Genomic DNA, 72,089 nt, shown 5'->3' on the forward strand with positions numbered 1-72,089 from the left:
GTTCATAAACATAACCCATGAGCAAAAGACCCACCCCCAAGTAAGTTGGGCAGTGTCCTTTTCACCTCAGGTTCTTAAGTCGAGCAACTCAAAAGTCCCATTAATGTGCCCGTCCCTTCTCTGTGCCCCACTCACAGTTGCTAACCTTGGCCAGTTCAGCCCCAGAGTTCAGAGGTTCATCGACAGAGTTCACCTCCTACGCTGTGGGGTGGCAGGGGATGGGTAAGGAGGCACGTTATACGCTCCACTGCTCTGGCACTCGCTCGTTGCCCCAACGGCTGATTGCCATGCCTCTCTGCCCTGGCCCTCTCCACTAGCCACCCTGCTAGCTGCTTGCCATGTGTCTCCACCAGTTGCCCTGCTGGCCGCGCCTCTCCACCAGAAGCCCTGCTGGCTGTTTGCTGCACCTCTCCACCAGCTGGCTGGCTGGCCACTCCCCAAGGTGTCTTCAGGGCCCCCCACTTAACACAGCTCAGTGATTTCAGCTGTTAGTGGGGGAGCCTCACTGCTGTGCACACTGGACAGTTTCTTGCAATAAAGACACTGTCACAAAGTAGGTCTAATACTTAGACCTAGGTATCAGCGATTTCAGCGCTGCAGCATGTAATGAGACTCTCAATTGAATCTAAACTAGCTCTTTTATTATACCGTGGCGAGAGACAGGGTCAGATGGTGTCTAGGACCATTAAACAGGGCCCACACCACCAAGTACAAGTGTCGTTTGCACCACAGTGGCTACAGTTCTATTTTTACTGCACTAGTGTGACTTTATTGACATGAACTGTGACTGTTTAGATCATTGTTGCAACCAAGATCCTATAGTTGCACCAAATCTTTTACAAAGGAGGTCAAGTAAGGTGTCTATGGAAAGGTTGTAATTTGCTGGTTATGACTATGCTGTCTGTATGTGTGTATCATTTTTGTATTTGAAGTTCTGAATATTGGCTATGTACTTGTATCTCAATGTGTTTGATTCTGAGTAGCACCAGTGAAGCATTTGGTCAGCTTCTTGAGAAAGGACTATTCTCAGTAAGTGCCCAATCAAGAAACACTTAACTGACAATGGACTTTGAGAGATGCCAATCCACATCTGAGCTTTCCTGGGAACATTGAAACTAATATGTAAACAATGGCATCAGCCTGCATAAAGCTGAATCATTCATGGACATGTGACTTGCCCTGGTAGCTACAAACTCCACAAGAGAGAGAATATAAAAGGCCCTGGAAGCCCCTCCATTTTGTCTTCAGCTGGCACAAGAGATGGCCTTTCCACCCCAAAGAGATGCCTGAAAGAAACTGGGACAAAGGACTGTAACTATGGGGGTGTGAGAGATTGCTGGACCCAGGCCAAAAAACACAACGTTGGTCTGAAAAGGATTGGGCCCAGTCTGTGAAAGAAGCTTATTGGGATATCTCTGAGGGTGAGATTTAGCTGTATTCAGTTTCATACTGTATTAGGCTTAACTTTGTGTGTTTTGTTTTGTTTTGTTTTGCTTGGTAACTTACTTTGTTCTGTCTGTTATTACTTGGAACCACTTAAATCTTACTTTTTATACTTAATAAAATCACTTTTGCTTATTAATTAACCCAGAGTAAGTGATTAATACCTGGGGGAGCAAACAGCTGTGCATATCTCTCTATCGGTGTTCTAGAGGGCAGACAATTTACGAGTTTACCCTGTATAAACTTTATACAGAGTAAAACGGATTTATTTGGGGTTTTGATCCCATTGGGAGCTGGGTGTCTGGGTGCTAGAGACAGGAGCACTTGCTAAGCTGTTTTCAGTTAAGTCTGCAGCTTTGGGGGCATGGGTCAGACCCTGGGTCTGTGTTGCAGCAGATTAGCGTTTCTGGCTCAACAAGACAGGGTTCTGGAGGCCCGAACTGGCAGAGAAAATGGGCTCAGAGGTAGTCTCAGCACATGAGATGACAGTCCCAAGAGGGTCTCTGTGACCAAACCCGTCACAACTAGCTCAGTCAGAGCTAGCAGGGGTATATCTCCTTGGCTGGAATTTACAGCCCTAGCTTGAAGTGTAGACATACCATCTCCACCCACTTTTCCATTATACTTAATGGAAGATGCACCGGAATACCTGAGGCTGCTTTGAAAGTGTCAACCCCTGCTATTTAGAGACGAGTTCTATGGGTGACTTTGAAACTAGCTGATAGTTAAAACTAGACAAAAGCTGGAAAAACACCCCACCCAGTCATCAGCTGGCTTTTTGGTGCTTTTGTTACCGCCTCAAAAAATTACTTTTCTCTGGGTTCTCACCCATTTTATGTTTTCCATGAATACTAGAGTGAAAAAGGTCATTGTCAGGAATAGGTTCCCCCTGCCATAATAATAATAATAATTAATAATAATAATAAAACCCAGCAAATCTTAAGCAAAATATTTGCAGAAAGAACACTTCAAGATTTGTAATTGCAAATATTGCCACTGAAAACCCAGTTCTAAGAACTCCACCCATGCATGCCAGGAACAGAAACTGGACAAGGTCACATGCCTATCACTCAGCTTACTTTTGCATACTGAATTTGTGCTTTAGTGGTGATGCATCTGGCAGGACATGCCTCATGAAAGAAGGATCACAGCCAGCCTGGCTGGGGAGTGCTGCAGGAGTTTGGGGGAGTAGTCTTAGACAGGAGAATATTTTGTTAATTAAGTCTAGGCTGTAGAATGTGTTACGATTTGATTTGATATGTAACCCTTTGTTTCCAATTCTTCTACCTGAATCTCTGGGCTTTGTTACATAGACTTGATTTCACTGTAAATGTATCTTAAGTGCTGTGTGAAAGCAGAGGGTGATCTGAGGTGCAGCTGGCGAGCTGGGATGTGCTGCTGCTTTGGAAGCAGCACATTGGTAAATACTGTGAGTGTCCAGTGGACTGGGGGCAAACACTCATGGGAGATGCTATGGGGTTGGAATGTGCCTATCTCTAACCTACACAGTCACAGTGGGTCTGCCAGGTCTAGAGGGGAGTGCTCGTGTTGCCCGTGCCCAGAGGAGTCGGGGAGTAGGTGGTAGCAAGGTACCTTGTAGCTATCAGTACCCTGGCAGGTGTCACAACTCCCATTGAATTCCATGGAAGTTAGGAGCCTAAATACATTTTGTAGGAGCTTTGCTTCAATCTCTTCCCTATCAGCATCTGTCCTTACTACTGCCTGATTATTAATCATGTTTATTATGGTAGAGCCCAGGGACCCACAAAGATCTGGGCTCACCATGCGAGGTGCTGGACAAACACAGGCTGGCACATAGATTTGTAAGCTCTTTGGAGCAGGGACTAACTGGACAAGACCGACAAAGGGGAGAGAGTATGGAGATAACTGATAAGCAGAATCACCATTTGTATGAACCTTTCCTGGCATGTTTATCTGATTGCTACCCCTGTTGATTATTTTTATTCCCCCTGACAATCAGGGAGCCCTAGCAGACCCCTTAAGAGCCATGGGAATGGGGGGGAACTGAGAGCATACGGGAGCAGCTCCCGAGGGCCTCAGGAAATGAAAGCTCTGGTTGGAGGGGAGGGGAAGGGTGATAGGCTCTGGATTGTGAATGTCTCTGACATTTGAATCCATGAGAGTCCCAGTTCTGTCTGAAGCTCCAGGTGTAACATGTAATCCCTGCTCCCATCTTATCCTCCAGAGATTTACACCTACTGTTTAACTACACATCTTTGAGTGACACATCCCTCCAAGTATCCCTCTGCTACAGCGACTGCAGACAAGAGCACACATCCTTTGGATAGGAAGCACAGCACTTGTCACATCCTGCCCCTTCCTGGGCACACACCTTCTTCAACACTTGTGTCTCTGGGGCACTAGTGTACCCCTTTTACCGCACAGCTTCCTTGCTGGACACTGGCTTCTAAATGTTGGGCCATCCTAGGTGCTTTTCCTAGCTCTGTTTTGGGTGCCCTGCAATCTCCTCTTTGAACCTCACTGATTGACTATACTTCCAACTTCTGGGTTTGAAAAACCACTCCACTTTAATTTCACCAGAGTAAACATAACTGTGTTCAGCAACCTTCTACTTCTCACTCCCCAGATGGAAGGCCTAATGCTACGATTGCCCAGCAGAGCTTCCATTCCTGATCACAGCTGAGCTCCCCTGCCCCCTCTGTGATCCTCCCCAAGGAGCCAACCTGCCATCTTTCAAGCCCTCCACAGCGCCAAATGGGCAGCCTGGATGAAGCTTCCATCCAGCCGTCCCATTCTCCGTGCACCCAGCCTGGGGGTTCTTTTTGGTCTATGTCCCACAATGTATCCCCTCGTGCAACCTCCCTTACCACTTATCCTAGAGCCATTTTCTATCATACAGCTGTGAGTTAACATCGGCCCTGCTCAGATACACTTCTGGGTGTACGGGGTGTTCATGTCCTAAAACCAACAAGCTTCAGCAGAGAATAGCTCAAGCCCCAGCAAACTAAAGGTGGATACAGCCAGTATGCAATGGGTTTCAGCATATTCCACATGACCTACAGTATCTGGGACATGGTTCTTGGCTCTAGAGCTGCTGTTTTGAGATCCGCCACATTGTAGGAAACAACAATCATGGGGTGGGGGGAAACATAAGCAAAAATAAAGGGCCGGATCCTTAGGATGAATCAGCAGGGTTATGCTGAAGTCACTGGGGCGACGTCAGTTTGCACCCAGTGAGTGTCTGGCCCGTAATAAGAACAATGGCTTCTAAGACTCTGCAGGGTTGCTAGGAGGTGCTTAAACTTTGTCTGAGTAAATATTAAACTTCAAAGAGAATGTGATCAGGGAAGCCCTAGACTAGCTGCCAGCAATTGGCGCCTGAGGCAAACCATGCAATCGGTACCCCCACCCCCAAGCGCAGATCTAGGCTGAGGTTTTTGGTAAACTGGGAAACATTTTGCCTCTTTTTTCCTTGTAATGTTTTTAAGCATTTTTTTTTTAAACAGAGGCTTAATCATTTGGTTTGTCTGTCCATCCGTCTTTTCCAGCCAATGTTTCTGAGATCAGATAAAACAGAGACACAAAATTTTCAGAATAGATTTGTACACAACAGCTAGATGATATTTCAGTTCGATTTCAAATAAAAATGCATTAAAATGTTAATGATAATTTTTATTATTACAAATCCAAAATAATATATTATGCTATCCTGCATTACCACCACAACCAATATAGAAAGAAATAAGAAAACTCTTCAATTAACTTTAACCTGCATTTACAAAAAATTCCAAATAAAAAAAATACTCTGTGCTCTTAAACTATGACTTTTCTTGTTCTAAGTTTTGAAAATTCAGTCACTAGTTCTTTTAGATCCAGTTTGGCTGCTGCATCTGTTGAAATCTTTTGTCAACGGAGTGAATAGTAGCATCAAGGACTGTGAAGTAGAAATTCACTTTGAACCTTTGTTTGGGTTCTGAATGGGTGTGTCTCGTCCTTTATACGATAACTGCTGTTTCTTTTGCTGAATGCGAATTGGCTCTAGTTCAAATTCTGTCGGAAAGTCTATTTCTTCAGCAAGCTCAAGAAAATCTACCAATGTTCTCTCGAACCCTTCATCACTTCTGGATGCCTCCGGAATATTTTTAGTTTACTGCAGTTTTTGAATAGCAGAATGTATGTTCACGTTCTTTTCCTGAAGCTGCTTACTAATGAGGTTAATCTTGAAAAGGATATTATATCACAAAATGAGTGAAGTCACAAATTTGAACTTAGAAAGGCCATTTGCAAGAGCTTCTGCATCTGAATTGTATTTGCCAGATGATCCAGTAAAGGTAGTATCATCAGAAATTTCAATTAGGGCATCATAGATGTTTCCAAGTTCATAGCGAAGAGGCTTCAAAGCATTAATGCGACTCTCCCATCTTGTCTGACTAAGTGGTTTCACAGTTAGAGAATTCACATGGCGAGTCAGAATCCCCCAACGGCGTGTTGAGCCTGAGAAAAACACATAAACACGTTACACCAGGTCAAAGAAACTGCTTGCCTCCAAACAGCGTCTAGCAGCATCATTGACAACCAAATTCAGAGAATGTGCACTGAAAGGAACGAAAAAGGCCCTAGGATTGATTTCCATCATTCTCTTTTGCATACCATTGTCTTTACCCTTCATATTACTCCCATTATGAAAACCTTGGCCATGTAAGTTTTCAACAGATAATGACATTGTTTCAAGCTCTTGTACAATAGTTTCTGTAATAAATGCTCCAGTTGTCTCCTTCAGTGGTACAAAACCCCAAAAATGTTCCTTTATGAGCACGTCAACATTATCTTCATCTGCAGACTTTTGCATATCCACAAAACGAATGATGATCGTCATTTGTTCAAAATGACTCACATCTGGTGTACAGTCCAGTATTATTGAAAAGTATTTTGCAGAATGGGTAGCTTCTACAATTATATTTTTAATGGCATTTGCTAGGATTTGAATCAGTTCATTCTGCATATTTTTTCCTACGTAATGAACCTGTGTTTCTTGATCAGTTATTTTACGTAGATGCTCCTTCATGACTAGATCAAACAAACCTAGGTATTCAACAAATTTTTTAAAGTTTCCATTACCTGGAGTGTATAATTTTTCATTTCTACTGCTAAATATTGCCCACTGAGAACTCTCACTAAAGCAATCAGACACTCTAATATTTGTTGCCAATATTCTTCTTTTTCCTTGATCACACATAAATTTTTCAATCGTAATTCAAGTTTTTTCCAATTTTGAAAACATTCCAAATGTTCTGTATTTCTTTCATGTGAAGAGAGAATTGAAGAGATGTTTTTCCAGTCCTTCGAACCATTTTCAGTAAGTGATGTACCAACTGCTTAGTTTCTAAACAACTTGCAGCAAAAGCAAAACACGGAGTCCTTCGACACTGAATATCGTAACCAGTTTTGATGAATTTCTTCCCCATTAATGAGTTTCCTCTTCTAATGCTGAGCAGAGAATTTTCTTTTATTTCCATCCTTAGGGAAGGGAAATTCATGAACTTGTTCAGGTCCATGTTCCACTAGAATTTGCCATACACTGTCATCACATCTGGGCCATGAAGCTGGGTCTCCATACTGTAACTTGTTTGTAACTTCCTCATCCTTTCTTCCTTCTACTTCATGTACTTCAATTTCTGCAAGTGTCTCTGAAGGTGAATACATTTTCTCCACTTCCATATCAGTCTGATGCTGTGAGCTACCTTCATCTAGAAGTAAGTTCCCATCATCTTGAGTTTCCAAACTGCTTTTTTGTGGATGTGAGCTACGCTCATCTCCAAGTACTATACCTTCTTCTTGATGTTCCAAACTGCTTCCATGCAGATGTGAGCTAACCTCCTCTCCAAGTAAAATTCCTTCATCTGGATGCTGTGAACTGCTTCCATCTTTATTTGGATTAAAGAGAAGATATTTCAGGAAGGATCTCTGCTGTTTTGCTTGGTCCTTTTCCTTCTCAGCCTTTCATTTACGATATTCAGCTCCTGAGGGTTTTCTTTTTCCTCTTTATGCCGTGGGGCATTTGAATATTGTTATGTACTGTGCTCCCGACTGCAAACATTATAGTGTCAAGGATGGCTGACAGACCCACCACATGGTTGGTGACTTAAACCATATTGCAGCCATCCCAACACGTCTTTTCACTGCTTAAAGGTTCAATGATTAGTAACATACACTCACTTACCTATTAAAACAGTTAGTTACAGCGTTTACATGGAAACAAAATGACCTTTTTCAACATTATAACCCGACACCGGTTATTTGGAAAGTAATCCCCTTCCTCGTGGTTACCTGCTTGGAGTGTGATGTCATCACTTTCATAGTCTATTAAGCTTTAACGCTGTTACTTTTCTTTTATGGACCTTATTTATTACACGTGAACCAGTTATAACAAAGAAAAGTTCATAATTATACAGCCCAATAATAATGCTAAGGTTTAATAACGCTTAAAGAAATTCACATTTTGGATTTATAATGCTGAAAGACATTATTCTTTATTCTTTGGCATCAAGAAACACAATTTTCTACAGTATTCGCTTGATTCTTAACCATCTACCTGCGACGTGTGTTAAAATGACCATTTGACATGTATCAACTCGTGATATCTCCACTCTACATGAATTTCTGGCTATGTGACCTTGATGTATATTCGAGTGAAGTGTCACTAGCATTGCAGCTCTTGCCGCTGGCGGATGTGTTTCATTGTGGCTGAGTTATTGCTTATCAAAATTGTGGAGTGGGTCATCTTGACCCTATGTTGCAAATTAGAAAAAAAATTCGCTAAAATATTTATTTTTGCAGTAAATAAAAGATTTGACATATTAATAAATTCTCAGAAATGTAGAGAAATGAATTATAATTCATATGCCCTCCGTACACACATGGGAATTGAAATACTGACATCTTAGTTATTTTATTTGTATTTTTTCATCTTTTTTTTTCAAATTTGATTTTTCCCCTCAAATTTGGCGCCCCATTTAACTTGGCACCCTAGGTGACTGCCTAGTTTGCCTATATGGACTGCCCCTGAGTGTGATAGACAGGATGTCTGCAAAGGAGGGAAAGCTTCACTTACCATCTCCTGATAGATGATGCCCCCAGTGCCCTCTAACTGGCTGAGGGGGTCTGATTGCTTTGAGAATGGATGGAAAGTGCTATAGAAGAGCTACTTATTCTTTTATTACTACTTGGTTTTAAAGCGTGGCTCTTCTTTTTAAAAAGTGACTTAAAATGGCCGCCTTCCTGTCTGACTCAGCAGCTCTGCACCTGCTTAGAGTATTCACTTTCAAATCATCTTACTTCAGTTACTAAAGTCAAGTTTCACTGCCCTTTACTCCTGTTAACCCTGCTGAGCTGATGCAGCTGCTGAAGAATGAGCTGGGTTCTGTTCCGGCTTACGCATCGCCAACAGAAGGGTTAATTTTAAATCCAAGTTGTACAACCTGGGGCTGCGTAAACCAGAAATCCCCCAGCTCGACTCTAAGATCCCAGGCTTGGTTTCCAGTGCTGGAAAAAACCTCTCTTGACATGTAAACTAAACAGAGTTGCTCTTGGGGCCACTGAGAAGCAGCCAATGGAAGTTTTACAGACCCCTTTTGCTGCAGACCTGCCCTTTAGACTCGTGGAGGAAAGTGAGGTTGCAGCACAATGAGGGCAGAAAGAGATTTCTAAATACAATAAAACATCCACCCTGGGCTATTTTATTGAGAGGGAAACTATTGTCACGTAAGCCAAACGTTTAACCTGCATGACAATGCCCTGAACGTGCAGCTTGAGGCATTGTCCTGTATCTCCCTGTCCCCTTCTCCACCTGCAGAGCAATCAATATCTCTCTACTCTAAGCCTCCACTGAGGTCAATGTTTAGTTGGGATTTTATCTATACTTGTGGGTTTAATAACCATCCATTACATTGGGATTTTCAATGACCAGCATGTCTGGGGACAAGGGGGTCAAAAGTGTTCAGTGCTGGGCTAACTCTGCTCCTGGTGAAGTCACTGTTCAAGTACATTGACTTCAGTGGGAACTGAGGCTTCTGGAATCTTGCCCTGAACTTACCTATTGCAAAGCATGGACTAAGTTGGGTCTAGTGGAGATCCATTTGACTGAGTGAGGGGGTGAAGGTAGCTTCATGCCACCAGGTAAAACTGGAGCCATGGAAGGGACTGCAGTGGTCTGCAGCATCTGTCCCTATTCTTGAATATGAATGCAGCAAGCACAGCAACCCCCAAAACCTACTGGAAAGGTGTGTGTGACATCATAAGTTATATGAGTTATGTGGCACAAAGTTTTCATTGTTGCTTATGTGGGAAGACGACATTGCTCACCCCTGTGGGTCTGCCACAAGTGACAGTCAGCTCAGACTTGTGGCTATAAAAATGTTGTACCCCATAGCAGCAAGCCTCATCATCAGCTAACCAGAGAGGGGGACATGGGAGATGGATGAACCTGTCCTGAGTACCACCTCCAATAAGCAACCCCCTGACTCAATGTAACAATGCCTAGCTCTCGTAGAGCACTTTTCGTCAGAAAAGCTCAAAGCACTTCACAATTTTGAACTTATTTATCCTTGCACTCCCACCCCCAAACCCCTGTAAGGCAAGGCAGTGCTGTTATCCCCTTTGGACAGGTGGGGGACTAAGGTACAGAGAAGCTAGTTGACTTGTCCAAGGTCACACAAAGTCTGGCAGAGCAGAGTTTGGAAGCCAGGTCTGCCACTAGGCCAATGGCTTAACAAGTGGCCTACTCTTTCTCTCTTCATCCTTATCCTTCATTTTCCTTGGCAACCACTTTAAAGCATCACCAAGATTCCCAGTATAATTTTGTTCATCCGTTACTTAAAATCATTTGCATGAGGCAGCTAATTTTTGTTGAGCCCATGGGTGGCTGTTTAAGCCATATTTCACTGCATGCATAAATATGCATTCACCTTTGCAGCCAGCTTTGTAAATAGTCGTTATAACTAATAAATAAATACCATGCTAATGAAATGAGCCCTTTTTAAGATGCTTTAGGGGAAACCTGCAGTTGAATACAAAAGAGGCTGCAATCACTACCACGAATTGTGAATAGGTCTAAACCACTGCAGTGTCTTAAAACAAGGGTCCAATATTAAGTTGCCACCTTGACAGTCCAGTGACAGAGGAGGAGATTCTCAATGGCACAAATAGAATGTACCCAAATAGTTGGGTGCCCAACTTCTGTTGACTTTCATGGTGAGCTAGGTACCTGACTGTCCTCTGTGCTTTAGAAAATATCCCCCGGCTGGGGTGATTCATCTCCCATTTACGGGCTGATCCAGAGCCCATTGGAACCAGTGGAAAGACTCCCCCTGACTTCAACAGACTTTGCATCAGGTCTCGCAAGAGAGACTTTGCGAGAGACAAGATGTGTGAGGTAACATCTCTCATTGGACCAACTTCTGTTGGTGGAAGGGACAAGCTTTCAGGCTATGCAGAGCTCTTACTCAGGTCTGGGGAAGGTAACTAGAGTATCTGAGCTCAATACTAGGCTGGACAGATTGCTAAGCACAAGCACACTTAAAAGGAAGTGAGCAATTAAGGCAGCGATTCCCAAACTGGGTTGTGACCCCAAATGTGCTGTACCATCAGCAGATGGGGTCACAGTGAGACCTAGTTTGCAGAGGACGCCATTTTGCTCTGCACTGTATGACCTTGCATGCACCATAATATGCGGTCACACTGTGAGGAGGATGCCATTTTGTAAAGCAACATGTCATCCTCCATGTGGCATGACCTCACAGGTATAGTGTGTGTGTGAGGTCAATCGGTGTGGAGGATGCCATTTTGCTATTCAAAATGGCATCCTCCCTGCTGTCTGGGGTCCTGGCAGGAAACACTGCATTAAAATGGGGTTGTGCTGGCAAAAAGTTTGGGAACCCCTGAGTTAAGGGTTAACAGGCAAATAGGGTGTGGTACAAATTATTGTAATAACCCATAAAAACAACATCTCTGTTAAGTTTGTGGTTTTCAGTGTCCAGCGGAGTTACAAATTTAAGTTCCCAGGTTCATCTTTGGAAGGTGTTGTGCAGGTTTCCTTTAAGGATGAAGGCTGAGAAGTCAGATATGGAGCGGTCACTTTGTGAAAAGTGCTCACCCACGGGTGACAGGGTGTTTTTGTCTTTTATCAGTTTTCTATGTGAGTTCATTCAAGAGCATAATGACTCTCTGGTTTCACCCACATAGTTGTGGTGTGTGTAGGACCCACAGATCTCGAAATGTGTGTTGTGCGGGGTGTTGATCATTATAGCACTGAAGATATGTCTGCAGATTTTGCATCTGTTATTCTGGCAGAGGCTGGTGCTGGTTTGAGACTTTCAGTCATTGTCATTATTAATTGCATTCTGGTCCAAACAGATCAGGGTGCTATTGTGCCACAATCCAATCGTAAGAAACAGTTCCTGTCCCAAGGAGCTAACAATCTGAGCTAAAGCCCAGAGGCAGCAAGCAGGGATGACAAAGAACCAGAAGGCATGTAAGGAGTAAGTCAGATCAGTCCTATTGCTTTGTAATGATCTGCTGGGTTCATTTACCAGTTAAATCCCTGTTAAATTAAACAGAGCTTATGTTTTGAAAGTCTTTTTCGCATTTTCTGAGTCCTTCTCTACATCATCACACTGAGACCCTTGTTAGAAAGTCACATTAAAATAGCAACTTCTCTAGAGAAACCATTCACCAGAATATATGACAGGAGGGGAACAGTGGCAGGTGTTAAAGGGCTTCGAAAATTCACGTTACTAATTTCATCTCTCTCATGCTTCTTTAATAGAGGGGAAGTTTCAAATATGCCAAAGGGATTTCGGAGCACTGGTCCTAGTGAAAGTCAACAGGGCTTGTGCGCTAATCAGCCTTCAGCGCTTTTTTTGAAAACCTCCCGCTCCAATGCTAATTGACTGTGTACGGTATTCATAACTGATCACTGTGGTGTTCTTTGAAGCTATTTTCACAGCTGTCTGGGTAGGGTGGCTTGGATATACAGTTGTCATTGGAATTAAAGGGAGTTGTGCCTCTAAATCCCCTTGGTGGCTACAAAAATCTCTACCTTAACTTCTTAGCCAGCCATTGTTCTCAGTACCTCTCAAAGGAGCATCATTATTTTTCTTACTAGCCATGCATATTCCCTTATACAAATACAGCAGGGTATTCCTTTTTCATACCATGGTGTACTTACATTACATTATATATGGTGCCGTATTTATATTGCATCATATTTGTTAAGCACTGTGAGCCAATGCTCCCTCTATTTTTTCTCATGCATGTGCAGAATGAATTTTGTTATGTGCACAATATGGAAGTGGTGTGTGTTGGGGGTGGGGATGAAGGGTTTGGAGTATGGGAGGGGACTCAGGGCTGAGGCAGACGGTTGGGGTGTGGGCGGGGTGAGGGCTCCGTATGGAGGTGCAGGCTCTGGGATGGGGCTGGAGATGAGGGGCTTGGGGTGCAGGCTGCCCCAGGGCCACGGCGGGAAGAGAGGACTCCCCCCTCTCCCCACCACATTGACTCCAGGGCTGGGGCCGGGGAAGAGTTACCTCTCCCCGGCTGCAGCCCTAAGCACCTGCGCAGCCCTTGATAGGCTGTTGTATGGCCTGCAGTTTTGAAAGTCTAGACTCTAGAGGGAACTTAGACTGTGACTGTGTTTGGTGCCACATAAGACACAAAATACAGACAGGCCTGGATCCGGAAAGGTATTTAGTCACCTAGCTCCTTTGTGGCTCTGGGCCACAGCCCCTGTCCTGAGAAGCATACAGTCTAGTGCAGATACCAGAACTATGCAACTTGTTCATGAAGCTGTTTAACAGATAGAGCAACTCAGGTCTATTTAATAACCAACTGCCCAAATTTGCATGGACTCAACAGAGCAAAACAGCCTGTGCGACTGAAACAGCTCCAGGTTACATTTTATTCCCACATTTACATTTTTACAACGCAAGGGAATCAAGTGTTACCAACTCCCGCTGTGTTGTAGTAGCACGAACCTTCGATGCTGACCTTGTTCTGTGCTCGTGACTCGGCTTGATGAGAAAGGAAGCCGGGACGTGGAAGCTGGGTGCTGTCCCTACAGCAGCCCCCCTTCAGACTCTAACGATACTTATGCTGCTCTACAGACACAATGGGTCTGATCTAGCCCCTGCCCTGCTATCACTTTAAATGCCACCGGCCTAAATCCAGAGGAGTGCAGCAGAGAATGATGCTCCAGCTGTTTAAGCCTCACATCACGCCTGCAAGGTGGGAAGCACCTATCCCCTGTTTCTTACAGATGGGGAATTAGAGAGGCTGTTGGCTGATTTTCAGAGCTGCTGCATATCCATCACTCCTACTGAAGTCAGTGGGAACTGAGCATGTGCAGGCTCCCAGGCCAAACTTGGGATGTGCCCAGGCTCGCACCACAAGCCAGGGTAGAGTGGGGCTGTGGCTAGAAAAGTGAAAGAGCTGCTCAGATTACCAGCGTGTCTGCTAGCCCCTGTCATGCTGGGGGCAATGTGTCCTAGTGGATAAGGCACTAGACCACGACTCAGGAGACTTTAGTTCTATCTCTTGCTCTAGCACTGACCTTATATGTGACTATGGGTCATTTCACCTCTCTGTGTCACTGTTTCTGTTCCCACTTATTGTATGTTTAAACTATATTTCCTTTGGGGCAGAACCTGGCTCTTATTACATGTATGGCACTAGCACAATGGGACTCTCATCTTGGGTGGGGTCCTTGGATCCTCCTATCATAGAATATGAGGGTTGGAAGGGACCTCAGGAGATCATCTAATCCAACCCGCTGCTCAAAGCAGGACCAATCCCCAAATTGCTCCCTCAAGGATTGAGCTCACAACCCTGGGTTTAGCAGGCCAATGCTCAAACCACTGAGCTATGATTGGGACCCTACCAAATTCACGGCCATGAAAAATACATCATGGACTATGAAATCTGGTCTCCATGGGGAAGACCAGCATTTCTCAAATTGGGGGTCCTGATCCAGAAGGGAGTTGCAGGGGGTTTACAAGGTTATTTTAGGGGGAATCGTGGTATTGCCACACTTACTTCTGCTCTGCCTTCAGAGCTGGGCAGCCGGAGAGCAGCAACTGTTGGCTGGACACCCAGATTTGAAGGCAGCACCCCTCCAGGAGCAGCACAAAACTAAGGGTGGCAATGCCAGACCATGCCTCCCTTACTGCTGCGCTGCTGCCTTCAGAGCTGGGCGGCCGGAGGGTGGCAGCTGCTGACTGAGGGCCCAGCTTGGCAGGTATCAGTGCAGAAGTAAGGGCTGCAATACTATGCCGTGCCATCCTCACTTCTGTGCTGCTGCTGATAGCAGCGCTGCCTTCAGAGCTGGGCAGCTGGAGTGTGGTGGCTGCTGGCAGGGAGCCCAGCTCTGAAGGCAGAGCTGCTGCCAGCAGCAGCACAGAAGTAAGTTTAGCAGTACCGCAACCCCCCCTACAATAACCTTACAGCCCCTCACAACTCCTTTTTGGGTCAGGACCCCTACAATTACAACACCGTGAAATTTCAGATTTAAATAGCTGAAATCATGAAATTTACTATTTTAAAAATCCTATAACCATGAAATTAATCAAAACGGACCGTGAATTTGGTAGGGCCCTACCTATAATACTACAAATAGAAATACAGTTTGTTCTTTCATTTCACCAGTGTGGCTACTGTCCTTAAAAATGTTTGTTTGGCCTTTGCAACCAAACAGTACTTTTGCAGCGGACCTTACCTAAAAAAAAAAAAGGAACTTTTGGGAGCAGGACTGAGACTGTGCTTCTATTTTGTTGCAAAGACAAAACTGTTGCCTTTTCAAGAGTGGTCAGTGCGTTGTTAAATGAAAGCCAGTCTCATTGTTCTGATGCAAGCTGAGATGACTCTTAAATGTATTAAAACAACATTGGTGGGGATTTCTTTTTAGTTTAGTGGAATTGTTTTATTTAATTAAATTCAAAATAATGCATGCATATCCAGTGCTGTAGGCGCTGGACACAAATCCAGGGCCAAATCCAGTGGTCCTTATTGGTTTTTTTCTCAGTCAAACTCCAATTGATTTCAAGAACTAAGGTAACAATCTCAGGATTTTGACACCCTGCAGTATCTACAGACTTGATTAGGTTGATCTGAATAAGCTGATGCAACTAAAGTCCTCCCTCTGGACACTACTCAGTCTTCTGCAAAAATCTCCACTTACTGCAAAACTATGCCTTTTCCCTGATCCCATGGCACCAGCTCAGGAAACGCTTGGGAGCTCAGCCCACCAGACATACCAAACAAATCCAGGAGCTGTTGGAACAAGGGCAGAATAAGTTCTGGAGTTAAGCAACCCGTGCTGAAATCACCCTGCTGCCAACCTTTTCCCATTTACTCCAGGGGCAACTGTTGTGTATTTGGTTGTCATGGTTTTGTTGCTATGGCAACTGAGTTAGATTATTATGGGTTAGCTCAACCGGTTTCAACCGGCTGAGAAGCTCTCTGTATATATGTAAATAAAATGGAGGTTTTGGTTAGCTGCCTGCTCTCTGGCCTCAAGTGATTGTTTCCTACACCGGCTGCCCCAAGGATACAACACTGGCGACGAGGATGGGATCCTGGTGCTGCTCCAGTAACAGAAGGAAGTAGAAGTCAAGGTGAAGACCAAACAAAGGAAAAAAGCTGCTTCTTTGCACTGACTGTGAAAGTGAAACTAAAAATCATGGCTACTCTGACCAGGCCCCTGGAGCCTTTTGATGAGAATACAGAGCAGTGGCATGTGTATACTGAGCGTTTTGAGCTTTTTGGTATTGCAAATGACATTACAGAAGCGAAGAAGGTGCCAATATTCTTAACTGTTGTAGGGGCTAAAACCTACTCTCTGCTACGCAGCTTACTACACCCTGTTAAGCCTGAGACTAAATCTTACAGTGACATTGTGGAAATCCTGGGGTCTCATTTCTCCCCAAAACCACTGGTAATTGCTGAAAGATATAGGTTCCACAAAAGAGACCAAAAGGAAGATGAAACAGTTGTACAATTTGTAGCCATTTTAAAAAAGCTAGCAGAACACTGTGAATTTAAAGAAATGTTACATGATGCCCTGCGTGACAGGTTAGTGTGTGGCCTGTACAGTGAAGCTATACGGAAGCGCCTACTGACAGAGGCTCAGCTTACCTTACAGAAGGCTGTTGATATTGCTGTCTCCATGGAACTGGCTACAAGGGAGGCACAATACATCGGTGCACCCCCTAGGGTGCAAAAAGTGTCACAAGAACCGACCCACAAAACTGTGCAGAGTCAAGAATGTTACCGCTGTGGTAAGCCGGGTCACCAGGCATCAGAATGCTGGTGTAAGGACCTGGTGTGTCGACACTGTGGCAAAAAGGGACACATTGAGTGTGCCTGTAAACAAAAGAAAAAGAGGCCTGTGGTCTGGCCGACAAAAAGAGGAACCCTGCATACCCTAGAGCAGACCCAGGATGATCAAGGTGACACCTCATCGCAAGAGGAAGTGCCACTGCATGTTTTGTCTTTGGCAATGGGCTCACATGAATACTGGGTAACCCCGTTATTGGATGGCAAACGTATACGCATGGAACTGGACACCAGTGCAGCCGTCTCACTGATCTCCGAGACTGTGTATAAAGAAAAGCTACAGCATCTTCCGCTTAAGGCAACAAAAACTGTTCTGAAGACGTATACGGGAGAAGCTGTGCCTATGCTGGGCACTATTGATGTTAAGGTGGAGCTCAATGGACAGGTGGCTAAATTGCCACTGTTTGTGGTGAGAGGTAACTACCCAGCCTTAATGGGTAGGTCTTGGCTTGGGAAGATTCAACTGAACTGGGCAGAAGTGCACCGGATGACTAAAGAAGAAACCAGTCTAACCCCTATACTAAGGAAACATGCTGCTGTTTTTGGAGATGATTTGGGAAGTATGAAGGGAATCACTGTGACATTGAACATTAAACCTGGCAGTCCACCAAAATATCTGAAAGCCCGAACTGTGCCATATGCCATCAGGCCAAAAGTTGAAGCAGACCTGGAGCGCCTGGTCACCAATGGAGTCCTAATACCAGTTACCCATAGCTCATGGGACACTCCTATCGTTCCAATCGTGAAGAAAGATGGCTCTCTCCGGATTTGCGGTGATTTTAAAGTCACTGTCAACCCAGTGTTGTGTGCAGAGCAATACCCACTTCCCCGCATCGATGACCTCTTCGCAGGCCTGGCTGGGGGACAAAAGTTCAGTAAAATTGATCTGAGTCAAGCATATTTACAGATGCACGTCGATGAAAAGTCCCAAGAGCTGTTGACTATTGTGACTCATAAGGGGCTTTATCGATACTGTCGTCTACCCTTCGGAATAACATCTGCTCCCGCCCTGTTCCAGAGGGCTATGGACCAGATCTTGTGTGGCTTGTCAGGAGTTCAGTGCTATCTGGATGATATCCTGGTCACTGGAAGAAATGAAGAGGATCACTTAAAGAATTTAGAAGCTACCCTACAAAGACTGGAAGAGTATGGCCTACGAGTTCGCAAAGACAAGTGTGAATTCTTCAAGCCCTCTGTTGAATATTTGGGACACATCATTGATCCTGCAGGTCTTCATAAGGCCCCTGCAAAAGTTAAAGCTATTGTGGAGGCTCCCCCACCTCGAAATGTAAGCCAGCTGCGCTCGTTTCTAGGACTCCTGAACTATTATGGAAAGTTCATCTCACAGTTAGCCACACTGCTAAAACCACTTCATGAGCTCCTTGGGCAGAACAAGGCCTGGAAGTGGACTGAAGCCTGTGATGTTGCGTTTAACAAAGCTAAGGATGCATTGCTAAATTCTGAAGTTCTAACGCACTTTGATCCATCCTTACCACTGCAATTGGCCTGCGATGCCTCCCCTTATGGAGTGGGAGCAGTCGTGTCACATATTATGCCTTCAGGAGAAGAGAGACCTATTGCTTTTGCTTCACGCACTCTAAGCAAAGCAGAAACTAACTACGCCCAAATCGAACGTGAGGCATTAGGAATTGTTTTTGGAATTCGGAAGTTTCATCAGTACCTGTTTGGGCGAAAATTTACTCTTCTCACAGACCATCGACCTCTGACATCAATTTTTGGACCTTACACAGGCATTCCCCCATTAGCTGCTAGTCGTATGCAACTTTGGGCATTGTTACTTTCAGCACACACATATGAAATCAAATATCGGAAATCCACTCTACACGGCAATGCAGATGGCCTCTCAAGGTTGCCTTTGCCGGTCAAACACCACGATAGTGCCCACAAGGAAATCTTCTACTTTGAACAGGTAGAGAATACACCCATCACTGCTACTCAGATAAAGAAGGCAACTCGCGTTGACCCAGTATTGTCCCACGTTATGGACCTGGTGATGCATGGAACATCTCGACAAACCTCTCCGGTCTCATCCGACCTTGTTCCCTACATGTCCAAGCGGACGGAGTTATCGGTCCAATCTGGTTGTTTGTTGTGGGGGAGACGTGTCATTATTCCACCACCACTGAGATCACAGATGTTAGAACAGCTACATTCCGGTCACTGTGGAATAGTGCGCATGAAGGAAATTGCACAAAGCTATTTTTGGTGGCCTGGACTGGACAGCGCTATTGAAGAGAAGGCAAAAGCTTGTATGTCATGTCAGGGTGTGAGGAATGCACCCCAGTGGGCACCCCTACACCCATGGGACTGGCCTGAAAACCCGTGGCAACGTATTCACGTTGACTTTGCTGGCCCCCTTGAAGGAAGCATGTTCTTGGTGGCAATAGATGCCCATTCTAAATGGCCAGAAGTCTCTATAATGCAGTCCACTTCTGCAGAGAGTACTATCCAAAAACTACGAGGACTCTTTAGTCGTTTTGGTCTGCCAGAACAACTTGTGAGCGACAACGGACCGCAGTTCGTTTCTCAGGAGTTTCAAAATTTTATGAAAGCAAATGGGATACACCACATCACGTCAGCACCATATCATCCGTCCACCAACGGATTAGCTGAAAGATTTGTGCAGACAATGAAAAACGCTTTGAAATCAGCAAGGGGACAACACTCCATTCATAAGCGTCTGGATACCTTTTTACTTTCCTACAGAAACACACCTCATGCTACGACCCACGCATCTCCGGCCTTTCTAATGATGGGACGACAGCTGCGCACTTGCTTTGATCTGCTGAAACCTTCTGAACCCCGACAAATTGTGCAACATCAGCAGCAATATCAAGTCATCAGACGGGCACCCAGAGCAAAAGACCGAACCTTTAGCCCGGGACAGCCAGTTTTGGCTCGGAATTATACTTCCAGAGCTAAATGGGTCCCGGCCACAGTCATCACTCAAACAGGACCTGTTTCCTACACAGTCCGGACTGCAGAGAATCTTACCTGGCGGCGACATGTAGATCAGCTGTTGCCAGGTCATGCCAGTCCTCAGGACCCATCTGCAGTTGAGGGGTCTGACTTCACCTCTTCTGGTGAGGGATCGAATCACGAGTCACCTGTTTCTGACTGTTCTCCTCCATTACTGCCAGCGGCTGAGATACCCCTTTGCCCAGCACGAGCTGATACCACCTCCTCACCTGTTCGTGCTGCGGACCCTGAGCCCCTAGTGCTTTCGGGTGCAATAACACCAGTAGTTCGCCGTAATCCACCTAGAGACAGAAGGCCTCCTCATCGGCTGGATCTTTAGCTAGGGCGAACCCACGGTTATGGGGCAAAATAATCCCCAGGGTTTAGCCGGGAATGGAGGCAGTCTACCCTCCTTCTCTAGTCTAGTGTGTGTTTTATTTAGGGAACGTTCTTATTAGGGGGGGAGGAATATGTTGTGTATTTGGTTGTCATGGTTTTGTTGCTATGGCAACTGAGTTAGATTATTATGGGTTAGCTCAACCGGTTTCAACCGGCTGAGAAGCTCTCTGTATATATGTAAATAAAATGGAGGTTTTGGTTAGCTGCCTGCTCTCTGGCCTCAAGTGATTGTTTCCTACACCAGCTGCCCCAAGGATACAACAGCAATTAGTGCCTCTGCTGACTGCAGCCATCATGGCATCCGCTTGAGAGGTCTCTAGCATGCACAGCACTTAGGGCTTTAGAGACCCAAACTAACCCCATAAGCATCACTCAGAAATCAGCAGGAAGCCATAGCAGGCTGCAGAGCACAGTGCCGTGTGACACAATGCTTTGTGAGGAGGCCACTGCGCCAGATGAAGATTCAGAGTGGTCTGGCAATGGGTAAATGTGGCGAGGTCCCGCATCATTCGGAAAAAGCCAGAACTTATTGCCAAGCACAGATGAGAAAAGCGTGGCAGGCCAGTGCTGCTCCCGAGACATCCAAAAGCAGACCCTCCAGGCTACCTACCCGCAAAGCAAATGCTGGGCATCCTCCATCAATGGAAGGAACTGATATAACTTAGTTCTTGTCCCCCACCCACAAGCATTGCCTCTAGTTCAGCTGAGCTGAGTGTCAGCCCGCTAGCCTGTTGCCCCAGCTGTATCTAGCCAGGCCCTAGAATGTTTCTGGTCCATCAGCTCCACGCTCAGAGTCCAGTGAAATAGGGTCATTATAGAGGTGGGTGTCATTCACGTACTGGAGGCATTTCTGCCCACCCTGTCTGTGTCCAAGCTAGGGGGTGCATATGGGACTTAATACTGCAAATTGCTGCAAGCAATACACTTATGCACGTACTTAGTTTTAATTAAGTGCTTTAATTTAATAGTGCCAATTGACTTCACTAGGACTACTTGTGCTTAAAGTTAGGCATGTGCTTAAAGTGTTTTGCTAGTTTGAGTGCTGGGCATCTTGCAGGATTGGGCTAATACACACTAATAGGAGAGGGGACGGAACAGAATCATGCAGAGCTCTGCACAAGAGAGCCCTCAGTCAGTTACCTGGCATTCCTCTCTGGGGCCTTGCCAAAGGATGTTACAAAGTTAACAAGCAGAGTTTACAATGGTAACGTTAATTAACAAAAGTCTGAGAATATTATTTGAATAAATGAGGTGAGCGCCCAGGCTCTCAAATCAGGTCACTGGGTCACTGTCTCGCTTTCTCCTCCCACCTAGCACCTAGCTGAATTTTGGGGCAACTAAAGAAACAAAAACCTCACCCCAAACCTCCATCCGTGTACACAGTGTTGTTGTAGCCATGTCGGCCTCAGGATATTAGGGAGACAAGGTAGGGGAGGGAATAGATTTTATTGTACCAACACGTGTTTGCTGAGAGAGACAAGCTCTTGAGCCTGCACACTTGTCTCTCTCCCCAACGGAAGTTGGGCCAATAAAAGAGATTCCCTCTCCCACCTTGTCTCACCCAACTATAGCTTTGAGGGGATTAATGCTTTGTCTTTTAAAATGTGGGGCTCTTCACTGCTTTGGAATAGCATGAAACAGTGGGCTTTAGCTCTAGCAGTTTTCAAAACAGTGGCCACTCCAATCAGGTGGCTTGGACTTGCAGGGCTCTTTTTAGAACTGGTCCCTGGATTAAGGTAACAAGCCAGCTGCGTGTAATTTGCCATGCCGGAGGGCTCAGTTTCGTTCTCCTTTACTTAATGACAGCTCCCCTCTACCTGAAGAGTTCCACTCCTGTACCCAGGGCAGAAATAAGCTCTCAGATGTGTAGGGACATGCCCAAGGTCTCACAACTAGCCAAGTGGCAGAGCTAGGATTAGAACTTGAGTTCCTGGTGCCCTGTCCCATGCTGAGATCACTAGAGAACTGAGCCTGTAAATCACTTTTTCCCCAACTGTGTGCCCCGGGCATGTTGGCTAATTTAAACAGAACGCCCCTTCCTGATGAGAGAGCGGCTCCCGCGCCCCACACTCCATTCCAGCAAGGCTACTCAAAGCACAAGCAGCCTCAGGGCTTCATTGAGCAGCCTGGCAGTGACGTGGGAGCACTTTCAGAAGCGCCCTTAGTGAGCGAGCACATGAGCTAAGGAGCGTTACAATGACCCACCTAAAAGGCTGACCTGGAGCCCCCACTTGTGGATATGGATCAAGGGCAAAATGCACAGAGCCCTCCGAGGGTGATGTGGAGGACAGAAGCTGAGATATAGCTTAGTCTCCAAGTTTAATTCATATCATGGGGGGGAGGGTGTCTTTTGCCCCCTCTGTCCTCCGAGCAGCATGGGTGAGACCAGCCATCTCCTTGGCAGCTCCTGACTCTTCTGGCTCATGTCACATAACTTTGATTTAAATAAAAAAAAAATCACATTACATTCCGATTTGATTTCTGCACTGCCCCACCACCTCGGCATTCCTGGTGCCACACATGGGAGAGTTTTCATAGACGCTCACTGCATCCAATTCTTTGTATGTTCAAAGAAAGAACAGTTATGATATTAGCACTCCCGTGACCTTCAAAGAAGGAGCCTAATTATTCCAGAGCAGGCAGCTTAGTGCTGGGCAGCTGCTAATGAACACTGATGGGAAAATACACCCAGATGCAAATTGGAGAGCTGGCTTGGTGGGTGTACAACAAAGACCATCCTGTGCCAATGCAATTTCATGTTGTGGCTACTACGGAACCTTTTCAGTATTTGTATGTCTGAAATGCCCCCTGTATTTCCTCCCTTCCTCCTTCTCGTGAACGGTAATGAATATAGCTACTCCAGTAGACTGTTACATGCTAGAAGGCTGGCCCCAGCCCTTAGAGGCCAGGCGTGGGTCACTGAGGGAGACAGGGACCATATAGAGATTGACTCACCGTCTGCAGCGAGACCATCCGCCTCTGTGCAAAACAATCTGCAGTGTGTCTGCAGAAAGGGAGCGAGAAAGCATCCCTCGCAGCTAACTGGCACACCATCTCATTAGATCAGGGCTCCGCTGCTTTGGGTCCCCTGAGGTCTCTGGCAAGGGGGCAGCAGTGCGGCAGAACTGCAAACGAGGACACATTGCTTGGTAAAGGTAGCTCTGTAAAAAGAGGAGGGGGCTGGGAACAGTGGAAATCAGAGCGGTTCAGGGTAAAAAAGAAGCAGCCCCCGATCCTCACCCATTCACCCACATCCCAGAAACCAGCATACTCTTTCCATGGAAGGCTGTGCCTGGGACAACAGCAAGGCCCTCTCAACTCATAGGGATGGTGAGAGCATCCTCCATTTCCAAAGCATCTGAAGGACCCCAGAACATTCTGTCTGTTCTTTATGTATGTATCTGTATGACTATATCTATCCTATTACAGAGCAAAAAGCCATGTGAAAAGAACATTATTAGGGTTGCAAGGTCAAGCACTCAACAATTAGGAAATGCCTGAATTGAGGTTGATTGTGCAACCAAAATCCAGACCTCTGTGTGCATATGTATTATAACAGTCTTTAATTACATGAGCATAGTATTTTTTCCACCAGATCCCTACCTCATTCAGAGCACAGAATGGATGGTGCTCATTGAAGGAGCAGCTATTCAATATTTAGTTTTCTCCTCATTGTTCAGTGTGTGGCCCCAGGCCCTATTTACTGCATGCTCAAATCCTGCTCTGAATACAGAATTATACATTTCTTAATGGGCCTTTCTGTGGTGCTCATCATTCTATTATCTGAGTGCTTCACAAATCTCAATTAATTGATCTTCAAAACACCCCCAAAAGGTAAGGGGTATGTGTGTGTGTGTGGGGGGGTATTATCCCCATTTTACAGATGGGGAACCGAGTCATGGGGATTAAGGTCAAAAGCAGAGCTGGGCAGATCCTGGAATTCCTGTTTCATGGGAAATACCAACATTTCAATTAAAAAAAAGTTCTGAATCAGAATGAAAAAAATAAAAAATGTCAAATTTTCCCACAGAACAACATGCTGAAATTTAATGTCAGAAACATTTGATGTCGCCTTTCAATCAGGTGGATACATTTCATTTTGACTTTTTCAACTTTATCAATTACATTAACATAAGTCAATTAGCTATTATGTCATTGTATGTGACAATATGTATTATAAAATAAATGATGATGTAATATTACATTAAAATGACAATATAATTTATAATGTACAATGCAAAATGATAGTCAAAATGAAAGTTATAGATTTTTTTCTAATTTTGTTTCTATACAGGTAAAATGAAATTAGTTATATAAAAAAAATAATAATAATTGGAGATATACCAATCTCCTAGAACTGGAAGGGACTTTGAAAGGTTATCAAGTCCAGCCCCCTGCCTTTGCTAGCAGGACCAATTTTTGCCCCAGATCCTTAAGTGGCCCCCTGAAGGATTGAACTCACAATGCTGGGTTTAGCAGGCCAATGCTCAAACCACTGAGCTATTCTCCTGCCCCCCCCCCACCATGGTTGTTTCCACACCAGGGAGTCCTTGGGGGCACAGGACAGACAGACATCCTGTTCTCTGTTCTACTGCCCGGCCCGGCCCAGAGCAGCTGGGAGCCAACATTACAGGAAAAGTCCAGTTTTGCCACTGTAAGTCAGGGCTGAAGGGGGCATGCTCAGTTGTCATTCTGTGTTGGGATGGAGTATGTGCAGTCTGGTCAATACTAGGAGCTGTGAGGGGATGGAGCATGCTCAGTGAGGATGGAATCTTTGGGAATTTTAGGGGCTCTCTACTGACTGAGCATGTGCAAATAGCAGGTTTTTTTTTCCAAAAGCCTATACTTTGGCTAAATTTGGGTTGATTTTACAGGAACAGCAAAAGATCTATCCCTGACACAAAGGCCACCTCCCTGCCAAATTCTGAGTCCCTGCTCTAAAGCATAGAGGTGCTACAGCTTTTCAGAGTAACAGTCTCAATTTTTTTCAAAGGGACAAAATGACATATTTTGCCCTAGTCTCATTCTCACAAACAGCTGAACTGATTTGGCTGAAATGTGGAGAGGGAAAATCAGCCTGATGCATATGTGTTGTCACATGGAAAAGTTTGGCAAAACTGTAAGCAATTGAAACCAGGGTCTTATAATGGGACTTGAAAGGCAATCTTAATAATAGGTGGTGCTACCAGCCCCATCTAGAATAGTTGTTAGATTGTTTCTGCATTTATCTAATCTGTTTGTGAGTCGCTTCCAGGATAAAGTGAAGAACATGTAGACAGATCATTAGGGTTATACCCTGAATGAAGAAATGGCAGTTGCTCTTGTGAAATTTCATAATACCTTATGTGCATGCAGAATTCCATGTGGCCGTCATGACTCCCACCTACCTCCAACCCTCCAACTGCATGAGAGGAACTACCACTGTCTCAAGGCTTGTAGATCAAGCAGGCCTTGGACCCAAAAGGACAGCACAAATTGATTAAAGCTCTTTTCTTGGGACATTGGTGTCTTCCCATCAGGGCCGGCTCCAGACCCCAGTGCGCCAAGCGCGCGCTTGGGGCGGCATTTTTTCCGGCAGGGCGGCAGGCGGCTCCGGCGGACCTTCCGCAGTCATGCCTGCGGGAGGTCCACGATAGCCGTGGGACCAGCGGACCTCCCACAGGCATGACTGCGGAAGGTCCGCTGGAGCCGCCTGCTGCCCTCCCAGCGCACCCTCCGCAGGCACATCTGCAAGAGGTCCCCCGGAGCCGCGGGACCAGCAGCGCGCCCCCTGCGGCATGCCGCCGTGCTTGGGGCGGCCAAATTCCTAGAGCCGCCCCTGCTTCCCATGGTGGGGTCCATCTATGCCTCTTCAGCCCAGACCTTATGTCTCCAGCTGTATATCCCTGACTCCTCAATAGGTGAGTCGTATGACCTGTAGCTTCCTTCTATTAAGTGTTTTTCCCAAGAATGTCCAGCATCAAGATGCAGTAAAGTATAATGTGTTACTCCTCTAATCAGCCACTGATGCTGGAGGCTTAGGTTCTGCTTGGGTGTAAAAACTAAGGCACTCATGTTTGAGATTACAGCCTGAGTGCCTCGCAGTAGAAGTGCATTGCACTACCCAGTGCAGGCCACTGTCAAGTTGTCGCTCATCAAAATTCTTGGCACAGCCTTGATTTTTCAGTGTACTGAAGAAGCCCAGCTCTGTTTTAGCCTTTGCATGGTTGCAGTATGGCACTAGGTGATGATCTATGAGTGCTGAGTATGGTGCAGGAAAAGGACACGGCTTCACACAGTGGTACAGTGTTATGATAGGAAAATTGAAACATCGTGCCTAGAGGCTGGTTCAGAAAGAAGCACAGACCCAACCTCATCCTAGAATCAGTACCACACTTGAGTTGTGCTAGATGGTCAGGAAAGAGGAGATGACTTCTCTCCCATGGTTCTTGTTTTCGTATGTTGCAATGCCACCTGGTTTTGACCATGCTGAAATATGAAGGAAAAAATAAGTCTTTTCAGAAAGGCCAAATGCACCAATGTGTAATTCTAATGGTTCTAATGGAGTTACAGCAGGGAGAGATTCATCCCAAAATCTACAGTTGTGAACATGGCAGTTTTCATAGATTTTGAGGCCAGGTGAGACCATTAATTATCTAGTCTGATCTCTTGCGAAACACAATTGTAGAATTTTAGCCAGTCATCCATGCATCAAGTCCAATAATGCTGTCTGTCTTACAGCAGATCTTACAGAAAGGCATGCAGTCTTGATGTAAAGACTTTAAGCAGTGAAGAATCCACCATATCCCTTGGGAAACTGTTCCAATGGTTCACTATCACTGTTCCTTTAATTCCAGTTTGAATTTTGCTAGCTTCAATTTCCAGCCAGATCTTCTTCTATCTTTGTCTGCTAGATTAGAAAACCCTAGACTATAACATTTATTTTCCCTGTGAAGGTATTTATGGACTGTGACCTCTTGTTTCAGTTCACCTGGATTCAGGATCACCTGAATGACTTTCATGTGAGGAGAGATTAATAAGACTAGGACTTTTCAGCTTGGAAAAGAGATGACGAAGGAGGGATATGACTTTGAGGTCTATAAAATCATGACAGGTGTGGAGAAAGTAAATAAGGAAGTGTTATTTACTCCTTCTCATAACACAAGAACTAGGAGTCACCAAATGAAATTAATAGGCAGCAGATTTAAAACAAAAAAAGGAAGTATTTCTTCACAGAATGCACAGTCAACCAGTGGAACTCTTTGCCAGAGGATGTTGTGAAGGCCAAGACTATAACAGGGTTCAAAAAAGAACTAGATAGATTCATGGAGGATAGGTCCATCAATGGCCGTTAGCCAGGATGGGCAGGGAGGGTGTCCCTAGCCTCTGTTTGCCAGAAGCTGGGAATGGGCGACAGGGAATGGATCACTTGATGATTTCCTGTTCTGTTCATTCTCCCTGGGGCACCCGGCATTGGCCATTGTCAGAATACAGGATACTGGGCTAGGTGGACCTTTGGTCTGACCCAGTATGGCCGTTCTTATGGTCTTATGTTTTTATGATTTTGGCAAACTATTTCCTCAGTTGCATCAAATGGTTTAACATCTCCTGAATTGTATTTTATTACTTAATGCTCTGAGTGTCACTGAGTTTCTATTAGAAAGTATTCCTCACAACCCACCACTAATGAGGAAGTTTTTGTCCGCAGTTGGCTCAGATTCAACTCAGAAGATTTGTGGCATGCCCAGCAAGCCTTGGCCAACTTCTGTTATGAAAGTTTGACCCAGATTTAGACTAAATTTTTCTAAGACATGTACAGGAATTCAGCAGCCAGTTCCCATTGGAGTGGAGCATCCAACTCCCTTAGGTTTCTTTGACAATCACAGCCTTAATAATGACCTGTGCATGTTGAATGGACAATTATTGGGGATAACATCATAATGAAAAGTCAGAAATGCCAATGTTTTAGAATAGAACATCATTTTACGAAATGTCCTTCATACAGACAATACAGCCTCTGCCACTTGAGATCTATCTAAACTAATCAATCTAGATTTTGTTGGAGCTGGTTGGAAAATTGTAGGTATTGCATGAAAAAATTGGTATATAAAAATATTTGAAATTTTTCATGGGAGAAAAAAGGAAAAATTTTCCTCCCTGCCCCCTGAAATGTTCTGGTTTTTGTTTCAAAAACCACACCAAAACTGATTTTTCACAAAACAACCTCAATATTCAGCTTAAAAAAATATTTAAAAGGGAAAATTTCAGAAGAAACAAAACATTTCCTGTCCATGCAATCCCGTTGCCATGTTATCTGAGTGCCTATCATTCATCCCTATTGCTATCTGTCTGGATAGATCTATTGGCCATGAAAATTAAATTAAGATTAGGCTGCTTTTCTGTTTGTTTAATGCTAAATTGCAGCTCTGGGCTGGGCCACAAGATGGCATGTGACTGTGGGTGGCAGACAAGTTAAGTTGTGGGCGATCTAGCTGGAGCAGATGCAGCAGGGAAGGCTGCAGTGACTATATTGTGATGTAGAAGTGTTAGAGCTAATCTGTTGCCATCTGTCTTTATTTTGCTAACCCATTCAGTCAGACTCCACGTAGCTGCATTCACAGTGGATGAGCAGGGGAGAGCAGTGGCATGGCAGCTCTTGGATTACTGGCATGAAAAGAATCCTTTTGTTCAGAAGCCAGGAAGATTAGCTGCCTGCCCTGCTGTGTTTGGTTTGTAGAACTAGAAAGATAAGATGCAACACTCTTGCTTCCATGGTCTCTACTTTTTAACATCCCATTTCTCTCTTCATCATTCCTTTGCTTTTCTCTGTCTCTCTTTCCCTCTGACGCTCAGCATCTCCTTCCTGAGTGCGCATTCCCGTCTCCTCTCTCCCTAAGTTCAGCCTGGCAGTTGGGAAGTTCAGACCAGTGCAGCTCTCCTCCATTGGGCCCTTTACCTGTGGCTCCTGCTGTGAGTGAAATTGACTAGGATCACCTGATCCTACTCAATTTCATTCGCAGCAGGTGCTGGGGATAAAGCGCTTCAGTGCAAGGCTGCTGCGCTACTCTTAATGCTCCTGATGCTGGCGCTAGTTGGGTAGATGCTGCTCATCAAGGTGTGTCCTGGGGGGCAGGCAACTGATTTGTTCATGCCCAGTGGCTGTGCGTCATTGAAGCCCACAGAGTCTCCTGACCCATTTACCAGTCCCCTAGCCACCTGCTAGCGTGTCATGTTTGAGAACTACTTCTTCAACAGAAAAGTCGCTGAGTTGTTTAAACTGAAGAGCTCTGTGCTGGCAGGAGATGCCTCTCTTGTACTCTCTGCATTGTACCTGCAGACTCTCTGCAGTGTCACCTACTATGGAGCAGGGAGGAAACCACTCTTCTATCCAGTATAAAAGGAGGAACCCCAGCCAAACTGTTCCAGCGCAGACTTACTGCATTGTAAGTCGGCCTGCTCTCTCCCATTGCCCTCTACATATGATGCAAAGGCTGTGGGCCCAGTAATTTTTATGATGCCTTCTTGCAGTGTGCACAGGCACCTACTGGCCACCAGAGATCAAAGCCCTGTTGTGCTATACACTCTATATGCACACAGAGCTTACAATCTATATAGACCAGACTGAGAGGAGGAGAGGCAGGGAGAAGTGGACTTCCTATTTTCCAGAGCAACTGAGGCGCTGAGAGATTAAGTGACTTGTCCAAGGTCACCCAGGCAGCCAGGGTAGAGCTGTGGTAGAGCCAGGAATTCAGTTTAGATCTCCTAGGCACCAGTCCATTGCCGCAACCACCAGGATCTTGACTGCAATATGCTTCATGGTGAAAACACCAGTGAGGTGCTGAGTCAACTGGTGCAGGGTTAGCTCCAGGTCATATTAAATCTTATTACAGAATTCCCAAACAAACATGCTGTTATCTACAAAGTTAATATAACCCATGTGCAAAACATGGAACCAAAGCTTCTGCTATAATGGCTGCATTGCCATTTAAAATCCATAAGCATTCAAGTACTGGAAACAGGATTTACATAAATATTTCATGATTATCACAGTTCATACAGTTAGCTAATGACAGTAGTGATACGTGAAAATTCATCTGACATGTCCTCATAACAACCTGAACTCTGACCCCCAGGACATAATTATCAACACTTTTTACATGCACATTACTCATAAATGTGTATTATTGACTATATCAAGTATATCATTCATGACATAGGGTACGAGTTTGTAAGTATGTCTTGTGGGTCAAGAGAGGAACCTCAGTCATGTGAATCTCCCATGGTCCACCATAGCAGAGCTCCTCACCTGCAGAGAGTGAGGGATCCTCAGCAGCTGGGCTTTGCAGGAGTGACTGAAAACAGGGGATTGGAATGGCAACTGTCATGCTCCTTTAACTATCAAGGCTGTTGCCATTTCCTCTATTATACTTAACTCATCTCTAGAACCTCCCCTGGGGGCTTTCCCAGCTCTTTATGCACACTCATGAAATAAGCCTCACTTGACCTCCATGATCTAGGTAAGTAGATGAGTAGAAGGAAGACGATTTTCTACCCTGGACATTGACTAAGTCCTCGGAGAGGCCTTGCTCTCTAATTCCAAGTTTCCAGAGTAGAGGCCTGTTAAGCTTCCATCTCAAGGGCCAGTTTTGGATAAATGGGGTGCTTCAGAAGCAAATAAAAATTCAGTGATGAATAATAGATGAGCAACCAAAATCCAGGTTCCATTTAAGCTAATAGCAAAACCCCTATTGACTTTAGTAGGGCTAGGATTTCCCCCCTAGGCGATAATATGCCGCTGCCTAGAGTGAGGTGGGGCTGGGGAGCTCCAGGCTCCAGGGCCTTGTCCAAGGCCCCATAGAGGTACTGGGTTGCAGAGAAAGGCAGCAGGTCCAAACCCTCCTTGCCAGTGATGAGTGGCTTATACTGCAGTCTGCCCCAGGGAATGGGGGCTAGTTGGTGACTGGCAGTAGCCTATGACTGAGGCGAGGTGGGGATAGAGGGTGGGGGTTCCCCAGGGAGGGGAGACCCTGAGACTGAGGGCAGCACCCCAGATAAAGGGGCATCGGAGTCCAGGGAGGGACACGGGAGTTAAGCAGCAGCGGGACACTGGCCTGCAGAGGGCACTCCAGAGGCTGGAAGAGCTAATTCCTAAGATGACCAGCAGGAGATGCTTCAGGGGTGAGTCCTGCATATTTACAGGCACCCAAAATCACTAGTCATGTTTCAAAATGTAGGCCAGGGGTAGGTTAGTGTGACAAAATGGGCCTTTTCCACCCCTGCCAATAGAACTACCACTGGGCTGATCTTGGCTCATTGCCTATAACTTCCATACCTTGTTTTAAAAGAATTCCAAAGGTCAGCTGCCTCCAGGGGAGAGCTGAGCACATGTTCCTCTGATATATCTGTTCTGACTTCTCTTAGGCTAGGCCAGGCCAGCCTGCAGCCTTCCACTTCAAAGCATCCTCGCTTGCTGGAGCTCTGGAGACAGCTGTTGCCATCCCAGTGCCACTCCGTTCCCTACAGCCCCCACTCTCAGGAGACATGTAGGTGCCCTCTCCATCACTACCCCATACATTTACATGCAGCTCGATCTGAGATTTGGGGCCCGATCCTGCACACCCAGGCAATGGGAAGCCTGTGCTGGATTGGCCCCAGAGAGCTCACTCTAAACAGCCCTTCTATCAGACTGGTTATGAAGGCCGGCACACCACTCAGTGACTCAGCAATAATGCTTTGGGTAGTTAACATTTCATTATCATTTTTAAAGGCTAAGTGGCTTTTATCACCTGAGAAGCAAATTAATGGCCCCACTAAAACCATCCCCCGAGTGCCTTAACGCTGCTGTAATATTGATTTTTTCCCCCTCCTTTCCTTCTTTCTTTCTTCTTCAGAACATTTTTCTTTCTCCCTGCATGTATTCCCCCATTATGAAAAATACACACTCATTTGTACAGCACAGAGAGGAGGGAATAATGCTGCTCTCTAACTAATACACTGCTGATTCTTCCCTTCTCGGGCTTGTATTATTCCCCGCAGCAGACAGACAAGAGGCAGATGGTGATAAATTTCTTCCCGACCTCAGCAGATGATCAGCTTATGCCTTGAGGCACAAGGGTTTGGTTTTTTTATCCCTTGGGAACACTTCTGTCCTAACCGCCTAGCTGAGTGTCATTGTTTGTGCTCTGCTTGCTGCCGTCTGGGTCTTGTCCCCCTGGCTGTCCCATTAGACTGCCTGTCTCGGCCTTGGGCAAGGAGTTCCGCGGATGGGCTGGATATGCGGTACAAAGAAAAATCACTTCCAGTCAAATTCAAACTTTTACAAAAGCAATGGGAGCTGAGTGCCTGGCCCTGATGCCAGTTTGCCAACCCAGGCTGCCTCAACAGGAACAAAGCAGGGGCAGATCCATCCCTGGGCCAGCGCAGAGCCCAGCACTGGGATGCAGGGGAAGTGGCTTGAGCACACTTTATTCAGGGGCGGCCCTCATTTGTGTCCTTGTTGGAGTCTGGGCTCCGTCTCACACTGTGATGCTGCTATCAAGCTACAAACCTCTGATAGGCACTGCACTTACACAGCCATCCACAGGCAAGGACACACCCAACCAAGTTACATGAATGGTCTCCCAGCTGCTCATGAGCCAACAATGGAGAGGATCCAGCCTGTCCCCCCAGTTCCAGCCCTATACCCCAGAACTGGACCACCTTGCACTGGTCAGAAGCCTGGCCAGTGTAAGTTCATTACTTTTGCTATGTCTACACAGCGCACCTTACAAAGGCATGGCTGTGCTGCTGCAGACGCGCTGTTGTAAGGTGCACTGTGTGGCCGCTCTTTATTGCCAGGAGAGAGCTCCTAAATAAAACCACCCCCAGTGAGGGGCGGTAGCTTTGTCGACAGGAGCATTTTTTCACACCTCTGAGTGACAAAAGTTTTAATGGCGAAAGTGCCAATGTAGACATAGCCAAAGTAATGAACATACAGTGTAGACAAACTCATGGGTAAGGATAAAGCAAATAAATATGTTTAACTACAGCAAGCTGAATTATAAGTGATTATAAGTAGTAGGCGTTCAGGGGGCACTTTGGGATGCCAGGTGAATCCAGAGTGACACTGCAAAACCTAGAGCATTGACACTGCCCCCCACCCCCCAACACACACAGAGACCTTCTTCCCCAAACCCCGACACTGGCCACCTGGCACAGGGTGGCCTGTTTCTTTCAGCCCAAATTAGCCTCTCTCCACCACCACACCTGTGCAGGGCATGGGCCTTCGAGGGAGGAAGAGCCAGCAATGAAGGGTGGGCTGAGGGGAGAGCAGATGGCTGTGGAGAGCGAGAAGGACAAGGCCTGTGAGCGACTCGAAGCAGAAAGGCCTGGGATGGAGCAGGGGAGCCATCAAGGGGCTGGAGAGACATGACAGCCCCCTGGGCAAGGAGGGGCTGGGCCCAGCTGGAGTGTGGGGTGAAGACTTGGTGGCTGATTTGGCACATTGATACTTGGGGTGCCAGCGCTGTATTGCACAAACACGAGACAGACCTTAGGTGGCCCCAGTCTTGTCTTAAGCCTCTGGGAACAAAACCCTTCTCCTCCCCTCTCTTCCCTTGGTGAGGTCTCCCAGCTCTGAACACTGCAGAGAACCCCAATCCCTGCCTTTCTTCTGCCCCCTGACTACTCTGTCATTCCACCCCCACCTCCACCCTGCCCCTACCCCTGTCATCCCAACTGCCCCCACTCTGCCCCCTCTGTCATCCTGACCACCCCTACTCTGTCCCCACCCCTCTAACATCTTGACCGCCCCTTTATGTGCTATTTGAGTCACCCATGCTCCTGCCCCCATAGACAGGATCCTGCCCACACACCAGTGCTCTGGAGGTTCCGGCCAAGTCCAGAGTGCACCACTGGCAGCAGCACCCCCACACCCTACCCCTAAAGCAAGTGTTTCAACTGTTAAATCCCTAACCCGCTGCTTCCCCCTTTGCTGATCTGAATACCCGCTAACCCCATCCACAAACATGCCATCCAGAGATGGATTGGCAGGAGCCCTTTAACTAATACAAAAGAGAACCATTTAGATCTTCCACCATTTCTTCTTCACTAACTGACAGCTCCTTCCAGTGACTTCTCTCTCTCTAGTCGCTTCACCCCCCTGACCACAGATCTATGTCCCGCTCCTGTTGCCTCTAACACATACGGAAATAAAAACAGATCTTTCTGTGACATTAATAAAATCCATAGCCTTTTTATCACCCAATGGCTGCATATTTCACCTCCATCTGTGGCCTGTTAACACCCCCAGATACCTGGAGCTCCTGATCTAATTTCTTTTCTTTTCTCTCTCAGGATCACAGAGAATGCCTTGCCAATCCACAGGATGGAAAATACACCCTACTAAGAGACTTTTTTCCTTGCTCCTCAATCCAAGCTGACCCGTTTTTTAGACAAATTATCTCTCCCCACCTCTTAAAATCTATTGCTATTACATCCTGACCCCCACCACGTTTTCATCCATCCCTATCATTATAAAACCCGTTAAAACCTTTCAGATCTCTACCCTAATCACATCCATCACTATGCCAGGCTTCTCCTGCTCCATCTTAGCAGGGTCCCATGCCTTATTAAATGAACTCCTAGCATTAGTAGACAGGCAATCCCAACATATGTCCTTCCCTGCTTTTATAAACATTAGGTCCAACTGTCCTCGGTCACACTTGTACTACTCCACTGGCTCCGGTTCAAACCCCCTGTCCTGGCTCTCCAGGAAAGCTCCCCAAGCCAGTCCAAAATGGAGATTGTTTATAAAAGTCCAAAACCACATGCTCATGTAACGTTAAGGCTGCCCAATTCTAGAGCTCTTTGGGCATGCTCTAAATATGTCATCAAATCCTCTGGAGGATTAAAAGCCATTTTAGCAATAGAATAGAAAGTGGGGGGAGGGGCTGCAAATGGGGGCATTGTCAGACCTCAGGGTTTGGGTTGGCTCCTTTTCATGGACTAGGAAGCTATGAGGCCTGTGTTTTCTGTGGGATGAACCTTTAAGGCCCTGAGCCTGCAAACACTGCCAGATATGTTTAACTTACTTTGGGCACATGAGCAATCCCATTGAAGTCTGCTTCGTCAAGCCCACCTATTCTCTGCTTCCCCTTCCCCATCTCCCCCTGCACAAGCCCCCACTAGTCTTTGCCACCCAAATCCTCCTGTATATGTCCCTGTGACATTCTGTACCTCAGGGGAACATCCAGCACCCCCATATTCATCCTTATAATATGATTGTGTGGTATCCAATGCAAAGTTTGTCATCGGTGTCTTTGGAAGGCTCATGATGCACTGAGCATTGTTTTTATAGTAATGTTATAGTAATTGTTGTTATAGTAATGTTATAGGTTGTAATTTCCTGTATATAGTTATCAGGCTGAAAATGTGTCCTCATGGCTTAAAAGCACAGGCAAAAACTCTCCAAGAGCAGAGGGGCAGTTCACACCTCATCAGGGCATGTATGGGACAAACCCAGCCCACCATCACAGGAAGAAAGGACACTGGTCTAGGCAGCAACAAAGGATCTGTTGGACTCTCAAGTGACTCACTCCCTTTCCTTTGTTCAGTTTGGGACTGTGATGAGGTAATGCTCACCTGACTCTGAAGGGGGGGGGCAAAGCCAAGAGGGAAGAAAGAACATGATAAAAGGGAGATACGTTTGCCATGCTCTTCTGCTCTCTTCCACCTCCATGTACAGACATCACCACGAAGCGACTGAAGCACTCATCAAAGGGGCGAGCCTGGCTGAAGGGTAACCAGCCAGCCTGTGGTGAGATGCATCTAAGTTTGTAAGGGCACTGAAAGTGTTAAGATCAGCTTAGAATGCGTTTTATTTTTATTTCATTTGACCAAATCCGACTTCTTGTGCTTTGACTTAAAATCTATCTTTGTAGTTAATAAATTTGTTTGTTTATTCTACCTGTAGCAGTGTGTTTGGTTTGAAGTATGTCAGAGACTCCCCTTGGGATAACAAGCCTGGTGCATTTCAATTTCTTTGTTAAATTGATGAACTCATATAAGCTTGCAGTGTCCAGCGAGCATAACTGGACACTGCAAGACGAAGGTTCCTAGAGTTGTGCCTGAGACCGGAGATATTGGCTAGTGTCATTCGGTTGCACAATCCAAGGAACAGCTTACATGCCAGAGGCTGTGCGTGAACAGCCCAGGAGTGGGGATTCTCACAGCAAAGCAGGGTAAGGCAGACTCCCAGAGTCAAGGATTGGAGAGACCTAGCAGATCACCAGTCCAGATAATACCGGAGAACGTCATAGTCCTCTCCTCTCCCCAAGGCTCTTCATGTGTTCCCACCTGCCCAGTACAGTTCCTCCCAGCACCAGAGCTCAGCTCACTCCCATTCCCACTGTTCTCTGTTCCCTTCCCCAGGGTCCCCAACATCTCCTCCCCAAGGATTCCTCTTGTACCTGTCTTCCCTACCCTCCTCAGCCTCCCCACAACTATTGCCCCCAGTCTGCAACATCTCCATATCCTTCCTCCCAACGTTCACATTCTTCATGCGGCCTTCCAGGACTAAAGCTGGCATTTATAAGAGCATTGCCTATGTGTGGAGAGAGCAGCCATTTTGTTTTCAGAGCAGCTGCAGCTCACCGACACCCACACCCACTGTGCTCTCTCTGGGGCATTTGACTTTTATACCACCCTGAACTTTTTTCCCTTCACCCAAAATGAAAGCTATTTGAAGTGAAAGGAGAGGAATGTTGTCTATGCATGGGAAATACATTAGAAAGAGCTTGTTACAAACTCCCAATCCAGCTCTAACATTCCCCAAATTCAGATTTGTTTGGAACTTGAGTTCTAGTTTGGGTCCATCTCTGCTCTGACATCAGGCAATGAAAAAGGTTGAGATCCTGACAGCAACATCTACCCAGCTATGCTGCACAGATGTACGCAGGATTCGCCATTCTAAGCTGTCCTCTAACAGGTGCATTGCTGTCTATTCCAATGCTGCTGTAAAATGTAGACAGTAAAATATAAAGGCTGAGTTATCCTTACTATACAGAGCGGATCACGTTTTGCTCTCACTTATGCCAGTGTAAATCTGGAGTAATTCCACTAGAGTCTCTGGGGTTACTCCAAAATTACCCTAGTGTGAATGAAAGCAGAGTTGAGCCCATTAACCTTCTCCGTTCTTGGGTATGGAGGGTTTTAAGCATATGCTCTCTCTGCCTTTGTATGTTAATGGAATGTGCTGCTTTGGGTTTTCAGAGCACATGAGTCAGGACTTTCAAAGCAATGCTTCTTGCAGCCACGTTGTATTTAGGCATTAAAATTAGCACCCTGTAGAGCAATACAAACAGCTACGCCATGTGCAGCAGAGCCCGGTTACTGCTCCTCCAGCAACCGCAGCGCTGAGCTTCCCGACTTTGGGGCCTTCAAATTCTCAGCCTTAATGCAACATTAATGGATTTTTTGGCATTGAATATTTATAAGCAAGGGGCCTGTTCACAGCTCCCCGATCCCCCACTAAGCAACCCAGGGTCCCCCCCACTTCCTTCTGAGAGATCAGACATTCAACCTCCCACTCACCATGAAGGGCCTGCTCCGGGCTCCCCTCTGGCACCATCTGCTACTGGGGCGCCAGACACCCAGAGACTCACCAGGGTCAGACACCTGGAACACTGAGCTCCCCATGCAGTGGGCTTCCACGCAGCCCCTAGTAGTTCTGCTTTGCCTTCTCTGCTTCAGAAAATATAATTCTCCCCCCGCCCCACCCTGTTTGCCCTGCACAGCCAGCAGCCACTTCTCCTCACCCCTGGCTCTTTGCTCGCTCCTCCCTCCTTCCTTCCCTGTGTTGTGCAGCACCCTGTTTCTCCCTTGCTCCCCACGTCCCACTGGTTCCCTCCTTGCTCCTCTGCTTCCTTTCTTTGGCTGTGTCTACATTGTAGCTGGGAGCTGTAGGTGGATACATGCTAGTTTGGCTTGAGTTAGCATCTAAAAATAGCAGTCATGCATCCGACGAAGTGAGTATTCACCCACAAAAGCTCATGCTCCAATACGTTTGTTAGTCTATAAGGTGCCACAGAACTCTTTGCTGCTTTTAAAAATAGCAGTGTGGCCACAGGGGCTCAAGTTAGTCACCCAGGTACGTTTCCTGGGGGTTGGGCAGGAGTATACTTGTGCAGCTGCCCACCATAGTGCAATGCCTCGCTCAGTGGTTTGCGCATTGACCTACTAAACCCAGGGTTGTGAGCTCAATCCTTGAGTGGGCCATTTAAGGATCTGGGGCAAAAATCTGTCTGGGGATTGGTCCTGCTTTGAGCAGGGGGTTGGACTTAGATGACCTCCTGAGGTCCCTTTCAACCCTGATATTCTATGAGCTGGGGCAGAGCTAGCACCTGTCTGTTTATCTGAGCTGCTCTGTAGACATACCCTCTGCCTTTCCTTTGTACTCATCCCTCTTCCTCTCTACCCTTGTGCTCTCTCTTCCCATCTCCTTCATCTTCTCATGGTTCTTGATCTCCCCTCCCTTGGCCTAGAGTGTCACAGTGCCTCGTGGGATTTGTAGTTCATGCCCCCATTCATGCCTGGGGACAGGGCTATTGAGCCAGATTACTGCTCCCTTATGCGCTCACCTCTGACCAATTCATTGGGTGTACCATGGGAAACATAGGACTACACTGACTCATGGGAGCTGTAGTTCAGACAGGGAGCCCAGCCCACAGGAGAAAATGAGGTGGATGCACCTGAACTACAACTTCTATGAGGCATTGAGGCACTGTATGCAGATACAGTTTAACATCAAAGTGACTCAAAATATTTCTGTTTTCAGCAACGTTTGCCATAGGCCATGTTGGTTCCAGGATATGAGAGAGACATGGTGGGTGAGATAATATCTTTGATTGGACCAACTTCTGTTGGTGAAAGAGACAAGTTTTTGAGCTATATAGAGCTCTTCTCCAGAACAGGAAAAGGACTAAGTCCAGGTCTACTCTACTCTACACTACACACTTACTTCTGTATAACTATGTCACTCAGGGGTGTGAAAATCCACACCCGAGCGATAGTTATATCAAACTTAACCCTCCATGTAGACAGCACTATGTTAGTGGGAGAGCTTCACCTGCTGACATAGCTACCACCTCTCGTGGAGGTGGCGTTATTAAGCTGAGAGAAAAGCTCTCTCCCATTGGCTTAGAGCAGCGGTTCTCAAACTGTGAGTTGGGATCCCAAAGTGGGGTCACCAGGGCTGGCTTAGACTTGCTAGGGTCCAGGGTTGAAGCTGAAGCCCATGGACTTCAGCCCTGGGAAGCGGGGATCAGGTTACAGGCCCCCCTGCCTGGGGCTGAAGCCCTCGGGCTTCAGCTTTGGTCCCCCCTCACTCAGGGTGATGGGGCTCAGGCTTTGGCCCCCCCCTTCACCTGGGGCAGCAGGGCTTGGGTGGGCTCAGGCTTCAGTCCCCGCTCCTGGGGTCATGTAGTAATTTTTGTTATCAGAAAGGGGTCTCGGTGCAATGAAGTTTGAGAACCCCTGGATTAGAACGTCTTCACCAGAAACGCTGCAGCAGTGCAGATGCATCAATGCAAGTTTGTAGTGTAAACCTGCACTAAGAGTGTTACAGCAAAATACAAAGGGGGACAGGTTGTTAAGCATAAGACTTAAACCCTTGAAGGAGACCACTTATAAGGACTTGGGCAATTAACACCTCTGCAGTCACAGGACAAAGGAGGGTTAGTAGTAGTTACAAATTGTTGTAATGGGTTGTAAAATCAGTGTCCATTATTTTGAGTGTCTAGCAGAGTTTTACATTTTAGTTCCCAGGCTCATCTTCGGAAGGCGTTGTGCAGGTTTCCTTTAAGGACTAAGACTGAGAGGTCAGATATGGAGCAATCTCTTTGTGAAAAGTGCTGACCCACAGGTGACAGGGTGTTTTTATCTTTTATCTGTGTGAGTTCATCTGAGTGCGTAGTTACTCTCTGGTTTCACCCACCTAGCTGTTGTTGGGACATTTGGGGCTGTGGGTGAGGTACACCCCATGCTGTGATGGGCATTTGTAGGACCCATGGATCTTGAAAGGTGGGTTGTGCTGATCATCATAGCAGTCAAAATATGTCTGCAGGTTTTGCATGCAGGGTCTGGTGCTGCTTTGAGTTGGTGGGTCCTGATCGGTGGGGAGTTGCTTCTGATAATGGGGTAGGAAATGCCTGGTTAGGAGAGGCTCTTCCCTCCCTTTCTCCTTCCTGAAGGGAAATCAGAGGTGTACTGAAGAAGAATAATGTCCAAGCAATCTTCTCTGAGGTCCTTCCTGTCCCCCAAGCAAAGGAAGACAGCAGCTTTGGGAAGTTTTTATTATATGGAGACATACCTCTCTCATAGAGCTGAAAGGGACCTTGAAAGGTCATCAAGGCCAGTCCCCTACCTCCACAGTGGGACCAAGTATCATCCCTGACAGATTTTTGCCCCAGATCCCTCAATGGCCCCCTTAAGGATTGAACTCACAACCCTATTGGGTTTAGCAGGCCAATGCACAAACCACTGAGCTAGGTAAGAGATGGAGGTTTTTGGTTTTGTGGAACATTAGTCCACCTTTTATGGGGAGCGAAGGCTGTATAGTCTGGATGGCCTCCACCTCAGTAAAAAGAGGCCCCAATCCCCCTAGGGGACAGGCTGGCTAGAGTAGTCGGGGGCGGGGGTTAAATTAGTACAGAAGGGGAGGGGGCAGGAGGAATAGTCTGAGCACTCAGCACAAGCTCAAGATATTTAGAACAAAATTAATCGAGGAATCAAAAGACATGAGGAGAAAAAATTCTTTAATTGCCTATACACCAATGCTAGGAGCCTGGATAGCAAACAAGAGGACTTGCAATTGCTCATTTATGAGCATAAATTCAATCTAGTTGGTATTACTGAAACCTGGTGGGATGATTTGCATAACTGGAATGTTAAAATCAATGGTTATAACTTATTTAGGAAGGATTGAATGGGCGAAAGGGGAGGGGGAGTGGCACGCTATGTCTAAAATGGCATTACGTGTTTCTGAATCGCTGATCATTCAGAAAAGAATTATCCTGAATGCTTATGGGTCTATGTCCTAACAGATAAAGCACAAGATGGGGTATTAGTTGGTGTCTGCTACAAGACCATCAAATCACACTAAGGAAAGGATGACCAGTTCCTTATGCACCTATCTATAAAGTGCAGGAAAAAAAGCTATGTGATCCAGAGGGACTTCAGTTTGAGTGACACATTCCAGAAGTCTCATGCTGCCTGTATGAAAACATCTTTGGAACTTCTAAATATTATAGATGACAATTTCCTAACTCAAAGAGTCATGCATCCACCACAGGGGAATTCTACATTAGACCTCATCTTGACAGATAAAGAGAAACTGATTACAGAACTAAAAATTAACGGTAGCTTAGGTACAAGTGATCATGACTTGATCACATTTATAATGTGCAAGCAGGATAAAGTCCAGACCAGTACTATATACCTTGTGCTTTAAAAGGCCAATTTTATAAAGCTGAAAACAAGTATGACCTAAAGTAGCTGGGAAGAAGAATTTAATCAGAAAAAAATGTGAATGATAATTGGGAATTGTTTAAGAACACTTAAGCCACAATCAAGGTAGAAGTCTGTATTGGTTAAAAAACTGACCTGGTTTAAAAGGGAAGTGAAGACAGTGATAAAAAAATAAACTATATTTATATAACAAATGGACGAAAGGAAAAGTTGACAGTAGTGAAAATAAATCAAAAGCTAGGAATTGTAGAAAATTGATAAGGGAAGCAAATGAACACAAGATGAACTCTATGGCCAGCACAGTTAAGGACAATAAGAAGGAGTTTTAAAACTATATTAGGAACAAAAAGAATCCTAATAATGGTATTGGTCCATTACTAGATGGAAATGGTAGAATTATTAATAATAATGCAAAAAAAGTCAGAAGTGTTCAATAAATATCTCTGTTCTGTATTTGGGGAAGGAAACAGATGACATAACTATGTAATATGAACATTATTTCCATTCCACTGTTATCTCAGGAGGATATTAAACAGAAACAACTGAAGTTATACATTTTTAAATCAGCAGATCCAGATAACTTGCATCCAAGAGTTTTAAAAGAGCTGGATGAGAAGCTTGCTGGACCACTATTGTTGATTTTCAACAAGTCTTGGAACTCTAGGGAAGCTCCAGAAGACTGGAAGAAAGCTAATATGCCAATATTTAAAAAGGGTAAATGGAATGACCCACGTAACTACAGGCCTGTCAGTCTGACATTGATCCCAGTCAACATAATGGAGAGGCTGATACGGGACTTGATTAACAAAGAATTAAAGGCCAATCAACATGGGTTTATGGAAAATAGGGTTTTTGGAAATGGTTTTATGGAAAATTGATATCTTTTTTTGATGAGATTACAAGTTTGGCTGATAAAGATAATACTGTTAATGTAATATACTTAGACTTCTGTAAGACATTTGGCTTAGTATTGCATGATATTTTGATTAAAAAAATAGACTGATATAAAAATAACATGGCACACATTAAATGTTGGCTAACAGATAGGTCTCAAATGTGATTGTAAACGGGGGCTGATCATCAACAAGGTGTTTTTCTAGTGGTGTTTTTCTAGATCAATTCTTAGCCTTGTGCTATTTAACATTTTTATCAGTGGCATGGAAGAAAACAAACTCATCACTGATAAAGTCTGCAGATGACACAAAAATTGGGGGAGTGGCAAATAATGAAGAGGACAGGTCACTGATACAGAGCAATCTGGATTGCTTGGTAAACTGGGCACAAGCAAACAATATTCCTTTCAATACGGGTCAATGTCAATGTATTCCTCTAGGAACAAAGAATGCAGGCCATACTACTAGGATCGGGGACTCTATCCTGGGAAGCAGTGACTCTGAAAAAGATCTGGAGATGGGTTGGATAATCAGGTGAACATGAGCTCCCAGTGTGATGCTATGGCCAAAAGAGCTAATACAATCCTTGGATGCATAAACAGGGGAATCTCAAGAAGGAGTAGAAAGGTTATTTTACCTTAATATTTGGCACAGATATGACTGCTGCTTGAATCCTATGTTCAGTTCAAGTGTCCACAGTTCAAGTAGGATGTTGATAAATTGAAGAGGGTTCAGAGAAGAGCCACGAGAATGATTAACTGAATAGAAAACCTGCCTTATAGTGACAGACTCAAGGAGCTCAATCTACTTAGCTTAACAAAGAGAAGGTTAAGGGGTGACTTGATCACAGCCTGTAAGTACCTACATGGGGAACAAATATTTCATAATGGACTCTTGAGATTGGCAGAGAAAGGTCTAACATGATCCAATGGCTGGAAGTCAAAGCTAGACAATTTCAGACCGGAAATAAGGCATACATTTTTTAATAGTGAGAGTAATTAACCATTGGAACAACTTATTAAGGGTTGTGGTGGATTCTACACCACTGGCAATTTTTAAATTGAGATTGGATATTTTTCTAAAACATCCACTCTAGGAATTACTTTGGGGAAATTCTTTGGCCTGTGCTATTCAGGAGGTCAGACTAGATGATCACAATGGTCCCTTCTGGCCTTGGAATCTATGAAGTGGACAGGGGAACTGATCTCTAGCTCCTTGTCTGAGGAGAACAAGCCAAAGGGACCATCGCATGGGAAGAGCTGAGTGTGTCACTCTGTTGGGTGGGGAGCTGTGGTCTCCAACATCTGTAGTGGGGGATTGTCTCCCAAGGAGGCTGTGATGAGGTATACAGCCCCCAGGCTGACCAGAAAAGGGTTAATGAGAGCCTGTGGGTCTAATCAACCCCACGCAGAGACACTGCATGAGGTGCTTAACCTGGAGGGAGGAGTTAAAAAAGGAAAAGTCCAGTAATGGCTGACTGGGAGATGGAGTGGAGCCAGGGGCGGCTCTACAAATTTGGCCGCCCCAAGCAGTCATGCCCGGGAGGCGCCCCCGAGCCGCGGGAGCAGCGGACCTCCCGCGGGCATGACTGCGGAGGGTCCGCTGGTCGCGCGGCTAGGCTGGACCGGGCGGTTCGCTGGTCCGGCGGCTCCGGTTGAGCTGCCGCAGTCATGCCTGCGGGAGGTCCAGCCGAGCCGCGGGACCAGCGAACCGTCCGCAGTCATGCCTGCGGCAGGTCCGCTCCTCCCGGGGCTCCGGTGCACCTCCCGCAGGCATGACTGCGGCAGGTCCGCCGGCCCAGCCTGCCGCCCCCCCCGGAAAAGGGCCACCCCAGGCGGGTGCTTGCCCCGCTGGGCTCTGGAGCCGGCCCTGAGTGGAGCTCTTGTGCTAATGCTGTGAAGGAAGGCCTGGGTGGGTCCAGAACCTAACTAGAGGCTGTGAACATCAGAGCCTCCTTGGGGCAGGTAGACCTGGTGCAGGACCTTTTGTTTCTTTTGTTCCCATGGTTTGGTCAGGGGTGAGCTGGAGCTGGTTCGCACGAACCGGTTGTTAAATTTAGAAGTGGTTTTAGAACCGCTTGTTAACTGGCTTCCCTGCGAGGGAAGCTTTGATGGGCTCTGGCCGGGAAGCCTGTAATTCCTCTTCCCGGCCGCCGGGTGGCGCTGCGCTGCAGGAGCCATGTGAGCTGCCTCCTGGCCCTGTTGCTGCTGCTGCTCCTTGGATCTCTGGCCCTGGGGCTCCTGCTGCTGCCTGGTGGGTCCCCGGCTGCTCTGCTGGGCCTGGGCTGCATCCTGCTGCTCGGGCTGCTCTCAGCTGCTCTCCCCAGCCCCTGTCTGCACCCCCCACCCACAGCCACCCCCATCGCACCCCTGCTCACAGCCACCCCCCGCCCACAGCCACCCCATCACACCCCCTGCCCACAGCCACCCCCCGCCCACAGCCACCCCCATCGCCCCCCCTGCCCACAGCCACCCGCATCGCACCCCTGCCCACAGCCACCCCCATCGCCCCCCCTGCCCACAGCCACCCCCATCACACCCCCTGCCCACAGCCACCCCCCGCCCACAGCCACCCCCATCGCACCCCCTGCCCACAGCCACCCCCTGCCCACAGCCAACCCGTGTCACACTCCCTGCCTCCAGCTAGCCCTGCCCCACGCCCCTGTCTGCAGCCAGCCCCATGTCCACTGGTGCCCCCGCACTTCCCAGGGCAGTAACCCTGCACACCTGCTTCAATGGGGGGGGGGCAGGGAGCAGCTGGGACCCACACATGTGCACACCCTAGGGTGACCAGACAGCAAGTGTGAAAAATCGGGACGGGGGTGGGGGGTAATAGGAGCCTATATAATAAAAAGACCCGTATAAAATCGGGACATCTGGTCACCCTAGCACACCCCAAGGGAGTGGCACATGTGAAACGGAGCTCATTTCTAGTTCAGGCCCTTCTTTTTAAAAAAGAACTTTAGGTAGGGTTAACATACATCCGTATTTTCCCGGAGATGTCAGGCTTTTTGGTTCTTAAATCGCTGTCCGGGCGGAATTTTTAAAATTTAAAAATTCCTCCCAAGAAAATACGGACATATGGTAACCCTATTGGTACAAAAAATACCTACTGTGGCACATCCCTTAAGTCAGAACTTTTTATAGGGAACCAGTTGTTAAGATTTTAGCAGCTCATCACTGGGTTTGGTTCCCCTTTTGGAGATCTGCAGAAGAGTCAGCCTGAGAAGAGACTGCAAGAAAGGCCTAACTGTGGGCCGCAGGAGGAAGCAGCCCAGGGATACAGCAGAGGGACTGAGCAAACAGACCTTATGTGCTTCATACAGGCTGGAACCCAAAGTACAGAGCAAGCCTGGGGAGTCCTACTGGCCCACACAGGAGAAGGGCTTAAAGGCCCACAAAGCCTGAAGTTGGGCCAAAGCTCTGGCAAGACACTGCCAGACTGTTAGTGTATTGGATGTTGTTTACTGCAGAAAGGATAGGATTAAAAGTGGCCTGGCCGGAGGGCCTGGTCACAAGAAGAGGCAAACCACTGCAGGGCTGAAGCAGCTGTCAGCAGGGGGCACCCAAGGTGGAGGAGAGCCACTACACCATGCCCAGCCACCAGGGGGCACCAGCGGTGAATAAATGGGGGTGCGAAAGGAGGAGGAGAGCCGCCACACCACTCCCAGCCATGAGGGGGCACCAGTGGTGAGTAGACGGGGGCACCAACGGAAGAAGAGAGCCGCCACACCACTCCCTGCCATGAGGGGGTGCCAGCGACGAGTAGCCTGTTTGACAGGGAACGGTATTGGGAAGGGCATCACTGATGGGAGGGGCATCATGTGTCTCAGGGGAAATGTGCCACAAGGGAGCGGGAAGGGGGGATAAGTGCACTGGGGGGCAGTTGCCCAACAGGAATGAGCAGCCTCTATGGGAGAGAAGAGCCCAATGGGGGCCCCACACCAGGCTGCAAGGGGCAGGAGCGGCCAACCTCCCCACACAGAGCAGTGCCTGGTGGCCCATGCCACCTCCTGTGTATCTTGTTTGAACAGTCAGTGGCAGTGATAAAAGCTTTTCCCTGATCACACGTTAAAGAAGCTGGACCTAAAATGAATTTTACCCGGCTCTCTGCTACTGACAATACAGAGGGGATATTATGTGTGGGGAGAGAAAGCCCTTTTTGTCTGGGAGCGGAGACAGCGGCGTTCTGTTCTTGTGCACATCTAAAAACAAGGCTGGGGAGAGCGGCTCTCTAAGTTCAGCTGAAGCAAAAACACACAGGCCCGTCTCACAATTAAACACAGTATCAAACCGAGAAAGGATCAATTGAGCCTAGACCAGAAAGCTCACCATGTGACAGATTCCAGAAAGTACGTGATACACCATGCCCAGGGCTAGTGCATGCCTGCTGCGCTTCCCAGTACATGATTAATTTGACTCAGGGCAGGAGGCTGCAGGCGAGGAATCTGCAGCACACGCTGGAAAGTTTTAACACTTTGAACACTGGCTGTGTAGGCAAGCAAGACAGCGACAAAAGCAAAGAGATCACGACTGGGGGGGGAGGATAAATGGTGCATTTCCAAATCAAGGCCAGAATCAGATACAATCTTAATCCCCATGACAGTGGCTTTCCTGCACTGTTTTCTCCCCCCTCTCCCCCAACTATATTGTTTTCAAAAAAGGGACTAAAGGGGAGGTTTTCAGGGGTTGCTTGATTCATTTCTGATGGCCACTGCAAATCCCCCTTGGTTAAGAACACTCATACCTACTGAGAGCAGGCAGGGGAGACAGCCTTTAGGTTTGTTCTGTAATCAGCGAGGGTATGGCCATTCTCCTTGCCCACTCTTACAGGCGACCTTGCAGACACCCAGAGATTAGAAACAATTAATGCATTAGCCCCTTAATTGCTGGAGAGAAGAGAAAGCAAACATGCAGTTTCCCTGAGAGACAGAATGATGGCGCTGCAACACCAACAGAACTCAGAGTTCCGGCAGCAGAGCCGACTGTATAACACCCTCTTATAAACTATTTTATCATATAGGTTCCCCATTTCCTGCTCCTTGGTGCACTGTGGAACAAGAAGCCTTTGAATAAACAAAGCAATTTAAATGGCTGAAAATAATCCTGGCAATCCTGGCTGATGGGTTGCCTGGGGTACCCTAACGGGCAGGTTATCTGCGCTGGCGCCGCTAGTTGTTTGTGACTGGAATTGGAGCTCCCAAGATTACATTAAGCCATTAGTGTATGATCCAGCCAGCACCGACCCGCTGTGGTAGGAGAAAACAGCGCGGAAGGTGGGAAAGAAGAGAACTCAGGCAGACAAAATCCCAGACTACTATGGATAGGTTTATGCGAATGAGCTCTAGAAACAAATAACGTATATACAGGATCTGACCGTGCAGCATCAGCAAGACCTGGAAAAGGTGGCCTCCGATTTACCAGTAGCCACAGCATTGGTTCTGTTTCCTGGAACCCAGTCTCTTGAAGGTCAAGGGAAGAGATGATCTCCCCCAGTTTTGCCTCTGCACACTGCAGCCATGGTCTATAACACATAATAACCACTGCACCATTCATCCATAGACTCCACAGCACTTTACAAAGGAGGTCTGTATCATTATCTCCATGGTTGGTGGCTGTGAAGTAGCTAGAGGAGAATTTGCCTGGAGCAGGAGCAATATAGGGCCATGAAATTGGAACTATGCTGCCCTCCTTGCACGCCTTGACATAGGGGCCATGCTGGGGCAGGAGGGCCCTGCCGGTAGTGCATGGCTCGTGACACAGCTAAGGCTGCCAGACATTAAAGCAGCCTCCAGACTGCTCTGATCTACACCAGGGACCACACTGACTCCAACCAGCCCAGAATCAGGACCACTTCTGCCCCATCCTGGGCTGCCCCAGATTCAGACCCCTGGCACCGAACTGAGCATTGCTGGAATAGAGGTGGAAGTTCTTCTAGTGGTTAGAGCAGGGCACTGAGAGTCAAGAATCCTGGGTTCTTTTGGCAGTACAGCTGCAGAGTTGCTTGTCAGTTAACCTCTCTGAGCTCCTGTGATGGGGTGTGTGCCCCACACAGGCCCTGATGGGGTTAACATGGGCCTGAGAGGCCAATTATGGTATCTGGCTGCATGTGAGGGGACAGCCAGGCTTAGCTGCCCATGAAGCCCAGCTGGGCAGGAGCAAACTGGTTAGTTCAAAGCCAGGAAGTTAAGAGCAGAAGATGGGTGAAGGGTGGGAGTCTGCAGTCACTGTCTGGTAGCAGAGAAGTGGGAAAGAGGACACCCAGAGAAGTTACAAGGGAGAAAGCCTGTGAAGGCAGAATAGTAAGCCCAGGGAAACAGCAGCAACGAGTGGGACTGTGCAGACCTTGGCTGCTGATTATAGGGTCCCAGGGAAGAGGGACAGCCTGGGTTCCCCTACCAGCCACTCGGAGAGTGGCACAGGACCTGGAAATGTGGCAAGAAGACCATCTGAGACAGTGTCCCAACAACTGGTCCGGTCGGACTTTGTCATCGCAGAAGAGGGGCTACAGAGTGGCCTGGTCAGAGGGCCAAGTTGTGAACAGGGAGCACCCTAAGTCATGAAGAGAGAGACAGGGGTCACAACATGATAAACTGATGGCAGGGACACCAGATGGGGCGAGAGGTAATTCCCAGGCCCAGCCACAAGGAGTCACACTGGTGGTGAGTGGAACCCCATCACAGCTGTTTCTCAATCATAAAATGTGGCTGATAATACCTGCCTCAGAGGGCCTCTGGCATTTAATTCCCTATTTGCAAAGGGCTGGGAGATGCTCAGCTAAAGCAGCGTCATGCAGTGTCAGGCCTGATTGTGCAGGTCCAAACAAAGCCAGAGGGTCCCCCCAAGAGGAATGCAGAAGGAGGCAACGCCAATCACCTGGAGGCTCTTCCTGCTGGGACCTTTGCCAGTGAGCAATTTCCGTGCATCCACCAGGAAAGATTCAAGACTGAGCACACATGCAGATCATGGGCATTAATTTTATTATTAAACCAGAAGGTGCTGTGGCTTCTGCCGCTGGGTGAAGATGATCATGGTGCTAATAGGACAGGCTTTGAATTTCATTTTTCGGCCAGGCTGACAGAGCAGGTGGGCTGACTCAGCCACCAGAACCAACCAGAGTTGCAGTCAGCAGGGGCTGTCTTCGAAGAGCATGGGTAACCAGGAAACACACACAGGAAAAAGAGGAGGCAAGAAATGCCCCAGCTTGGGGTTCATTGCAGTCCTCTGACCCCTGGGCATAGAGCACACCTGTGGCCAAGACATTATGCCTGACTCTCTCGTGCCTTGCCCTTGTCCCATCTCTTAGGGAATGTCTGCACTGGAGCTGGCAGGTGTACTGGCCAGCCCCAGGAGATGTACCTGTGCTAGCTTGGAGTGATCTAGTACACTCAAAATAGCAGCATAGCTGCAGTGGCACAAGCATTAGGACAGGCTAGCTGTCCTGAGGGCAATCCTATTCAAGATACTGTACTCACGATGACTGGCCCATTATCCTGCCATAGCTACACTTCTAGTTTTAGTGTGTTACCTGCCCTAGGTCTGCTTAAGCTGTTTCCTGGAGCTGGAAATTATACCTCATGCTCTAATCTAGACAAAGCCTACATTGGTCTACACCTAAATGTTTTGCCAGAATAGCTATGTTGGTTAGGAGTGTGGAAACAAATCTCCCACAACTGACATTGCTAAGCCAGTGAAAGCCCTAGGATAGCTGCAGTTACACTGTATGTGATGGGGCATCCATCACAGACTGGCATGTAAGGTGTTAATAGGGCCCTAGTGATGCTGCACAGGAAGCAGCCAATAGGAGAGGGGCTGTGAGGAACAGTCAATCAGGACTCAGCAGGCCCATATAAGAAGAGCCACAGGGAAGAGCTGAGTCAGTTACTGACTGGAGCTCAAGGAGGGAGACCTGGGTCCCTGGCAGACAGAAGGAAGCCAGCACCATGGACAGAGCAGTGCTGCTAGCAGGGACCAGGGGAGCTATGGAAGAGCTCCTGGCTGGCTGCTGGGATTTGCAGGCTGAGGCTCTGAGGCAAGGGCAAAGAGGATGCTGGGGCCACTGGGGAAGTGTCTAGACAATTGGCTGCATTTGCCACTGGGGAAGTGGTGGGACAGTTGGACTTCAACACTTGCCCTCAAAAAGGGGGAGCAGAATCAAGACACAGACAGAAGGCTGTGTCATGAAGAGAACATCGTGTTCCCTGAGGTGATGTAGGTCTGGGAGCAGAAGTGATGGTGGACGAGGCACCACCGGGAGTGGGCATACCAACCTGCAGAGCTAATACCCATGATGACCAGCAGGAGGCACCAGGGTGGTGAATGTAGCCACGTTACATGCTGGCAAAAAGCATTCTTTTGTCAGTATCAGCTGCGCCTCCACTAGCATGGTTTGCTAGTGTAGATCTGCAGGTAAATCAACACCAGCAAACCTTGTCAGGTGTAGACCAAGCCTCACACTTGTGGCAAGCGGGTGCGGGGAGACAGCATCCAGTCCAAATAGTAGTGATTTCACACTCACTTTCCCTTGGGATCAGTGATGTCTAGAACTGGGCAAATTATTGATATTTTGGTCCATTGGTAAAACAGAACAATTTAGGGCGAAAAAGGTCACTTTGGATTTACTCAAAATGAATACGTTTTGGTTTTCTTGGAAAGACAAAATAAAACCAACCAACCAACCCTCAGAAAAACAGTTTTCGTTTTCAGGCAATTTTAACTGCTTCTTTTTAGTAAAACTGAAGGAAATTTGGGAATGCCATTCACCAGCCCACTTGTGGAGGAAACACTGCTCCCTAGAGCCCTATTGGTAGAGCGCTCAGCAGGGCTGTAGAAGGGCCAGGTTCAAATCCCCACCATCCCTGAGGTGGAGCTGGCATTTGAACTTGGGTCCCTCACATTACAGCTGAGGGCCCTAGGCCTAGGATAGCCGGGGGGCTCGCTCAATCTCTCCTGTTGAAGCAATTGCACTTTGTGTAGCTACTTTGTCATTGGACCAGAAAATAAGAGAGTGAGGATGACTCCATAGCCTGGTGGTAAGGGGGCTTCTCCCCCCTGCATTGAGGGGGTTTCCACGTGGGTTCTAGCCCTCTTCTAATGAGTATTTAATTATTTATACAAACTGGGATAGCTCCAACAGGAGAGATTGAGATTGAGAGCACTTCCCCCTCCCCCCATAGTCCAGTGGTTCTGGCATTCACTTGTGCTGTGGGACTCCCAGGTTTAAATCCCTGCTTTGAATCCAGTGGAGTGAGGCTGTGAACCTGGGATAGGGGTGCTGGAATAGGAGGGCTTGGGAGTCATAGCCCCATCACTTTTTACCAGCCGTAAGGGCGAGCGACAGGGAGAGAGGAGGGGAGAGGAGCGAGCGGGGGGCAGGGCCTCAGGGGGAAGGGGAAGTGTGGGGGTGGGGCCTCAGGGGAAGGGGCAGCATGGGGGCGGAGCCATGGTATGGGTGCCGATGGCCCTCCCCACTTTTAGAGACCTTCTGTCGCCCCTGTGGTCTAACCATGTCCCCATAGGGCAGAGGGGGGCACTGCCTTCTCCAATGGCCTTGGGAACCGCACCTGTGGCCCCTGGTGAATCCAGCCTGAACGTTTTTTGCTGGCCAAGACTATTCAGCAACTTCACTGCAAATTCATGCCTCGGTCCCGTTGCCCTGAAAGTGCATTTTTCAGTAAATAAGCTAGGTGTCCGAAAACTTCCGCCCAGCTTGAATGGCAATATGCAGTGCAAGGCCAGGGGGTCAGCCGCTCTGAGAGCCTTCCTCTGCACCAGGGAAGGGGGCAGCTGGGTTGGAGTTAACCCCCGGATGACCAGGGAGTGCCTCTGCCACCTGGCCAGGCAGTCCCTGCCCAGCAGGTGCGTGCAGGGAGGTGCCGATGGAACAATTGCTGTGTGGCCTTTGGAGATAGTTTGTGCTGTTCAGACATAATGGAATTTTCCTTAGCACGAGATGCAGCTCTGGACAGTGCCCGCTGGGAACCATGTGCGTTGGGGAGCAGAGCCCTTCCACAGGCTGCTCACCAGATCTCGTTCCCCTGCCTTCCTTTGTACCCCTGACATGGGGTAGAGGAGATACCAATCTCTTGGAAGCATGGCCTGTTCTGCTGTACCAGAAATCCCTGGTGATCCTGCAATCTCCTCCCAAGACTAGCACTGCCTTCCCGGCAGGAGTCCCTCCCTCCCCCCGCCCAAAAAAAAAACAGCAAAAAATCTGTCTTCTCTAATTAACTAGGCTAGCCGGGCTGGAGTGCGTTTTTTGGGAACGCAAGCCCCCAGCCGCGGGAGACTGGGCAGCCAGCACAGATGACACACTGGGGCTGGGAGGCGGGGGAGCGGCTATGAGAGAGAGAGGCCTTGCTCTTTACACTCCCCTATTATCTGATTCACAGAGCGTTACTGGCATCAGTTTCAAAGGTGTCCCTCGCTAATCTTCCAAGCTGTTCCAGGATGGTGGTTTTGACCAACAGGAAAGGCAGGGGGGTGGGGCGCAGTAAAAAGCAGACTGCACCTTTTCACAGCCTTAAAAAAAAAGGTGTGGGGAGGAGAGGAGGGACATCTAGCTTGCCTGGGTTGGAATATGCAAGATCCACTCTGCGGCTGTTCACCCTGCTCTCAGAAATGCTTCATGTGAAGCACTGAGAGGAAATAGAGAGGCGGCTTCCAAATATAGTCTCCCTCCGTCCATCTGCCCTCCTGAGCAACTCCGGTTCCCAACCTTGCGGCAATAAATGCACTACTCGCTCACGGGCTGTTCTTAATATAGCTCATGACAGAAACGGCCCTGATCTAACCAGGCTTGGCCAGCAGCAAAGGTGACTTGACCCTGATTTGGGATCTGAACCACATGGCAGGGGGAAGGGTAGCGGGGAGGGTCCCTCTGAATTCTCAGCAGAGAAACCTCCGGTATGATGTCAATTTACATTAGATTCCAACAATGTGTCAGTACAAAAAAAAAATCCCACAAAAATCCCCGGGAGGCTGGCGCACTGGCAGCCTTTCCAGCATGAAGGCAGGCTGGAGGTGGAGCGTGAGAAAGGCAGTCTCAGGGCATTTGTCTCTCGGAAAGGGCAGTGCCAGTACCACACTCTGGGGAGGGAGCAGAAAGAAAGGAGGGAAGGAGGCGGCGAGACAGCAGATCCTCTCGCTGTTGGCATACAAATGACAACATGGGCTTTTGGGTCTGTTTGCAGGTAGAGTCGACACTTTCCTACAATTGGAAAGGCCGAGTTTTCAAAACCTGGCTCCTGTATTGGGCACCCCCAGAATCTGTGCAAACGGGCATGCCAGACGATGATGTCAAGCGAGGATTTGCACAAGTGCTTGCGTTCACATCTGGGCACCCAGTTGGTGTGCAAAGGTGTATTCACAGACTTCCCTGTTAGTGCAGCTGAGTATTTGGGACGTAGGCGCTGGTGCTAGAAATGTGACCCAGCTCCATGGACGGCTGTTGGAAGTTCTTTAGCACTATCCATTAGGCCCTGAAAGCCTACTCATGCCACACAAGACACCCAGTGACAGCCTCTGCCCCAAAGCGTCTAAAAGTTAACTCTAAAATTGCTGGCCCCAATTGTGAGCAGGGGCAAAGGCAATCCTAGTGTACCTGCTGGAACATGGGTCTAGTGCAGGTATCAGCAACCTGTGGCACATGGCCCGCCAGGCCGGTTTGTTTACCTGCCACGTCCGCAGGTTTGGCCGATCGCACCTCCCACTGGCCCCGGTTCGCCACTCCAGGCCAATGAGGGCGGTGGGAAGCAGTGGCCAGCACGTCCCCGCCACTTCCCACTGCCCCTATTGGCCTGGAGCGGCAAACCTCAGCCAGTGGGAGCCGTGATTGCCCGAACCTGTGCAGTGCTGGCTCCAGGCACCAGCCGAGCAAGCTCATGCTTGGGGTGGCAGATTCTAAGGGGTGGCTTCCCTTAAATCCTTTTTTTTTTTGCTTCGCCGCTTCGGCTGCCCCACAGTTTTTTTCTTTCTTTTTTTTTGGTTCGCTGCTCCGGCCGCCCTGTAGGGGGCGGCGGCGCGGAGGAGGGGAGCGCCCTGCTGGGAGCAGGCTGCGCGCTCCGTCTGCCCCAGCTGGTGCCAGGTCTGTAGCAAGCCCGGCAGGGCAGCCCACGTCCTTCCCTCCCCGCCGACCGGAGTGGCACGGAGCCCTCCCGGCAGGCGGCGCGGCAGAAGCCCTGGACGCCCCCCTTTTCTCTCCCCCCTGCTCCCTCCCCCTGCTCCCTGCTGCCCAGGGCATGTCTGCAGCACCGGGAGCCCCCCTGCACCCGTGCTCTGGCCGCCCTGCACGGGTTTTTTTTGCTCTGCCGCTCCAGCTGCCCTGCAGGTTTGCTTTTTTTTTTTTTTTGCTTGGAGCGTCAAAAAAGCCAGAGCCAGCCCTGAACCTGCAGATGCGGCAGGTAAACAAACTGTCCTGGCCCGCCAGGGGGCTTACCCTGGCAGGCCACATACCAAAGGTTGCTGATCCCTGGTCTAGCGGTTTGGGCACTAGCCTAGCATGTAGGAGACCTTGGTTTAATTCCTGCCTCTTCTACTGACCCACTGTGTGATCTTGGGCAAGTCACTCCACCTCTCTGTGCCTTAGGTCCCATGTGTCTAATGGTGACCTGAGCACTGCCCTGACCCCCAGGGGTGGTGTGAGGAGAAATCTGTTAGCGTGTGGGATCTATTGATGAAAAGGGCTAGGTAATATTATTGTCATTGCTTTTGCAGGGCCTGGATCTGGGGCCTGGCTGGACCAACTGTGGCCATAGCCTGAGTCACAGCAGCCTTCACACTGCTCTGACTTATCCCTGGCCACCAGTAGGGGCCATTCTAGCAGCCAGGAATAGCTGGCACACTTGGCACTATGGCACCTTCCCCCTGGCCATACTCCATATGCCAAGGGCTTGGCGGGGTCCTGGAAGAGAGAAGCCATATTAGATTTATGCCACCCTTACAGAAGGGCAATTCCCATTGTGCTCCTTTCCTGCAGGGAAAGCAGCACCAAGGGACCCAAGACTCAAACCCATTGCGGCTGGGAGTGTTGGTGGGGAATGTGGCAGCACCTAGTCTCCAGCTGCAATGGTAGAGTAACAGGATCAGGCTGGGGGGGAGCAGCTGACTGGGCACTTCTCCTAAGGCCACACAAAACCTCGGTCCTAGCTCCGGCAGCCTCCTCTATTGCTCAGGCAAGGAGACGCCACCTCCCAGGCATCTCTTTGGAACGGATGGGCTGGGCGGGCTGTTCCGCCCCGCAGCTTTCAGGGATGGGCTGTGGTATGAGCAGAGCCATGAACAGAGTGGTGCAGAGCCACCTGTCCCCAGAGGAAGCTCCAGGAAGCCTCCAGGATCCCTCCCAGAGCCCAGCCGGCAGCATCCTTTGGGACAATGCAGCGGCCGCTTTGCCCTCTGGGCCTGGCTAGCTGCAGCACCTGGCACTGGGACTGGAGTGCCTTTCCCTCCCCATTGGAGGTGCCAGGGGATGCACAGCGAGAGCAGGGCTGAGGAGCACAGTGACTGTGGCTGGCCTGTGGGCGGGGTGCTAACGGGCTCTCATCCACCCCTCCTAAGGCAGGGACCATCTGGCCCAGAATGTCAGCGACTCACCCAAACACCAGGCTGGCCCCCCGCCTCTCTCCAAGAATGCCTGGGTAAACAGATAGGCCCCCTGGCTGCCTTGCAGGTCAGCAGGCTCTGGCTCTGTCGCACCGAGGGAGGGGAGCAAATTCCAGAGCGGAGGGCTCTCTGTGGAGGCTGCCAGGCCCCATTTCCCCTCTGCAGGTCTCCAGGAGACGGCGTCCCAGGCCAGAGACGTGTTTTGCTGCCTGTGCTGGTTGGAGCGTTGTGGGAGGACTGAGAGCTGCTACCTCCCGGTTTCCTGCTGCAAAGGCTCGCCTGACCTCTGTGTGTCCTTTCCTGCGGGAGCGCGGAGCCAGGCTGAGGGCTTGGACAATCAGGCTCTCGCTCCCTGCGAACAAGGCATCACGTTTTCCAGGTGGCAGCATGAGTTCTCCCTGCACTCCACGATGGCTGCTCTAGTTGTGCTGCCTGGCTTGTGTGTCACTGCTGCACCGCTAGCTTGGACCTCGTCCATTTGCACAACGTCCCTTAGGATCGTCCTGCTCTCCAGGAACAGGTGGGAGGCGCAGAGGAGCCAGTCTGAGCCCTAGCCCTATTCTTGTGGCGAGGAAGCAGTCCCCATTGTCTCCCAAGAAGGAATCGGGGGGGGGAGTGGGGTGTCACCATACAGACTTCCCACTGGGGACATATCTGGCATGGCCATGACCCTTCCCCCATTCCACACATGCCAACTGCCTGGGTGTTGCAATGGGAGTAGCTATTGCTGCTTCTATGCTCGCTCCCCCAGCATTCCTGCGCTCTCACCCGCTCACCAGTGGCTTTCCAGCCTCAATGTAGCCTGTCGGTCTCATCATGATGGAGCCATTTGCTCTGGACACGTGGCCAGGGCAGACTTTTCCCTAGCCAGGACAATTCTAAGTCCTGCAATGTTTTTAGCTCCTGACTCATTTTGCACAGCTCCTGTCCTCTGTTCGATAGGGTGTTGTGCTTCAGCGGATTGGCTGTTTCTGCACCCTGGTTTCCTACTTGCCAACGCACTTCTCTCTGTAATCCATCCAGCCATGTGAGTGACTGGTTTTAGTATGATTTTGTTAAGGAGCCACCAGATGGTGCTGTGACACATAGTCTTTTTCTCAGCCTGTGAGCCGTGCACAGACTTTGAAGTAAGGCTGGATTGCTGCAGTTTCTTTGTGCAGAGCTGTTGCAAACAGCAAAAGAGGTTGCTCTCTGCCTTAATCTCTTCAACTAGAGTCCATTCATGGGGTAGAGCTGGTTCCTGGGAATGAGGCATTGGTGGTGCACCTGAGAATATCTGAAAGAAAGGATTGTCTGTATGCTGTTTGTGACCACCTCTGTACAAGAGCTGGCCTATATCATGTAAACAAATAAATTACGCTAAAAGTTTGTTCAGACTCCACATCACTGATTTCTCCTCCTACTGGAAACCAACCTGCAAAGTCCTGAAATCTGGTACCTCTGAGTGGAGGGGCAACAACATTATTCTGAATTATATTTATTATTTGCCGAGTACCATTGATTTGGAGGATTTGGGCAGAACCAGGGGCAAAATGAAAAACTAGTTTTATGAAAAAGAAAACACTGAAGTTGGTTTCCTTTGGAAGTGTTTCAAAATGGGCCCATTTTAATGTTTTTAACATTTTGCTTTTTGCATTTTTTTTTATCAAAAACACCCTCAGTGTGGCTAAAGAATTTTTTTGTCAGTCAATGAAAAACATTGATAGAGTTTTCAGTAACTTTTTTTTAAAAGGTTTGAAATTGTTTACAACCCCTCCCCCCCCCCCAATTTCAGAAATGCAAATTTTTTTGCAAAGGCCATTTTGAGTGAGGTGGGGGGAGAAATTTTTGTGTGTGAATAATTCCCCACCTGCTCTAATAACAAAGACATTGTGGGACTCCATGTTTATTGCTGCCATGGAATCCAAATCAAACACGCTCCATTTACTCGTAACATTAGGTGGGTTTGTTCCTTGCAAACTCAGCCTGTGCACTGACAGCCAAGCTGGGCTCTTTCCTTCTCACATCTTATCACCAGTAGTAAAGATTGTGCTGGCCAAATTAGACCCTCAGAGGCATGACTGCAATCCCATTGTCTTTAGATTATACCCTCAGGCAACCTGGGCAGTCCTGGGTCTGCTGGCCATCCATTGCACAGCTGTAACTGATTAGAACTTAGTAAACAATTCGGTTGATGCAGAAGCAGGAATGGAGTCTGCTCCCTCTCCTGTAGCTGGACTGGCTCTGCAGGGCTTCTGGGAGTACAAAGGAGAAAACCATGGTTCTATCCCTAATGTCCGGAGTGGATATGCACAGGGAACAGATCTACCATTGTTACACACTCCTTTTTTTGAATCCATCCTCACTTAAAGATGGGGAGGAAATTGGTAAGGGTCGGCCTTTCCAAAGAGCTCAGTGTGTTGGGTACATGTTGGGCTCTGAGCTCTTTGGCAGTTCTGTTGGAGAGGATACATCTGCACTAAAGCTGGAGGTTGCGGGGGTTATTACCAGCTTGGGTGGATGTATGCATGGTAGCTCTGATCAAGCTAGAGTGCTAGAAATAGCAGTGTAGCCTTTGCGGCGTAGGTGGTGGGATGGGCTAGCTGCCCCATGTAATCCCTCCCAGGACCCTGGGAATGCTAGCCCATTCTGCCGCTTGGCTACCCTTCTCTTTTCAGTACTCTAGCTCAGTCAAAGCTAGTGCGCGTACGGCTAATTGAGGTGGAAATGACACTTCCAGCTGGAATGTACATGGACCCTGAGCAGCACAGTGGAAGCTGCTGGGGGCTTGAAAATCTGGCTCTTATGTGGCTGCAATCTGAGCTCTGTGCAAACCTTGTCTCCATTGTGGGTGTGAAGCACCTAAAAACCTGGCCCCATCTAGAAGAGAAAGGGGCCGCTGCCTGGGGCTAAGGAGGTGCCTGGCGCTACAGCCGTGGCTGTCGAATGGCTAGCGTGCAGTGATAGCGCTGGCCAAATGACACTGGAGGACCAGTTATGAACATTCGATGGGTAGTGATCAATGGTTCCATGTCTAGTTGGCAGCCGGTATCAAGTGGGATGCCCCAAGGATCGGTGCTGGGGCCGGTTTTGTTCAATATCTTCATTAACGATCTGGAGGATGGTGTGGACTGCACCCTTAGCAAGTTTGCAGATGACACTAAACTGGGAGGAATGGTTGATACGCTGGAGGGTAGGGATAGGATACAGAGGGACCTAGACAAATTAGAGGATTGGGCCAAAAGAAATATGATGAGGTTCAACAAGGACAAGTGCAGAGTCCTGCACTTAGGACGGAAGAATCCCATGCACTGCTACAGACTAGGGACCGAATGGCTGGGCAGCAGTTCTGCAGAAAAGGACCTAGGGGTTACGGTGGACGAAAAGCTGAATATGAGTCAACAGTGTGCCCTTGTTGCCAAGAAGGCTAATGGCATTTTGGGTTGTATAAGTAGGGGCATTTCCAGCAGATCGAGGGATGTGATCATTCCCCTCTATTCAGCACTGGTGAGGCCTCATTTGGAGTACTGTGTCCAGTTTTGGGCCCCACACTACAAGAAGGATGTGGATAAATTGGAGAGAGTCCAGCGGAGGGCAACAAAAATGATTAGGGGGCTGGAGCACATGACTTATGAGGAGAGGCTGAGGGAACTGGGATTGTTTAGTCTGCAGAAGAGAAGACTGCGGGGGGATTTGATAGCTGCTTTCAACTACCTGAAAGGGGGTTCCAAAGAGGATGGATCTAGACTGTTCTCAGTGGTAGAAGATGACAGAACAAGGAGTAATGGTCTCAAGTTGCAGAGGGGGAGGTTTAGGTTGGACATTAGGAAAAACTTTTTCACTAGTAGAGTGGTGAAGAACTGGAATGGGTTACCTAGGGAGGTGGTGGAATCTCCTTCCTTAGAGGTTTTTAAGGTCAGGCTTGACAAAGCCCTGTCTGGTATGATTTAGTTGGGTTTGGTCCTGCTTTGAGCAGGGGTTGGACTAGATGACCTCCGGAGGTCCCTTCCAACCCTGAGATTCTATGATTCTATGATTCTATGACTCCTACTGAATCCAAATCCCCCATGCAACTGAATCCCAGTCCCAAAACATTCCTCGTCTTCCTTGCTCTCCTCTGAACTCCTTCCATTTTGTCAGTCTTTCCCAAAAGCCAGGGCCCAACCCGGTATGTTGTCTCCCTATCTAGTTTGAATCACTGGGCCAGATTCTCAGTAGGTGTAAAGCTGCGTAGCTCCTGTATTGAAGCCAATGGAGCCTGCTGAACCCAGATGAGGGCCTAGGCAGTTGCTTGGCTTGCTTTATGTGTAATGCTCCTATTAACGTAACCCAAAGGCAGCCTTTTCTCTTATTATGACAGCATTGTGTTATTGGCTAAATCCAGTCCATCAACCCCTCTAAGCCCCACATCCCTATCTGTGTATTACTGATTATCCAGATTTCCCCCATCTTCTGATTGTCCAACTGTTTCCCCTTCCCACATGGACAGGTTACGATTTCTAGGGGGCAATAGAGCAGAACTCCTACTCGAGTCAATGACATTTTGCTCCAGTAAAGCCTGATGAATTTAGCCCTTGGATTTTAAGCTTCTTGGGGCGGGAGGACAGCAGGCCCCGTTCTCCAGGCTGGCTGCGGACAGCATGAAATAAATGACCAAGGAGGTTGGGTAAAGTGGCGTTAAGCTATCTTTATGCATCCCCAAGCCTTGGGCTGTCCTGAGATTAGAGCATCTGGAAGGCTCTGTAATCTACGGGCTGTTCGGATCTACATGGCCACCAGGGATCACACAGGCATAAGGGATCCTCAGCTATAAACCTTTTTCCCGACTACTCCCCCTTCTCCTGGCCACGCCCTTTTTCTTTACCTATGCCCCCTAGGTCATTAGCTGGGAGCAGGGGTGGCTCTATGTTACCCAGTTAGACAGGGCTAAAGGCTATTTTGTGCAAAGCAGCCCTCTGTACTGGTGAATTGAGTCCAGCCTTTTCCGCTGGGCCTTGTCACATGCCCGGCACACCACTGGCACTTCGCAAGTGACAACACTTCCCATTTGTCTCTCGTGAGGCTCCGTGTATTGTTTTCAGGCTGTTTATCCAGTTTCTCATGATCATTGTGCATTTTTAATGTTGCTGCCCTCCTGCACTTGGGTGGACCTGATTTATGTCCCTTGGGCATTTGCTTTCTCCACTCACAGAGCTGTTAATCTGCCCATGCCTCAGTTTCCCCATCTGAAATGGGAGTCATCTTGCAAGCTCTTTGAGATGTATGGGTGAAAAGTACTAGACAGGTGTTGTTATGGATGTCTGTGCCAGTTACACCTGGGAAACACAGTGCTGCATATGCAATGGACATCTCCCTTGGGGATCAGAGAGAGGAATTTTGCCCCGTTAGTTTGGCCTGATTTGTTTCTGACAAAACCATGTTGCCTGCTGTTTATTACCTTTTTTTCCTCTAGGAGCTGAGGAGAGCAAAGGAGATCAGTGAGAATAAAACATGACCTTTATTATCTGTGCAGGGGGCTGGGACTTTCCGTCGGCTGGCTGCACATACCAATAGGGCGTAAGCTAAGTGGATGCCAGCTAATGTGTTTGGTGCTGGAACAGAATCAGCACACGCAGCTGTGAGCCCAGGTACTCTGGGGTCTCCTCGGCTTGCCAGGAGGGCAACCACCAAAAGAGATCTCATAGTAAAAAGAAGGGAGGTAGCAAACCCATACCCCAGAATATGCCCTTTCCCAAGGGACTCCTTGGTGAGCCCTGGGGCAGGAAGGCTGAGTTTCTGTGTAGGGACAAAACATACAAAATACCATGTTCTGATTCATCTTGAAGACATAGGAGCTTAAAAACTGCCACAGCCTGGATCAGAGCAAAGGCCCTGCTAGTGCAGTATCCTGTCTCCAACAATGGCTAGTCTTCACTGCCTCAGAGGCAAGACCTGGCATTTTCTCTTTCCTGTGGATTCTGCAAACTCTTTTTTTTTTTTTGGCCTCAGGTTTATTTGGTGGAGAGGGGCTGGAATTTCCTTGTGAGTCCTGAGCAAAAATGAACCCCAAAATCTCAAGGCAAAACTCAGCCAGAAGCACCACATTTCTCCCGGTTGAAGCCAGCTAGAGTTACATGCTTTCCACATGAGATCATAAACTGGAGTGTCTCTAATCAGGTGCCCATAACTGTACTCAGTACTCCTGGTGTGATCTCCTCCTCTGCACCCTGTACTGGGCCAGACATTACCCATCTCTTTGGGTTTGTGTTGTGCTCTTCTGTTTCTGTGTTCTGACCCTAGGGCTCAGTGTGCTTTCTCCACTGCTGCCAGACTTGGCATAAAAACACCCAATTTCCACTTCTGGCTTTTGCTGCGATCAAATCCTTCACTCTGGTATGTTTCTTTGACCTGCAAAGGCTTGGATCAGGTGTTCTGAGCTGCAATCAAATACCTGCAAAACTCCCATTGAAACAGCTGAGAGAAAAGTTGGTTAATTTCACTAATGAGGGAGAGAGATTTTTGTCCGACAATCAGGTCTGTCTTTCAACCAAACAGTACATACCTGTTTGGGTATGAGTGTCTTTTTGAGTCCCTTCCTTGCCCCATATTGAGTTCTACCAAGGGTCAGTGTTTTCTTTCCCCTTCTGAAATATATATGCGAAATCTCTTGGAGAGCTTCTACTATGGCCAGTTTCTGAGGTCTCCTCATTATTGTGATCCCCAGTTCTATATCACCATCTCTGCTGACCATAGCTGTTCCCTCCCTTCTCTGTTCCATTGCTCAGGTGCTCAGACCCTGCAAGGAGGGATCTGATGTAAGAACCTAGATAATAGACTGGCTGTTGGCATTTGCAGGAAGGATATGAGCCAGTTGGCTGAGACACATCCTTGGTGAAAGGGGAGAGTTGTTAATAGGGTGAAAGGACTTGAGGGATATCTTGTGGGCTCTGATTGCTTTCCAGACAGTACCGGGCTTACAATGGTAGCAGTGGTGTCATGGCAACAGGCCCCCCACTCAGAGGGGGCCCCAGCCCACTCTGTTTGCCTCAGTGCAGCTTCGGCTCTGGGCAGTCTCTGCTGTCTGCCACCTGTGGGGCCCCACTTGGGACTGAACGGTGCAGAAGCTGGGCTAGTCTCAGCCAGGAGTGGGGGTGGGATAACAGTGTGGGGGGGGAGGCTTGGCTGGGCCCCTCCAGGCAGGTGGGTCCTGAGGCAAGTGGGTCCTGACAGGCCCTAGCCTGGCTGATTACACCACCCTCAAGGGCCTGGAGCTGCCAGCTCAGCCCAGCAGACACAGTCACCTCCCAGCAGGGTCAGTGAGTGTGGCTGGGGGCAAGGCGTGTAGGAGTGGGTCTGTGGGGGGGTGCTGGGCTGTGAGGGGGTGGGGGGCACTGGCGGGGGGTTTGTGTATGTTGGGGTGCTCAGGAGTGGGCAGTTATGGTAGGGCTGTGAGGTTATGCTGGGCAGGGGTGTTGGTGTTCAGGGCACTGTGCATTTGTCCGTGGAGTCTGGGGGGGCACTAGGCATAGTGGGTCTGGGGGGTGCTGGGCATAGGGGTCTGTCTGAACTCTCTGGGCAGGGGGCAATGGGCATAGGGAGTCGGGGGGTGTTGTGCAGGGGGGGAGGGCTATGTGGCGTGGCATGGGCCCACCCCTGAAGGGAGGGGCAGTGGTGAGCTGGAGCCGGTTCCCACAGGTTCCCAAGAACCGGTTGCTAAAATTAGACCTCCGTGGCGAACCGGTTGTTAAAGGGCCAGGGAGTGGGCAAAGAACTCCGGTCCGTGGGCCGGACCATCCTGTTGCTCCCAGGATTCCCAGCTGGGGAGGCTGAAGCTCCCCCGGCCCTTCCCCCGCTTCCCCCCAGCGGCAGCATGGCCAGCCACCAGCATCAGCTGGGCAGCTCAGCTGAACTCTGGAGTTGTCCTGCTGCTTTGAGCTGCCGGCAAGGTAAGCGGGGAGGGGGCTGCAAGCTCTAGGGCTGCCGGGGGGGCAAGTGGGGTAATTTGCCCCAGGCCCTGCAAGGGTCTCCAGCCCCACAAGTATGTCTCCTCCTGCCCCGGTCCCTCCCCTGCTCCCCCCGCGTTAAATCAGAACTTTTTATAGGGAACCGGTTGTTAAGATTTTGGCAGCTCATCACTGGGAAGGGGGCACACTGGCAGCACAGGGCTGGGCAGGCCAGTGTGTATCTGGTGACTGCCAGTTTGTAAACAGTGCCCTTGCACCAGGCTGGGCGGAGCGGGGCTACCCCTGCCATGCCATAGCCCATTACCCCTGGCCGACCCCTCACTCTGGGGATTGTCCTTGCTGCGCCTTGCTCCATTGCCTCCATGGCAGCCCACAAATATGTTTGTTGACCGGCCCACAAAAGACTAATCTGGCCCTGCTTCCAGACCAGGGGATGGGTTTGACACCCAGGAAAGCAGGCAGGGGTTGCAGTTTGGGAGTCCTGTTTGAATGGAGCTGACCATGGAAGCCAATATTTTGGTGCTACTCAGAGCAGCTTTTTCCATCTCCAGCATAGTTGGAAATTGCAGAGTTTCCTTCCTGATGCAGCCTGCCATGGCAATCCATGTCTTTGGGACCTTCAGCCAAGCTGCCTGCAGTCGGCTCTTCCGGGGGCTGCTTTTGAGAATCTCAAGTGAGAAACGTGGTGGCACAGCTGCTCGCACCTCTGTGCCCTCGAGACTCAGTAACACCTCTGCCTCGGCTGCCTATGGTCCAGCAGGTGAGCTGCAATGTCTTTCTTATGGTATCCAAAGCTTTAGATAATATAGCACCAGTGTCCTTCAGGGACTGTCTGCTGCCCTTTCTCACACTTGGCAGAAGTGGGAGTGGCCTGTGGACCATCACAAGGGATAATTGGGAGAAGAAGGAGATGAGACCATCGCCATTCAGGTCCTGTGACTTTGGAATGCTCTCCCCCACAAAGCTGTTTCCTTTGTTTGTGTGCCTGAGTGCGGGGGTGGAGTGTCGCTATTTTTGCTGGGCTGGTGGGCTGACACTGGCTGGGATTCTTGGCCATTATTTGATCACATTACTCAGCTATTTTGCTTTCAGAGAGCTCATGAGACACTGCGGTGCCTTTGGGTTTTGAGCTCCATAAAGGAACACTTCACTTATTTCTCGCCTAAAGTCCTGGGGTGAAATACTGGTTCCACTGACGTCAATAGCAAAATTCCAGTTGGCTTCAATGGGGCCAGGATTTCATTCCGGGAGCCCCTAGTCAGGTCTGGTTCACAGACCAAGTTGCTCCCATTTAACTAAAGGTGTGGTTTTAAACAGATTTAGTTAAAGCGGTGCAACTTTGTGTGGATGCTCTTAGGCCAGGTTTACACTACAGACCTAGGTTGGTATAATTACGTCGCTCAGGAGGGTTGGGGGGATGAAAAATTCACACCCGGAGCGACGTAGTTATACCAACATAACCCCCAGTGTAGACAGCACTATGTCAGTGGGAGAGCTTCTCCCATCATCATAATTACTACCTCTCGGGAAGATGGATTAACTATGCCGACGGGAGAGCTCTCTCCTGTTGGCATACGAGCATCTTCACTTAAGTGCTACAGTGGTGCAGCTGCACTGATGCAGTGGTTTAAGTGTAGACCTGCCCTTAGATGGGTTTAAAAGCTGGTTTGTAATTGACTTAAGCAAAACCAATTTCAGACACTCCTACCATTTGGAGAGTATCCACCCTAGGAGGGGTTCCACCAATGTAACTAAATCAGCCTCTAAATTGATTCAGGGCTAGTCTACACTGGCAACGCTAATGCACCGCTGCAGCAGCACTTTAATGTGATTTGTGTGGTCACAGCAGAGCTTTCCTGGCATTCTAAAAAACCCACCTCCGCGAGGGGAATAGCAACCAGAGCTGGGAGCGTGGTTCCCAAGGCTAGTGCACTATCTACACTGGCACTTTACAGCGCTGAAACTCACTGCGCTCAAGGGGGTGTTTTTTCACACCCCTGAGTGAGAAAGTTGCAGTGCTGTAAAGTGCCAGTGTAGACAAGGGCTCAGTGAAACTAGTGCACAAACTGTGTATAGACACAGACTCCGCTCTTACTGGACAAAGCCAGTAGGATGATGCTCAGCAACCCACTGGCTCAGGTGCCTAAGTATGGATTTACGTGCCTAATTCTGAGCACCCAAGATTGAGAATTCAGGCCTCGTAGCACCAGGAGCATCTTTCTAGCCAACACAGTGTGGAGGGAAGGAGGGAAGGAGGCTAGCAATGAGGCCATGTGGTTTGTTATTGTACCTCATCTGAGCCGCTCAGTATTCACTCAGACGTTGGGTGGAATGTGTTACAACCAGAACTGGATGAGTACAAGACCGACTGCTTAGTGAATGCACTGTGACTGTGTTTGCTTTCCACAGACATATGGCATTGCCTTGATTTCACCTCGGCTGCAACCTTCATCTCTGCTCTCCTGTATTGCTGCATTTCCCTTCCCAAGTCTCCAGACTCTGGCATGTGGAGGATGCTTCTGCCTGAATTCTCTCCCATATGGAGAAACATGGCCACCTTACCTGCCTCCTCGTGTAACCCCTCTGCCAGGCTGAAACGATAGCAGCAAGGGCCGGGTTCAATACATACGGGTCCCTTCCCCACAACGTAATGCAAACCAGCTTGAGACCCCACCCAGTGACCTGGGAAAATCTTACACACACCCCTGGGCGCCTCAAGGAGGCAATACTTCCCCTCTCGCAAGCACAGAGTCTTGGTGTAACAGAAAAGGTTTAATTACATGAGATAAACAACAAGCATTAAATTGGGAAAATACCTCAACTAGAGTTCATAGGTCAAACTGTGAGCAAAGACCCACCCCAGCAAATTGGGCTGTGTCCTTCTCTCTGGGCCCTTGAGTCCAGCAACCCCCAAATCACCCACAGTCCCAAAAGTCCCACAATCCAAAAGTCTCTGTCCCGGGTCAGTGCAGCCCCAGAGTTCAAGAGTCTCTCTGCAGAGGTCCCCCTCCCCAGCCTGGGTAGAAAGGGGCACCTTATGTGGTTTGGGGCCAACTGCCCTGCCTCTTCATGGGGTTCTGCTTCCACTAGTCATCCCCACAAACAGCTCAGCTCCGCGGGCTCTGTGGGCTGCTCTGCTCTGCCAGCTGCTCTGGTCCACCAGCTGTCCTGTGATCTGCTCCGGCCGTCCTCGCGAGCTGCTCGGCTCCAGTCACCCAGTGGCTGCACAAACTGCTCCACTCTGCTCTGCCAGCTGCTCTGCTCCACGGTATTGCTTCAGGCTCCCCCTCTCATTAGCACAGTACTCAGTGCTCTCAGCTCAGCAAGTCCAGCTCTTCAGTGATTTCAGCTCTTAGTGATTCCAGCTCATAGTAGGGGAGCTCCAGTGCCAGTGAATTCAGCTCAGTAACCTGTATCTAGATTCTTAAGGGAATCAAAAATTAACTCTGACATTCCACAGTGGAGAGAGGCATAGGTGGAACTGGTGCTTCTGGCTCACACAAGGAGCTTATACCACCAAGTACATATATCTGTCCCCAGCCTCTCTCCTTTCAATGGGTTTTGGAACCCATGTCCCTTGTCTAGCAAGTGCTATTTAGTTGATAATGAAACCCTCTATCATAAGACAGTTTTGTAGTTCCTCATTTACTTAATCGGGGTGACAACATTTCGTTCCTCCTGCCCCAATAACAATGAAATTGGGGATCCCACAGCTGTGAAAATAACCATCCCAGGCTGCTGTGTGGTATGCTAAGTGGGGTGGGAGTGCCAATGCAAATAACTGAAATGCCAATGCAAACACTTGAAACTTCTTTCCGCACTCCCCATAATTTACCACCAGATGTCAGGGTGGGGCTCATCCTGACTCTGCTTACACTTGGACTCTGTTGCTAGTTCTCATTTTCTCCAGGAACCAGCTGGAAATGGCTAATGCGTGCTGACCCTCCATGGCCTTAGTCCAGCTGACCTTGTCTCCCTCTGCTCCCCTCCCTGCAACAGCCATTCACCTGCCACCAGCCTCCACACCAGAATCTACTTTTCTCCAGCTACCTGGACCAGCCTTCCCATATCTCTCTGCCACAGCTCCTCCCATTTCAAATAGCAGTTGAAACCACCTCTGTTCCCCTGGGCTGGCCCTCTCTGCTCTGCTCTGCTAGCATTCAGGATTTAGCTTTGGCCCTGCATTTTTTAGATGAAGTGTCAAATCCACCCTGGGGTCCAGTCTGGCTTCTACCTCGCTCTCAAATTGGAAAATCTGCCAGCGAGGAGTTTTGCAGCAGGCCAAAGCAGCTATAGAGTCCTTTGCATAGGGTTGCCAACTGTCTAATAGCACAAACCCACAAACATCCTTGCCCTGCCCTGTGCTCCGCCCTTCCTCAAGGCCACATCCCTGTCCCACCCCTTCTCTGAAGCCCTGCCCCCCATTCACTCCACCCCACCCCTGTTGCTCACTCTCCCCCACCCTCACTCACTTTCACCGGGCTGGGACAGGGAGTTGGGGTGCGGGAGGGAGTGCAGCTCTGGGATGGGGGGTGGGGCTGATGTGTTCGGAGTGTGGGAGGGGGCTCAGGGCTGAGTCAGGGGGTTGGGGTGTGGGAGGCAGTGAGGTGTGCAGGTTCCAGGAGGGAGCTTGGGTGCAGAGGGGGCTCAGGGCTGGGATGGGAGGTTGGGGTGCCAGAGGAGATTAGGGTGCAGGCTCTGGTAGGAAGTTTAAGTGCAGGAGGGGGTTCAGGGCTGAGGCAGGGGGTTGAGGTGAAGGAGGGAGTGTGGGGTGCGGGCTCTAGAAGAGAGTTTGGGTGCAGGAGGGGGCCGGGACAGGGGGTTGGTGTGCAGGAGGGAATTCGGGCTCTGGCTGGGCAGTGCTCACCTCGGGTGGCTCCAGGAAGCAGTGGCATGTCCATCAGTGGCTCAGGGGCAGCCAGACATCTCTGCGCGGTACATGCTGCCCCTGCCTGCAGGCACCATCACTGCAGCTCCCATTGGCCACAAGCTGCGGAGTAGCATTCAGAGCAGGGGCAGTGCGTGGAGACTCCCTGGCTGCACCTCCACCTAGGATCCACCGCCGGACATGCTGGCCAGTTCTGGGAGTAATTTACACTTCTCATGCAACCTGGACATAAGGACAGGCTGTGTGAAGAGGCTGTACAAAATAAAACGATTGGAGCCTTCTTGCCCATCCTGAGGCCTTTGGTAAGTGCTAACCTCTGATGTGGTGTACTCATTGGAGATTGATCATCCCCATGCATAGACTACAGCCATGCTTTCAGCTTATCTGCCTTCCAAGGGCTCACAGAGAGTACAGAAGACTGTATCATTATATTGCACTGGCATAACCCCAAGTTTCCCCTGCCCTGAACTTGGGTAACTGCTGCTACTAAACGTCAGACTTGGAAAGCTGACCGTGTGCCACCCTTCATTCTTCTCCCTTATTCCAAAGGCCCATCCCCCAGAGCAGGGTCTCACTGATAGCTATGGTAGGTGTCCTTCGAAAGCCACTGCAGGAAAAGCCAGTCACCACAGCTCCACTCCAAAACTGATGAATGAACTCTTACCTTCTTTGTGACAAGTAAACCCATGAATGAGTCCCATCCTGGCACCTTCAGCCAGCTCCTGGAAAAGCCCACTTCCAGCTGGCAAGCCTCATGTCTCCCTTCCACCAGTCCTCACCTGATGGCTGGAAACCCAAGGGACCATTCCATGGTGGCTCCTACCAACCCAAATGGGCCATTACAGAGTTTTGTTGTTACATCACTGTCTCATGTCCAACCACAAGTTAGATGTCCCACAGCCCCATATATAAATAACAGTAACTCATCACATTACCTAAGGTTCTCCACAAGCGCCATGCAACTGACTCTTGGTGACACAATTAATGCCATGCGGGCGCTTTGCACACAGTGACAAGCTGACCCTAACACCTGGGAAAGTTCGGTAAGTGTCATTATCCCCATGTCCTCAACAGCAAAACAGAGATCCAGAGAAACTAGCGCCCGTGTTTGCAAAAGTGATCACTGATTTGAGGTCCCTCAGTTTCAGGGTGCTCAGCTCAAGCCACTGAGGGGCCTGGTTTCCAGTTGAAAGCAGTGGGAGCTACGGTCGCTCAGCATCTCTGAAAACAGACCAGAGATCCCAAAAGTTGAAGACCCACCAGGTCCGAATTCAACGGTTCCTGGTGCCCCTGCTTGGGGCCACTGGACCATGCAGCCTTTCCATTGATTAGGTTCCCAATGCTGGACATCTGAAATCCCATCTTCATTTCATTCCTGAGGAGCAGCTTGTTTGCTGTAGCCTGGCTCGTTTATCACTGGCAGGGGCAGCTCCAGGCCCCAGCACGCCAAGCGCGTGCTTGGGGCGGCATGCCGCGGGGGGCGCTCTGCCGGTCGCCGGGAGGGCGGCAGGCAGGCAGCCTTCAGCGGCAGAGGTGGCTCCAGGCCCCAGCACGCCAAGCGTGTGCTTGGGGCGGCATGCTGCTGGGGGCACTCTACCAATCGCCGGGAGGTCCACCAAAGCTGTGGGACCAGCAGACTGCGGGACCAGCGGACCCTCCGCAGGCACGCCTGCGGGAGGTCCACCGGAGCCGCCTGCCACCCTCCCGGCGACCGGCAGAGCGCCCCCCATGGCATGCCGCTGTGCTTGGGGCGGCGAAATGTCTAGAGCCGCCCCTGTTCAGCGGCATGCCTGCGAAGGGTCCACTGGTCCTGCGGCTTCGGTGGAGCCACGGGACCAGCGGACCCTCCGCAGGGGAGGTCCACCAAAGCCGCGGGACCAGCGGACCCTCCGCAGGCACGCCTGCGGGAGGTCCACCGAAGCCACAGGATCAGCGACCGGCAGAGCGCCCCCGGTGGCATGCCACTGTGCTTGGGGCGGCGAAATGTCTAGAGCTGCCCCTGATCACTGGACAGCTGAGACAACTGGGTGTTAAAGGCTGTATTTCCAGGGGGGAAAGCGCTGTCTTTCATGGAGCACAATATGCATGTATTGCTGTGTAACATGACATATAATGTTGGGACCAACACAGCTGCACCCACACATGCATTTGTATGGGCAGTATCAACCAAAAAATGCTTTAGACAGTGCTAGGAAAGCCCTGAAGAAAGAAACAGTTAATTTCTCATAGCTTGCTTGGAGCTTTACTTTGAAGACGTCAAGGCTCAAAGGATATCTTGGGTAGAACGTGTTCAACAAGGCAACCCCATCTCAATAAAACAAGCAAACTAATGCTAGAGATGAGGCAAAGGTAAACTAGGGCTTTATCTTTTTCATGGCATGTGGTGAAGTCTGTGAGTACCATAGCCTTATCTGCTGTACATGTCTGCCATGGTGTAGCTATGTCGGTCCCAGGACATTAATGAGACCAGGTAGGTGAGGTAATATCTTTTATTGGACCAACTTCTGTTGGTAAAAGAGACTTCCAAGTTTACACAGAGCTCTGGGTAATCTCAAAAACTTGTCTCTTTCTCCAAGAGAAGTTGGTCCAATAAAAGATATTACCTCACCCACCTTGTGTATAATATCGATATTTATAACTTGCTTTATGTAGCATATACAGGCCCCACCTGAGATCAGGGCCCCTTTGTGCGAGGTACTGTATAGACACACACTTGCCCTGAAGAACTTACCGCCTAAACAGACAAAGGGTGGGATGGGAAACAGCGACACAGAGGTGAAGTGACTGGCCTAAGGGCACTCAGCAGGTCAGTGACAGAACATGAATAAAAGCCAGATCTCCTGAGTCCCAGTCCAGTGCTTTGGCACCAGACCACACTGCCTCCATTCACATTATATGATCAGGTGTATATTGTATATCTCTCAAATATCATATATGGGTTCATTCTAGAACACACAAAAAATGATCATGGCATGTGAAATACATTGCTGGTAAATGCCAAAATGGCAACAAATGTGGCCACTGCTTCAACACCGAACACAAGGGAGTGTCTGTGAATCGCTGTTGTGATCAACAGCCACTATCCAGAGCGGAGATGAACATTATAAATATTTATACA

The sequence above is a fragment of the Mauremys mutica genome, chromosome 8 (assembly GCF_020497125.1).
Source record: "Mauremys mutica isolate MM-2020 ecotype Southern chromosome 8, ASM2049712v1, whole genome shotgun sequence".
In the NCBI taxonomy this organism is placed as follows: Eukaryota; Metazoa; Chordata; order Testudines; family Geoemydidae; genus Mauremys; species Mauremys mutica.